Here is a 71,473-nt window from a genome sequence, read left to right on the forward strand (position 1 = left end):
TTACTTTGAAAATAATGTGAATTTTCAGTTTCCGTTCATTATCTCCCCAACGGTACAACACATTCAACTCAACTTGACATATGGATATGTCATGACAAAATACAGGTCAAGTTCGAATTTGGTCATGGTTCGATGATTTTTGGCAGAGTTATGCCCCTTTTACTTTGAAAATAATGTGAATTTTCAGTTTCCGTTCATTATCTCCCCAACAGTACAACACATTCAACTCAAACTTGACATATGGATATGTTTTTTGAATGCCCAGGCCAAGTTGGAATTTGGTCATGGTTCAATGATTTTTGGCAGAGTTATGCCCCTTTTACTTTGAAAATAATGTGAAATTTTCAGTTTCCGTTCATTATCTCCCCAACAGTACAACACATTCAACTCAAACTTGACATATGTATGCGTCAAAAGAATGCGCAGGTCATGTACAAATTTGGTCATGGTTCAATGATTTTTGGCAGAGTTATGCCCCTTTCACTTTGAAAGTAATATGAAATTTTCAGTTTCCTTTTATTATCTCCCCAACAGTACAACACATTCAACTCAAATTTGACATATGGATATGTTTTTTGAATGCCCAGGCCAAGTTGGAATTTGGTCATGGTTCAATGATTTTTGGCAGAGTTATGCCCCTTTCACTTTGAAAATAATATGAAATTTACAGTTTCTGTTCATTATCTACCCAATAGTGTTACATATTCAACTTAAATTTGACATATGGATATGTCAAAGGAATGTGCAGGTCAAGTTGAAATTTTGTCATGGTTTGATGATTTTTTTTGCAGAGTTATGTCCCTTTCACTTTGAAAATAATATAGATACATCTTAGGAATAAGCAGTTTAAGTATGAATTTGGTTGTGGTTCAATGATTTTAGACAAACTTATCTTTCCTGAATGTTGGAAAAATTTTGTACTTTCAGTTTCAGCACTCATACTTTTAGCCATTATTTTGGCTACAAATATGAAATATGTTATTTTTAAAAGGTTAAGACTGAATAATTTCAGTGTCTTGAACATTGTATGAAAATGGTTTGTGTTAACATTTTAAAGTTTTAAGGGCTTTGAACTTAAAATGAAAAAAATAATTAATGCACCATCTGAAATTTTGGCTGCATGCGGGGGCATCCGTGGCATGATGACACATTTCTAGTTTTACTATCAAGCACTAAGAATAGTCGAGCATGCTGTCCTACCGACAGCTCTTGTTAAGTTTCCCAGTTGGTCTGTGTAAGAAATATAAATTGTATGGTTTTTTTTTTGTGTCGCCTCTACGGAGTAGTGGCGACATATAGGGATCACTTCTCCGTCGTCTGTCTGTCCGTCTGTCTGTCTGTCAGCACTCACAGGACAGTAATTATGTGGCTAGAGGGACAATAGGTAACTGTTCTTTCTCTTTGATGTCATTCATTCCGTAGTGCTTTTATGTGGCTATTTTCTTTTGTGTGGCTAAAAAGAACAATACAGAGAACAATAGAGTAGCCACATAATTACTCTCCTGTTAGAACGTCCGTCTGTCCGTCCGTCACAAAACTTGTCCGGACTACTCATTAACTACTGGTGCAATTTCATCCAAACTTTACAGAAATGATCAGTACCAAGTCTAGTTGTGCATATTGTCAGCATTTTCCGGTTCAATGATTTTTATCAGATTTATGGCCCTTTAATAATTTTTAATTTTAAAGTTTGTCAGGACTACTTCTCTTATACCACTAATGCAATTTCAATGAAACTTTACAGGATTGATCTGTAGCTCAAGTCCTTGCGCATATTGCACGGGTTTTCCGGTTGAATAATTTTTGGTTGAGTTATGGCCCTTTGATAATAAGGTGTTTTTTTCTGTGTGTTGCCAGGTACACAAAAGCTTGTCCGGACTACTATTCATAAACTACTGGTGCAATTTCATCCAAACTTTACAGAAATGATCAGTACCAAGTCTAGTTGTGCATATTGTCAGCATTTTCCGGTTCAATGATTTTTGTCAGAGTTATGGCCCTTTAATAATTTTTATTTTTCAAGTTTGTCCGGACTACTTCTCTTATACCACTAATGCAATTTCAATGAAACTTTACAGGATTGATCTGTAGCTCAAGTCCTTGCGCATATTGCATGGATTTTCCGGTTGAATGATTTTTGGTTGAGTTATGGCCCTTTGATAAAGGTGTTTTCTGTGTGTTGCCAGATACGCAAAAGCTTGTCCGGACTACTCCTCATAAACTACTGGTGCAATTTTATCCAAACTTTACAGGAATGATCAGTACTAAGTCTAGTTGTGCACTGTCCGTCTGTCTGTCCATCTGTTACAAACTTTGTCTCAACATGAAATTGGCCATCATGAGGCGACACATGTGATCACTGATTGCTCATGTTTACTTTTGGACCTCAGTTCCTTTAACATAAAATAATGACAAGAGATTGTTATTCCTAACAATTTTGAATATATAACCAACTATTTTTATTAAAAAATATTGAAAAAAAAGGTATAGCTATTTTTATGAACTTCGATCATTATCTAATTGTTTAACATGTGGTTTTTACAGATGAGATACATTCATCCCACACTTGACATGTACATGCAGGATTAGGATATAAGTGCAATTACTTCATAGAAAACAGACAGCTTGCCAAATCAAGTTGGTAATATTTGTACAAGAGAACAAAATGTCTAATCCCTTTGGTTCACCATTTGGCGGGCAGCAGAATACTCCAGTATTTGGTAGTACTTCAGGTAATGTGTTTGGACAGAGCCAGGCCACAACAACCAGCACACAGGTAACATCCCCACCATCTTATGCTAGCACATTTGGTCAGAGCCCAGTATTTGGACAAAGTACAGGATTTGGACAGAGCTCGGGATTTGGACAGAGTTCAACATCTGGGGCAAGTTCGGGGCCTCCACCTTCCTATGCAAGCTCAGTGTTTGGACAAAGTTCTGCTACTGGACAGAGCTCCATGTTTGGACAAAGTATATCACAGGTACAAAGCTCTACACAGAGTGGAGGACAAAGTTCATTATTTAGTAGGCAAGGCACAGCTAGTTCTGGGGCTAATCAGAATGTTAGCTTTGGAAGCACCACATTTGGAGGAACTGGCCAGTTTTCAAGCAGTACACAAAATCCTACTTTATTTGGTTATTCTGGAGTTTCAGATGTTTCACAGTCAACAGCAGCTTCATTTAGACTACCTACACCTGCAGGTGGATTATTTTCTTCAAGTAGTTCATCTTCAGACAGTACTGTAGAAGTAAAGAAAGAACCATCTTCTAACCCTCTGTTTGGTGGACCATCAAATGTGAAAACAGAGCCTTCACAAAGCTTTCAAAACACAGCTGGTATGTTTGGAAAAACATCTGCTGGTAATTTTGCTTCACCAAATTTATTTAGCAGATCAAGTGCTCCATCTAGTGGCAGTTCAACAAGTACTGGGTTGTTTGGAAAGCCAGAAACAGGAAATATTGGATCTGTATTTGCTGAGAGAATAGATGTTAAACCTCCACCATACGGCACAGAGTTTCTACAGAAAAGTTCGTCTGAGATCAGGGATGTTAAACCTGTAGGATTGTTTGGTAAAGTAAAACAAGAAGAGACTGGTACTAAATCTTCAGTATTGTTTGGTGGGAATAAAATCAAAGAAGAGAACCAGTCAAAAGAAGAAAGAGGTCATAGTTCACACCTGTTTGGTAAAGGAAAATCAGAAGGTGGGGAAGAAGAGGAAAACAAAGGTCTTTTTGGAAAAAGAATGACAGAAAATAGTAGTGCTACTGCTAGAGGCACAGGACTGTTTGGAAAGGGGAAAGCACTCAGTCAAACACTATTTAACAATCCATTGAAAAAAGAAGGTAGGGTATAATTTGTATCATTATTTGAAAAAAACAGTAAGCTTCTTTTATCAGTTAATAGTTACAAAGAAAAGTTACTGTAAATAAGTTGGTGTAAGTAATTCATTTGTCAGTTAAATTACATATATGTGTATGAATCATTCTATGTTGTGCTCTGAAAAAGAAATTTTTAAATTTTCATCCCTCTCCACTCTCTCCCATCAACAAGTTTTTAAATAAATTATCTTCTTTTTACATAACTTAAAATCTTATTTATAGAACAAAAAATGAATAGTGAACATGTTGTAAATGTTAAACCGTTAAATCTTGTAAAGATTCAGGTATACTTTTTTAAGGAGGATGTATAAATGTATATGTACATGTTGACATGTTATATGGCCTTTTATTATACTGCACGTTTGTAACGTCGCTTTTCATTGGTTAATTGTGACGTTTATATAGTGTTATATACTCGGCTGCTGTCGATTTATAAAGAAATATCGCTTTATTCCTCTTAAAAAATGGTGCTTGCTGTATTGTATTATAAATTCGTTATAAAGATATCTGACAGGTTATAATTATGGTCATATATAAATGGTCATTTGCAATATAATCCTTGCTGCTATACAAACAACCATTTATACAGGGCCATATAACTTAACAAATAAAATAAAATGCCTTTTTACAGTGATGAATGATGTGACTGTTTATGGTATAGTAATGTCAATATATACTTTACTTTTAACATACAGGAAGACTCTCCAGATCGACTCAAGGTGATGAAGATGAAAACCCAGTAAGTGTTCATATACCCTAAATTTCTTACATCCATGCATTGTTATTTCTTTAGAAACTCCTGGTCATTGTATGGTGTCTTTTGTATAATTTAAATTTATAAGAGTTACCATATAAAGATTTTCTCAATAGTGGTGTATTGTTTTAACAAACCCTCATAGCTATTGTTGCATAGGTCATCCTTTCAAAATGGCATTTGTTATAGACAAGGTTATCAGCTCTGTAAAGGAAGATGGATTGTAATCATAATGAAAACAGTCATAGGTTAAAGTGAGGGTTTGAAGTGATTTAGGGCATTATGTATTACTGTAGTTATAACTGAATTAATTGATTGAAGGGATTTTGAATGGCTGCATTTATGATGAAATCATTGAGGGTATTATGTACATGTATTGCTACATGTATGATTTGGGAATTGAGGGTATTATATATTGCTTCTATTGAAGTGGAAACTGAGGGCATTATGTATTGCTACAATTATAATTCAGGAAGTGAGGGTATTAGGTATTGCTGCAATTATAATTCAGGAACTGAGGGTATTAGGTATTGCTGCAATTATGATTGGGGAACTGAGGGCATTATGTATTGCTACAATTATGATTGGGGAACTGAGGGTATTAGGTATTGCTGCAATTATAATTCAGGAACTGAGGGTATTAGGTATTGCTGCAATTATAATTCAGGAACTGAGGGTATTAGGTATTGCTGCAATTATGATTGGGGAACTGAGGGCATTATGTATTGCTACAATTATGATTGGGGAACTGAGGGCATTATATATTGCTACAATTAAGGTTGGGAACTGAAGGCATTAGGGCATTAGGTATTGCTACAATTATGATTGGGGAACTGAGGGCATTATTGTATTTATGACAATTATAAGTAACTGATACTACAATTATGATTATGTAACCGAGAGCTGAGGGCATCATGCTTTTTGTTAGCTTGAGTTAGAATAGAGTAAAATGACATAATATAAATGAGTATATATTTACTAGTTACAGGAACAGACAGATGATGATTACAATAAGACATCTGCCAGGAGTTTGTTTGGTAAACCTGCCCCTAAAGCTGGTATGTTAAATTATTATACTTTATTAATACTTAAAAATATTAGAATAAATCTAAAATACTATACTAACCCTTGACAGATGTTTGGTATAGAGATTGTTAGCTGACTTGCATGTAACTCAATAGGGTGGGCATCAGATTTGTAATCTACGGGTTGCAGGTGTGATCCTTGGGTGAAGTGTGATTTCTGTGTGACAGTTGATCCCAGACATTAAGTCATTTGTCTCTCACCATTGATTCAGAAATCATGTCATGTTAGTAGTCAGTCACTTGTGGAGTAATTGGTACAGATGACTTGTTAGTTATATCCAGGAAAATCTGTTAGGTGAGTTGGCCACCAAGATAAAACCAAAGTGTGTTACAATTCTACGTAAAACCAGAAGAGAAAAAAAGCTCTAAAGAGGTTAAATTAATTGTGAACTCATTGAGAAGAATTGAATCTGTTGTAGGATGAGACTGAAAAAAAGGGTTGGAGCACTACAATAAATACCATATTTCGGTATATAGTCCTGGCAAATGGCATGAATGTTAAATTCTAAAATTTTGACTTTTCGCCCACAAAAAATGCACTTTAAGATGTCTATTTCAACTCGTCACACAGATATATATATATATACAACCATGAATGGAAAATAAAAGAATCAGCAAAAATGCCTCTTTTTTTCTACTTTGTGAGCCAGATTTCTGAAAGAGGTATGGCTTCAACACTGTGTTGAGTTAAATCCCAGCTGTAAGATTGCCAACTAAAATAAAATGTTTGTACAGCCTGAATAGAGTGAGGTTAGCCTGAATAGCCTCAGCTCCTCAGTTTTATTATTTTCATGCTGAAATCCCTCAAATCTACAACTGACTGGTCCAAATTCAAAAAATGGGAAAATTCATCACAGTAATCCTGAATGCTGTAAAGAATGCTGATTAGCTCTTTCTAATATATCGTTACCACAGCAACCAAAAATAAGTTAAATAATTTCAGGGAGTTCAGGTACAGGATTGTTTGGTAAACCAGCTAGAACCAGAGAACCATCTACCTCAGGTAAATATTACTATACTGTCAATTATAATTCATTTGTTATTGATCTTGTATATTTGCTTAAAGTATAAACCCCTATCTATAATGTGTCATCTTAGTGCAGTAACAGGTTAAGTCCTTCTAAATTTAATAGCAGTTAACCTGTAATTGCACTAAGGTGATGATATCTATTTGCAATATAGTATTCAATGGCATTGCAAAGTAATGTATTAGAATATTGATATTAAAACAATAATTGAGGGATCTCTGTTGCCAAGTTATTACAGTTACCCTCTTGTAACCATTGGTCCCCTCACCCATGTGTGTTTGTATCCCACCAGGGATCTTGATACTTTCATATGAGGCAAGACAATGGAAGGACAGTGATACGACTTAGATTAGATTCATGCTTTTATCTGAAAAAAATTAATGCAGAGGGGCGCTTGAGGACTTCCTTCACCAAGAAAGCTGGATAGTTGTCATATGACCTCAGCAGCGGCCATGTGACTTTTACCCCATTCAAATAAAAACCTAAAAAATAATAAATAATAATGATTATACATAGTAATACTAAAGCAGAGTTAACCTGAATTTGAAAGGCAAAGATGCATAATTGCAGGAAGTACATAAGCTTACTAAAATACATTGAAAAGTAATATCTCTTAAGAATGAGAGTGTTTAATTGCTTCTTTATAAATGTTCACAGACTGATTTTAGTTTACAGCTCATAGACAGGTTATAACATAGTTTATTTCTAACAGCTGTGTTTTAATTTTGCCAAAACTGACAACTTCTGTACTGTTGTGGTGTTTATTATTTTATTGTTGATAACTTTTGTGCAAAAAAATCTTTTTTTACCTAGAAAGAGATGCACAACGTACATAGCATCACATCTTGTTGCCTTAGCAACATACTGCTTTATTTGCATAGAAACAAAAAAAAATGGTCCCTTGTAGAAATTCCTTTTTTCTTGTCACACAACACTTTTATGAATGTTCAAACATCCAGACTGAATACCATAACTTTTTGCTGAACAGATATGATTTTACATAATATCTTCTTTTTTTTCACCTTGAACAGATTCTTTGTTTAATTTTTTTTTGGATTCATATGTCAAATATTGTTTATACCCCGGTCACATATTCACGGAAGAGCCACGGATTAATTCCAGCATCGTCCGTAGCTACCCGTACTGGTCAGTAGCTCTCCGTATTATAACCGTAATCAATCGTAGTAGTCTTTGTATATCCGTAGCGATCCTTGACAATTTTTGAACATGCACAAAAATTTGCTACGGAAAAATCAACCGTAGCGTATCCCTGCTAGTCCGTATTAAACCGTACTGATACGTACTGGTCCGTACGAAAACCGTTCTAGTCTGTACTGATGTACTGATTCGTAGTCCACCAACTTGTCAAGGATTTCCACGGTTTGGTACGGAGAACTACGTATTTGTACGGTTACCCTACGTATAAGCTATGGTTTTAATACGGATTAATACGGCATACTCACGGAAAGCCACGGTCGTAATACGTTGTACTACGGAGAGGCAAGGATTAGCACGGTCTTATACGGTTTATTGCGTTGCAACACGAAACGGTACGGAATGGTACGGTCCACTACTGTTTATTACGGATCATGTACTTTTTCAAGGGTATAAAATACTACCTTCTTGTTAAAAACAGACATATTTGCGCAAACATTTAATAAATGATAATTGCCATTTACTGGCTGCAACTTTATATTGAAATGGCTCAGAATGCGGAGGCAGTGGTCGAGCTGCTTGATGACATGCATAGAGGTAAAAATATATTAATATCGTACTAGCTACAATTCATAAGAAATAGAATAACATTTAATGTTACATATTTTACAAACATTGGATCGTGAAATTGGAGTAAATATGTACATTAATCAAGTGTCTCATAAGCCTGGGACGCTGGCTATAAGATTAATTCACAAGATTTTGACATATTTTTAAAACATAAACATTCATGATAATCAATGTAATTATAAAATGAACAGCAAATTTTAAAATTAAAAAATCTACATTTTTATGCCCCCACAATGTGGGAGCATATAGCGTTGCACTTGTCCGTCCGTCCGTCAGTCAGTCCGAGCCAACATTTGATTATTATGAGCTTCATTCCGTAGTTAAATAAAGAACATTAACTCATAAAATTTAAAATTAAGAGTTTTTTTTGTTTTTATGAGCTTATTTTGCTTATGGACGTTGGTCCAGGTGGTGTTTATGAGCTCATTTGCCTCATAAACATCAAATTTTGGTACGTCCGTCCGTCCGTCCGTCAGTCCGTACGTCCCGAAATCTTGTGAACGCAACTCCTCTTAAACCGGATGGCAGATTTTGCTTAAACTTACAGGGATGAACAACCTTAATGTGTAGATGGTAGTAAAGGAAGGAATTTTTGCTGCGACCAAATTTAACAGAATTATGGCCCTTTGTTGATTTTTTCACTAGATACTATGTAGAAATTTTGTGAACGCAACTCCTCTTAAACCGGATGGCAGATTTTGCTTAAACTTACAGGGATGAACAACCTTAATGTGTAGATGGTAGTGAAGGAAGGAATTTTTGCTGCGACCAAATTTAACAAAATTATGGCCCTTTGTTGATTTTTTCACTATATACTATGTAGAAATTTTGTGAACGCAATTCCTCTTAAACCGGATGGCAGATTTTGCTTAAACTTACAGGGATGAACAACCTTAAGGTGTAGATGGTAGTAAAGGAAGGAATTTTCGCTGCGACCAAATTTTACTGAATTATGGCCCTTTGTTGATTTTTTCACTATATACTATGTAGAGTTTTTTTGAATGCAACTCCTCTTAAACTGGATGGCAGATTTTCCTTAAACTTCCAGGGATGAACAACCTTAATGTGTAGATGGCAGTAAAGGAAGGAATTTTTGCTGCAACCAAATTTAACAGAATTATGGCCCTTTGTTGATTTTTTCATTATATACTATGTAGAAATTTTGTGAACGCAACTCCTCTTAAACCGGATGGCAGATTTTGCTTAAACTTCCAGGGATTAACAACCTTAATGTGTAGATGGTATTAAAGAAGGAATTTTTGCTGCGACCAAATTTAACAGAATTATGGCCCTTTGTTGATTTTTAGTTTTCAACTTGTGGCACATGTAGTCCAAAAAATATTTGACCTAGAGTCATAAGATTGACAGAACAGTGGCGTGTGGGGGCATCCGTGTCCTATGGACACATTTCTAGTTCCTGAATGATTTCTAGTCCATATCTAATCAGGTAAGAGAAAACAGACGAGATGGTGGACTAGAGATCGGGTTTACGAAGACCCCTTCATGTTTAGTATGAGGCTCTCATGGCCAAACTTGTTTAGGATCCAGCGTCCTTCAAGGAATTCACTTAAATCCGACCTGAAATGTCTCGGGGATCGGACGCGATGAGGCCGAATACTCTCCGCCAAAATCTATGAACTCTGCAATTCGTTTTCTAGCTGTTCTTTTCTTGTGTGGTATTTTGAAAATGAGCAAGCGGATAAAATAGGTCCGTATCGATCCGTGGCAATTCGTTCTTCTCCGTATCAATTCGTTTTTCTCCGTATCAGACCGTACTTATTCGTACTAACCCGTGCTTATACCGTAGCAGACGTAGTGTATCCGTAGTGCGTCCGTCCTGATTTGTGTTGCTCCGTATCAAACCGTGTCGGTCCATAACAATCCGTGTCTCTCCGGGGGCTTTTGGTGGTAAATCCGTCAGACTCCGTACTCATACCGTTTTGTGTCCTTACTGGAACCGTAGCTGACTACGGAATTCCACATTTCCATAGTAATCCCTGAAAGATTAGACCGTAGCTCTTCCGTGGCATTATCCGTGAATATGTGACCGGGGCATTATGCAAGTTAAGTCAATTTTGTAATTCATGCGGATGTTTTATGATATAGAAGAGAAGGAGGAGTCGTCTCGACATTCGTTACGTCGTCAGATATCAGACGAGGTGAGCAGTAAGGTGGCGATTGTTTGTCGTAATATACCACATAAATACAACACTATCGCAAACCTGAGGGCACATTTTAAACGATTCGGAGAAGTAACAAAAGTGTTTCCCAACCAGGGAAAGATGCAGGCCACAATACACTTCAGAACTCATGTAAGTTTTCATGAAATTTCTTCATCTTAAACATTTAACATAATGAAATTGTCCATTGGAAAATTTTTAAGAAAAACCTAGAATAAATTAGAGACTAGTTGTACTAGTTCAAGAGCTAAGTGGCATCTACCATGTTCATTTTCCAGTAAAAACTGTAAAGTAGCCAAAAGAACTCATCTTTTTCAGCCAGGTTAAAAATTCTACAAACATTATATGATGGAAAATTACATGTAATGTGTGTTGTAAGTTATCAATGGCTGTATTTGAACTATCTCCTGTGTACACCTATAAAACTATAGAAAATGTTAATATTACATGTATATCGTATGGTTTTTGTTATTTGGAAAAAACAACAGGATGCTGCAGCAGAGGCAAAACGTAGGGGACGTTTATTAGCTCGAGGTGTGTTGCCTATGACGATATTCTGGAGTACATATTCTGGAGGGTCGGCTCCCAGGGCAACAAAAAGTTCAACTGATGCAGATGTTAAACCAAGTAGACCTGTTAAAAGAACCAGTGACAGTATGTTACACTGTTTACTCAGTTATTGTTTAACTTGTGACAAAACTGATTCAACTCTTATACAAACTTAATCTAAGTTTCCGTTTGGGTTTCCTCTTTTACCAAAACATGTGGTTTGTAGTTCCTAAAATCAATAAAACTTCATATAGATTTAGCTAAGTTGAAAGAGTTTAAGTAGATTAACATATTTACTTACACACGCAACTATAATTATATATTAAAGATACTTTCTGTGAATAGTATGTGCCTTGCGTTAGATTAAATCCTTTTATTCATACACTTGACAACATAAGAACAAGTTATAAAATTTGATATGTTTATTAAAATTAAATCAAGTTGTGAGTCAAACTTCTTTAAACAATTCTGTTAAATGTTATGAATTATAAAACAAAAAAGTCTGTAGCATATTTTGTATTCTCTAGATAAAGTTAAATAAAGTAATCCTTTTTCGTGACTGGATGACTTGACTTTACTTGATTGTTTCTTGAATAATTAGTTTACTGTTGCAGCTGACTTATTGCCAAAGTCCAAGAAGCCATCATGGAAGGGAGGTGAAACTGTGAACGAAGAGCTAGAGAGTATGTCAGGAACACAAGATATCAAGGGTAGAGTGAAGGAACTAGCAAGATCCCCGGAGAAACGGTCACGTAGTGTCAGTCCAACACCAACAACATCAACGTCCGCGCATGATATAAAAGCTGACAAAAGTAATTTATTTGTTAATATAATAAAATATGCTAATTTGAATTTGCTGTAACTTTCGACCTCGTCAGAGGCATTTATTATACATACAAATATATTCAGACAAAACAAGGGAAGTGATGTAACGTCATTGAGAGACACCCACCGTGGTGTTGTGGCTGTCTGCCTACTTATTCTTTAGTGTTTACTCCCTAAGGTTGATATGTTCTTAACTTATCTTTCCACAAATTTTCAATTGTCTCCCTGTATTGGTCAGCAGGTATAGTTTTTTTGAGCCCAATTATTGAAAATTACTGACTGTATAAAAAAGTGTTGCTCCCGTATCATTATACTTCTGTATTGTTGATAAGTTGAGAAGATGTGAATATATATATATACATGTTATATATATGACAGAAGGCATTAATGTCATTTATTCTTGTTTAATTGGCATGTTTACTTTTTAAAGACTTTCAGTTCTCTAGCTCTTGAAATAATAAAACAAAATAAGTTGAATTTATTTAAAGCTGGGCAAATTTGTTTAACAAATTCCAAAAGGTTTTAAGGTTAAACATGAGAAATTGTGTACTTAATTTATGATAAATACAGAAAAATGTAGTGAAAAACTGGTAAGATGTTTTCAATGTTTAGATATAAATGTTAACATTATGTATTTTAGTTGTGGTAAGCATGTTTGAGGGTTGTGTTGCAAGAACTACAACAGAACGTGTGAATCTGCTGAGATTAAGAGATAAATATATCAGAGAAAGTAAGTGACATTTTTACTATCTTTAGTTATATTTGTTCATGTACTTGAAGATGAGACGTTTGTTATATGTTTATGTACAAGGGTTGTCCCAAAATAGTATATATCAAATTTGAAATAAGGTATTATTGTTTTAGACATTTGTTTGTTAAGTTTCGGGAGGGTAAACACAAAAGTTCTGTCTTTAATGCGTAATTTTTTAACAGCTATTGGAAGCTTTCTACCCTGTGTCAATTTCTTATACTGTTTCAGTATTTGTTCTATGTACCTTCATATCTTGAATAATAATGACAGTTCATTAGGAAATTATTATCAACATTAAGAACAAGAATTGACACATTAATTGCAATATGTTTGAAATGATGTCAGTATATAAAATTAATATTGTAATTACGGGGCTTGTTTTTCAAGCAGTGATAAAGTATGTGCTTATGTACTTTAATATTACACATTTAACATTGGTGTACTCGTAGGTTACACGTTTTACACATTTGTATATGTACTTCTATCACATGTTAACTGTTTATCTATGTAGAGGGTGTCATTATGTATATTTTATTTAATACTAAACATATGAATTTTAGATCGTGTTAAGGGAAAGAAAGATATAGTAAAAGCGTTTATTGGCACATGTCCAGATATGTGTCCGGAGAAAGAACGTTACGATCGTGAAGATAAACGACAGCTGAGTTATTATGAGATTATACCAGGAACAGAGAATATCGTAAGTTAAATCATCTCATCTATTTACATTATTTACTGCATTTATCCTTTAAGTTGTATAAAATTTTCATTCCAGAGTGAATAAGTGGGATTTATGATTGAATTAAGATTGTGAGAAACTCTATCAAATTCATGGATGCGGTATTTATAAAGTAGCTCAAGTGACTTCGTATAGTGTGCAATGTTTACAAGAACTTCTAAATGACATTTAAGAGCAGAAGATTTGTTATGAATGGTATTGTAAGAAAATAGCATGTTTTAATTTGTTTTCATCTTGTTGTATTATATATTTATCATATATGAAATTTTAACTTCCTACAGTTATATGATTATTTTGTGAACTATGTTTTACAGCCTGGTAAGAATCCACAGATAGATCACAGTAGAGCAGTGAAGGAATATCTTAGATCATCACCAGATCAGGTATGTTTATATTGTTAAACCATGTTTTACCTGGTTATAATTAGATTGGTGAATGTTAACAGGCAGCTAGGCATAACTACATGTAATTTCTTCTGTGCACAATTTCTCCTATATTTCGTAAATGGATCAGAACCAAACTTTAGCAGAATGATTGTCATCAAGTGAAGGAGCAAATATTGTCAGGATTTATTTTATTTGAACTTTTTTTTTTGAAGAAAAAATAGCCCTTTGGTATTTTTCTTTTGAATCAATCTCATGAATGGGAGGTACATGCCTTTGACCTGTTACTCTTTAGCATAATATTATAGTTAAATAGTTATGGCCTTTTGAAATTTTGTAATTTTTCATGCTTTATTTTTGTCTAGAGCCAAACTGAAAAAGCTTTGGAGGTATTGACTTGAAGCTTTATAGAAAGATTCATTTTTTCAAGGAAATGTACAGTATTCTAGAACCATAACTCTGTTTTGAATAATTTAAGGGTTATTCCAATGTGTAATTTTTGACCTAAAGCGTATCTTCTTATAACCATATTGGCAAAGCAACAAATGTATCTTGGCCAGTACAGTAGCAGTTTTAAGTTTTTACAAGTCCCATAAAAAACATATGGGACAATTGTTTCAAAAAATATAGAATTTGTATCATAAATGAAAATTATGTAATATTTGAAGAACTGAAGATAACCAATATATAAAGAACAAGCACTATAAGATAACCAATATAAAAGTATGTAGACCAATCACTATATCAGTAAACTATTATAATTTCAGGATGAACCTCTACCTCATGAGTTACGTCCCATACCTGTATTACAATCTACAATGACCTACTTGTTACGTGAAGTTGTAGACAGAGGGGAAGATGGTCGTTGGGGAGACTGGTTCGATTTTCTCTGGAACAGAACTAGAGGCATCAGAAAGGTAAGTTATAACTGTGTTTTTCATTTTCAATTTTTTTTTTTTTGGAGACATGACCTTGACCCTTAAACTATTTCATCTAACTTTGTAATTTACTGAGGACTGGCGCCTAAATTTTATTAGCATATTTTACCTAAAATTAAGAATATAAAGCTCTACAGCCCCAAGTATAGAATAAAGAGTTCTGTTAAAATTTACAACAACAGAATTAAACAAGACAACACTTGACATGTAGATGAAATTAACAAAATTTGTTGTAAAGACAAATATTTATTAGGCCAAGCTTATTAATATAATTGGAGCTAATATGAAACAGTGATTGACAGTCATGAAACCCAGAGCTTTAGCTTGACCAAATTCTAGGGAGAAGTGAAAAAGAGCCGCAAAGTCCATATCGCTTTAATGTTCAAACTTGGGAAAGTTCAAAGACATTAGGTGACTTAGTTGCTCAAATTGCCCAGCTGCAAGAGCCATGAAACCTGTCAGAAATCTGTAGAAATCTTTAAAACTCTGCATATTGGCTTTTTACATTAAAAAAGAAGTTAACTCATAGACTTGTGGGAGCGATGAATGTTGATTTTATAAACACCATGGTTGTCCAGTGAAAATCTACATTACGAACATGCAGATTGATAACGTAAGAGTGAATCATGTCAGGTTTTTTTTCTCTAATATTTACAGGATATAATCCAGCAACAGTTAAATGATCGTGATGCTGTAGATCTGATAGAGAAATGTGTCAGGTTTCACGTTTATTGTTCGGAGAGGTTGTGTGAGGAAGATATGCATTCCTTCGATGCTAAAATCAACAACGAGAACCTGACCAAGTGTTTACAGACTTTGAAAGAATTTTACCCGGATTTGGAGAAGAAGCAAAAATGTTTTTGTGAGAACGAGGCGGAGTTCCGAGCCTACATGGTCCTCATGAATCTTAATCAAGGAGATACTCTCAGGTAGAGTGTGAATTATTGTGTATGTCAAGGTTAAGCTTTATGGCTGAAGGTCATAATTATATTCCTTATTGTTCATGATAAGGTTATTCATGTATATGTGTGAGTATTGTGTATTTTATGGCTATGAATTTTTAAAGTATTGTGTTGTCAGGGTTATACATAAGATATTGTAAAGGCTTTTATAGTTTATTAACATTGTTCCAATAGAAATCTGCCCACAACTGGTCTGCTATATGTTTCATATTGGAGTGGCTAACATTTTGACCTTAAATATATCAAATAAGAATGTAAGACTTATATTTTCATTTCATATATAGGATGGTGCCCTTGGCTGTGGCAGTACTTAATTTTTCTGTATATTTGTGAGAATGAAATGTATTTACTTTCACTTATTTATTTTACTTGTTGTGGCTGTTGCATTTTAACTTAAAAGTGCACAGTTGACAGTACTTGTAGCCTATTACATAAGGTCGATTTTAAGACTCTTTTTGTCATATCTCAGGGGTTTGGTTCACCTAAGACCTATGACCAGAAGATGTTCAAAAACTGTTGTCATGAAGAAATTTCACCTTGCCCAAGGAACCCTTATCCTAACCAACAACTCATGGATTGTAAATCTGATGATCTCCCTATTAGGCTACACGGACGGACACACTATAGCATGAACGGTGTCTGTATATTGTAAAGTGGTACAATAATCATTAATTTGATTCCATATAAATTAATATCCTACTGTCATTTCTTGTAGAGAAGTTCAGCAACTAAGACCTGAGATTCGGACATCACCTGCCATCAAGTTTGCACTACAGTCTTACTTTGCCCTCAATGGTAACAATTATATCAAGTTCTTCCGGCTAGTAAAGCAAGCATCGTTCAGTAATGCATGTATTATGCATCGATATTTCACACAAGTGAGGAGTCGAGCTCTTACGTTAATGATGAGAGGTTACAGTATGGGCAACAGAGCAGCACAGGTAAATTATATTACATTATATATATTTATACAATATATTAATAGTTATATAGAGTTTGACAGGTTATATGGTAAAAAAATTTATTAGGTTATATAGTTTTTGACAGGTTATATGGTAAAAATATATTATTTGGTCACATAGACTTTGACAGTTTATATGGTCATGTATTAAATAGAGAAAAACCATATCCCTCAAGAAGGCCCAAAATGTCAAAAATTGAATATGGTGCTGGCTAAGTTTGATTAAGCCTGTTTATGGATAGTAGTGGTAATTTCAAGCTACCGTCCACAACCCTTAACACTGGCTTAAGCAGAATTCAAGATGAACATGAACTGGTAAAATTTTGAAACATCAACAGATGTGTTCATATGGCAGTTGTCAAAGCTTTGATAATTAAAAAATTAAGCAGAAAAAAAAAACAAAAACATTTATACATAGAGGATATTGAATGAGTGTAAGTTCAATACTGAATTTATTGAATGAGTTGAATAAAATTATATGATGCGAGCCTCTGTATTTATATTTTATATGTTTTTTCCGTCAAATAGATACCAGTGACAGAACTTGTAAGGTTGTTGGGTTTTGAGAGTGACAATGAAGCTTCAGATTTCTGTCAACATTACGGTCTGAACGTTAGTGACAGTGAGGTGATTCTAGACAGAGCCGAGTATATAGAGCCGGACACGGCATTATTACCTGTCAGAAGTGTGAATCTCATAGAATCCAAGTTAATGGTGACAGTTGGGGAGGTACATTTACAATTAGTTTAAACATATTTATGTAAGCTCGATTGCAAAACAAGTTATTGCAACTGATATTTATCACTTTTGAGACCACTTCCTGGAACTAACCAGTACTGATGTCAAATGAAGAAAGAAGAACGTGACCCCGAGTAGGACTTGAACTCATGATTCATTGGTTGAGAGACAGGCACCTTAACCACTAGGCCACCGCTCCCCTTACATCTTAAAAAATTGCTTATTTATGTCAAAAACAGCATAGAATATGGTGGCTGCAGACAAAAGCTTTGGAGTTTAGATTTCAACATATTAAAAGATGCTATTATGCTTTATTCAAACTCTAACGCAATTGACTATGTTTCATCTTGTACCTTGTACTAACATAGACTTAATGGCTGTTTGCACATCTAGATTTAAAGTTAATTTTTAGTCATTTGATTTTTTTTATTTCATAAAAATAAGCATGCTGTCTTGTAAACGAATACATAAATTATATATTTCCATCTGTTTTTAGTTTATAAATGGTCGTGCATTTCAAGACACACAGCGAATGGAGCCAGTATCAAGTTTTGATGAGAATGGTAGATTCCACAGTCAAATTGAGCTTCCTAAAAAAGGTAATAATAACTCTCCAATTACCCTGATATATCCATAATTATTTCAAAACTAGTAACTACTATATTATTAAGTTCAGAGCATTCTTGTTGTTCTTTAAGTATTAAAGGGACAACACTTAAGTTTTTGGACGTGACTGGATTAGAAATAATTTTTCAAGATTAATGTTCCTTTTGATGTAGGTCTAGACAAATAATTTGTCTGCATTATTTCAGATTATTCGTTCTCTTCCTTTTTCCAGAATAATTATTCTTATTGTGAAAAATGACCAAAAATTGAAAAAGCATTACAAGGTTTTTTTATTCAAATTTGACTAAGAATAGCACAAAAATACGATTTTCAAATATATTTCTTAATTATCTTTTACATTTCTTGTTGTTTAAAGTGGCATAGCTGAACTATTTTAGGAATTCAAATTCATGTAATTAGATATTTGGACCTCAGTGGTGTTCCTTTAACGATATTTTTATTGTCCTTCATCTGCCACTGCTGATTCGGATGTTTCGTGTATAGATGATAACTATTGTTGGGGAAAAAAATAGTAGCCATTGACAAAAATTTAAGAAAAAGTGCCAATTTACTGTTAGTTGTTAGTGTATGACAAATTGTTATACTGATGTTAATAACTTAAACAATTTGTTGTTACATATTCTTGTACGGTTTGCTTTCTTTCCAGGTTTTGAACCAGCGGGTGGTAGCCAGACAAGTAGGGAACCTAAACCATCCAGCAGTTCTGAGTCTGCTAGCACCAAACAGCATGCGGAGGTAAAAGTTGAACCAGGACAGCAACAACAAGTGCCAGATAGTGGTCCTCCTGTAGAACCTGATAAACCTTTGTTGAAGAAAGTATCCGTTGAGGTAATCCAAATATTTTGGTTAATTTGTTCAACTTTAGGTTGATTAATAAACTTGAGGTTAAAAATAAGCCAGAAATATGAACTTTTTGTGTCACCTCTACGAAGTAGTGGCGAAATATAGGGATCACTTCTCCGTTGTCTGTCCGTTCGCTGTCCGTCCATCACAAAACTTGTCCGGACTACTCCTCATAAACTACTGGTGCAATTTCATCCAAACTTTACAGGAATGATCAATACCAAGTCTAGTTGTGCATATTGTCAGCATTTTCCGGTTCAATGATTTTTGTCAGAGTTATGGCCCTTTAATAATTTTTATTTTTAAAGTTTGTCCGGACTACTTCTCTTATACCACTAATGCAATTTCAATGAAACTTTACAGGATTGATCTGTAGCTCAAGTCCTTGCGCATATTGCAGGGGTTTTCCGGTTGAATGATTTTTGGCTGAGTTATGGCCCTTAAAAAGGTGTTTTTAGCTCAGCTGTCACAAAATGACAGGGTGAGCTTTTGTGATCGCTTTTTTTCTGTCGTCCGTCCGTCCGTAAACTTTTGCTTCAAATGACATCTCCTCATAAACCACTAAGCCAATTTCATCCAAACTTCACAGGAATGTTCCTTTGGTGGTCACCTTTAAAAATTGTTCAAAGAATTTAATTCCATGCAGAACTCTGGTTGCCATGGCAACCGAAAGAAAAAAACTTTAAATATCTTCTTTTAAAGAACCAACCCAAAGAGCTAGAGCTAAGATATTTAGCATGAAACATCTTCTAGTGAGTGTCTACCAAGCTTGTTCAAATAATAGCCCTGGGGTCAGAATTGGCCCCGCACCAGGGGGTCATTGATTTTCCCTATATGCATATAGATAAAACTTTAAAAATCTTCTTTTAAAGAACCAAAAGAGCTAGAGCTTAGATATTTGGCATGAAACATCTTCTAATTAGTGTCTACAAAGTTTGTTCAAATTAAAGTCCTGGGGTCAAAATTTGCCCCGCCCTGGGGGTCATTGATTTCCTTATATGTGTATAGCAAAAACTTAAAAATCTTCTTTGAAAAAACCCAAATAGCTAGAGTTTAGATATTTGGCATGAAACATCTTCTAATTAGTGTCTACAAAGTTTGTTCAAATTAAAGTCCTGGGGTCAAAATTTGCCCCGCCCTGGGGGTCATTGATTTCCTTATATGTGTATAGCAAAAACTTAAAAATCTTCTTTGAAAAAACCCAAATAGCTAGAGTTAAGATATTAAGCATGAAACATCTTCTAATAAGTGTCTACAAAGTTTGTTCAAATAAAAATCCTGGGGTGAAAACTGGCCCCGCACCAGGGATGTCATTGTTTTTAACTATATGTGTATAGTAAAAACTTAGAAAACCTTCTTTTAAAAAACCCAAGAGTTAGAGCTTAGATGTTTAGCATGAAACATCTTCTTACGGGTGTCTACCTAGTTTGTTCAAATAAAAGCCCTTGGGTTAAAATTAACTCTGCCGGGGGGGGGGGGGGGGAGGTCATTGTTTTTCCTTATAAGTGTATAGCAAAAACTTCTTCTAATGGGTGTCTTAATTCCAAGTTTGTTCAAATAAAAGCCCTGGGGTTTAAACTGGCCAGCTTCGGGGGCCTATATACAGGTGAGCGACCTCAGGGCCATCATGGCCCTCTTGTTTCTGTGTGTTGCCAGATACACAAAAGCTTGTCAGGACTACTTTTCATAAACTACTGGTGCAATTTCATCCAAACTTTACAGGAATGATCAATACCAAGTCTAGTTGTGCATATTGTCAGCATTTTCCGGTTCAATGATTTTTGTCAGAGTTATGGCCCTTGAAATATTTTTATTTTTAAAGTTTGTCCGGACTACTTCTCTTATACCACTAATGCAATTTCAATGAAACTTTAAGAGATTGATCTGTAGCTCAAGTCATTGCGCATATTGCATGGGTTTTCTGGTTGAACGATTTTTGGCCAAGTTATGGCCCTTTGATAAAAAGGTGTTTTTTTCTGTGTGTTGCCAGATACGCAAAAGCTTGTCCGAACTACTCCTCATGAACTACTGGTGCAATTTTATCCAAACTTTACAGGAATGATCAGTACCAAGTCTAGTTGTGCACTGTCTGTCCATCTGTCACAAAATTTGTCCCAACATGAAATTGGCCATCATGAGGCGACACTTGATTACTGCTCGCTCTTGTGTTAAGTTTAGGTGAAATGATGAATCTTGGAATGTTGTACAACAATTTGTGAATTGGCATTTAACATATGATTAACCTCCTTTGTAATTAAAAAAAGTTGTTGATCTGTAAAGGCCCTGTCACACTAGACTGCGCTCTCACTGCGTTTGCACGGCGTTGTTAGATATAGCAAAGCGCTGTGAGATTGCAATAAAAAATGTGATATTTGTTATGACGTGGAGACTACATGGAGTCCTCATGGCGATGTTACTGAGTTTCCACGGCGTTTAGTTGGTGATTGTCTGTGTTCCAGACTGTATTCTGTGCGCTTTCATGGTGCTATTGCATGCTGAAATTGTAAAGCTCTGTAAAACGCCGTGCACACGCAGTATAAGCGCAGTAGAGAAGCCGCACAATCTCCATACAAGCGCCGTGGAATACCACCGCAATCATTCGGCACTCCTGTTGCGTTGTAGGAGTTGCTATGGCGTTCTTACTGCGATCCCACTGCGCACTTATCAGAACGCCAAGTGACAGTGTTTGTTTTGAGCATGCTCAAAATGCGCCATAGGTCGGCTTTCTATGTGATGCTACTTTGATTCTGTGGCGATGTTTGGCATTTTTCTGCGCTCGCCTTGGCATCCTGAATTTTCTTTGGACGCAGTAAGAATGCCACCCTAGTGTGACAGGGGTTTAAATACCCTTTTTGTCTGTCTTTCATTAGATCAAATCTTTAGAAAGATTTGTTTCCAAATGATTGAAAGCATATTAATACATGTCATCTAGTTTCCTGTAAAATTTTACTTCTGTGGTGTAATTTTATCTTTTGATAAATTTACATGTTTATGTTAGTGTTCATCAGTGCTCTTCTATAGAAATTAGAAAGTTCGACTGGAGTGATAGAGACAGGAGAATGTTCTAATTTCTGAAGAACAGCAACGGATGAATACTTACATACTTAGTGTCAAGCTTTATTTGGCCATGTTATTATTCACTTAATTACGCCACTACGCGGTTCCATGAAGTACTATGAAAAATAGAAGGTGACTATGAACGGAATTCGATATTGTATTGACTTTTGTTCTTCTATGAAAATTAACACACATAATTTTGAAGAAATACAGTGTTTTCATTGGATGACAAATAAAGCCGAACACTAATGCAAAAAAAAGGGTGAAATCTGTGTATATGATGTAGAAGCTTTAATGTTTTATATAATTTTAATTGTATAATCAGTTGATCAAGGACTCGGCTAAAGTGTTATATATCTGTATATCATTTAATCAAGGACTCGGCTAAAGTGTTATATATCTGTATATCAGTTAATCAAGGACTCGGCTAAAGTGTTATTTTATATGTCTGTATATCAGTTAATCAAGGACTCGGCTAAAGCGTTATTTTATATATCTGTATATCAGTTAATCAAGGACTCGGCTAAAGTGTTATTTATATATGTGTATATCAGTTAATCAAGGACTCAGCTAAAGTGTTATTTAATATGTCTGTATATCAGTTAATCAAGGACTCGACTAAAGTGTTATATATCTGTATATCAGTTGATCAAGGACTCGGCTAAAGTGTTATTATATATATCTGTATATCAGTTGATCAAGGACTCGGCTAAAGTGTTATTTTATAAGTCTGTATAATCAGTTAATCAAGGACTCGGCTAAAGTGATATTTTATATGTCTGTATATCAGTTAATCAAGGACTCGGCTAAAGTGTTATATATCTGTATAATCAGTTAATCAAGGACTTGGCTAAAGTGTTATTTTATATGTCTGTATATCAGTTAATCAAGGACTCCGCTAAAGTGTTAACTTATATATCTGTATATCAGTTAATCAAGGACTCGGCTAAAGTGTTATATATCTGTATATCAGTTAATCAAGGACTCGGCTAAAGTGTTATATATCTGTATATCAGTTAATCAAGGACTCGGCTAAAGTGTTATATATCTGTAAATCAGTTAATCAAGGACTCGGCTAAAGTGTTATATGTCTGTATAATCAGTTAATCAAGGACTCAGCTAAAGTGTTATTTTATATATCTGTATATCAGTTAATCAAGGACTCGGCTAAAGTGTTATATATCTATATATCAGTTAATCAAGGACTCAGCTAAAGTGTTGTTCTGGGAAGTGATAGATGAACTATGTACTGGTATCGGACAGGAAGTGAAGCTAGAGGTAGACACCAAACTTCAGTTCTCCGTAGATTGTCTAGAATCAATTGTTGGAACAACACTAAAGGAAGATATGAGGTAAGTTATAGAACTTTGTTGTCAAGTTAAATTAACATTTACCTTGGTAACCGTTACCTGGACTATTTGTATTGTTTTATATTTGGTTTTAACCCTTTAAGTAAGTTGGTCTATAATGGAAAGTTTGTTATACAAAAAATAACTTTATTGATAGTAGTAAGTGTTAGACCTTATAAAAAAAACAACACAAATTATATATATGAATATTGTTGGTAAGTGTAAGACACATGATCTGATATAACATATCAATACATTGTATTTAGCTGATAATAAAATGTTGCATAAAAAGATATTGTATTCACCATATAAATGTTCATACACAATCTCTATGTGTTCCAAATTTAAAGGTGGGCAAACCTTTATACAAATTCAGAAGGTTATAGGTTAAGATACTGGCAAGGTGTTGGGAATGAGAACAGACTTAACATTATATATAGTAGCTACATTTTTCATTTACATGTATTTCTAGGACAATATGTGAGGAAACATTTGACGAGGCTCAGGAAGCTAAACGTAAAGCGTTACAGTTAGAGAAGGAGTTAAGACAAAATAGAGTAGCGGAACAGATCACTGATGACATGGTTAGTGATCTCGTCCATCAGGAGGCATTAAACCTGGCTACCATTGAAATGAGGTAAAATCTATTAATGTTTGATGTAATTTTTAAGCTTGACTATTGAAAGAAAACAGAGCTGTTCTAGTATTGGTAATTTATCGTTTAGATTGGCTGAGCAGTTTAACACCTTATAAACCTTTAAGGGCATTAATATTTAAAAATTTCACATGTCTTCAGTATCATTATTGTTGGTCAATGTCTAAGTGTTGAAACTCTTGAATAGGCTTTCTCTTAAATAATCCCATTGGTTAAGTTGGGAGAACTGCATAGCCCTTGTTTTTTTCTCACATTAGTGGTAGTTTATAAATGATTTCCTCAGAAATAAGAAAAGACTTGCATTAAAGAGAAAAGATTTCTCTGTGAAAGCTTGTTACTTTTTACAGTCACTTAAATTGTACATATATTACCAACAATTGTCAGGAATTTAGTAGTAAAGATGGCCCGATATCATAGATGTTTCAATGAATTGTGATTATTGCCTTCATAATACACTATCATTTTTACAATACTGAAGGTTTGGAAACATGGTGCAGCATTCTTATATTGTCTGGTTTAACAGCACTGAAGTTTCAGAAACTTTCAGTTGGTTGTTGTTTATTACTTTATGACATATATAAAGCCAGTGGATTGTTATATAAATACTAATTTAGAGCTAGATCTAGTCACTACAATGGTGTAACAAACCTAGTCTGTCCAACCCTTTGTCATCATGCTGCCTAGCTGTCAAACTGTCTGTCTGTGGAATGACAAATCAGTGGAACGTGGGTGCACCCATTTCCCATGGACATATTTTTAGTTGCATGAGTGCAATTTTTTCAGGAATTTGCCTAAAAATCAGTGTTTTTTTTGTCTACTCTTAAAAGCTCTCTTTTTCTGTATTAAACCAAATGAAATAATAATTAATTCAAAGTTTTTCAGGTTTTTTGATATTTTAAACTTGCACCCATGTGGTTATTTCTATTAGCACAGCTATATATTTGTTTCAGAGAGGTGAAAGCTGAGTTAAAGAGACAGTGTATAGAGAGAGTTACTGTAGATGTCAATAAAGATATTGTTGAAGAAGTAATGAAGGAAATGGTTATTGATGTATCAGAGGAAGTGTATGATATAGATGTTATACAAAGGCTCAAACAACTTGATGACTTTGAGAAGTTAGTCAAACTGAGCAGGGCTGGCAGATTTTGGCATAAATGGAAGAAAGAATATAAGGCAGTGACTAAGTTAAAGCGTGCGATGGAGGAATTCCCGTGTGCACCAAACATGCAGAGTAATCAGGAACAGCTGAAACAACTGCTCTGTGTTGAAGATGAGAGAATTATTGATAAGAAATTCTATGTGAATAAGAGAGCTAAGTTAACAATAGAGACACCGTTAGAGATAGAGAAACGCAGGAAGGAAACAGAAACACGTGCTCTGGTGCATCAGTTATACAGAAATCTATTACATCAGACTGCATGGTCGCCACTTGATCTCAGCAGAGTTATTGGCCAAGAATTGAGAAGAAAGTACAAACCTGGTCAACAGTCAAGTTAGTTTTATCATGATAAATATTTTCTTTTATAATATTGCAAACAAAGTTCTCGAATTTTGATTGGCTGTAAACACTTTGTGAACCATGCTCTATATACCACAAAAACTGAAGCACGCAGCAATAACAATGTTCTCTATATCATAGACAGTTTACTACATGTGTGTATGAACTTTATTATTGCATATTGTTCATTAAGGTATATTTCTCAATTCAAATATTACCTAAAAAAAAATAATCAAAGGGTACCCAACAATGATAAATTCATACTTGAATTACTTTTTAGGTACAAAATTGCATAATATTATTACTTGAAGATATTAATCATATATATATATATATATATATATATATGTACTATTTTAACTCTATTTACAAAGATTTTATTTTACAGACACGTTGAAAACAAGCAAATTATTTTGGAAGTTGTTGTTGTGTTTACCCGATGTTGATGACAGTAGAGCCAGCAGCCAATCAGAGGCTGCTACATATAATCTGTGTAAATGGCTGAAAGTGAGGCTCTCTAAAGGTCCTGTACCAACTTCTCAACGTGATGTTAAGGTAAGTATTGTCTAGGGCTTCACTCTGGTTAGATATCGAGGAAAACATGTTAGGTGGATTGTCTGCCAAGATATGACTTAATAAATATCTAGGGCTGCATATTACCATATTCTTGCCCTTCATCCACTGTGTAGAACCCTGAACTTTGCAATAAGTAAACAACTGTCTACACAAGGTTAATTTAGTGAGACTGATTGTTTGTGTAGGGTTAGGCATGTCATGTTATCATTGTTTTCTCATGTCAAAATTCTGGTTGCTATAGCAATGGAAAAAGTCAATATGGAACCTTTATTATAATTTTCAACTTTGAATTTGTTTTGTAGTTTAGGCAAATGTATCTAAAACAAGCAATGTTTGTTTATATTCAGGGTGAGCTTTTGAGTTTAAACAAATGTCATATGTATTTTCAGGGGGAGGTTTTGAGTTTAAACAAATGTCATATGTATTTTCAGGGGGAGGTTTTGAGTTTAAACAAATGTCATATGTATTTTCAGGGGGAGGTTTTGAGTTTAAACAAATGTCATATGTATTTTCAGGGGAGGTTTTGAGTTTTAAACAAATGTCATATGTATTTTCAGGGGGAGGTTTTGAGTTTAAACAAATGTCATATGTATTTTCAGGGGGAGGTTTTGAGTTTAAACAAATGTCATATGTATTTTCAGGGGGAGGTTTTGAGTTTAAACAAATGTCATATGTATTTTCAGGGGGAGGTTTTGAGTTTAAACAAATGTCATATGTATTTTCAGGGGGAGGTTTTGAGTTTATACAAGTGTCACATGTCACAAATCTCCAGCTATAAACCAATGAGTGTGAATGTATGTGTGAGGACAGTAGAAGGTCAGTTAGAGGATGATGATATAGCTATCATAGAGGAGAATACACTCTTCCTGGGAACCAGTGCACTATTGTTTCTACTACCTGCTGGTGCCCCTTTCAACAAGTCAGATTCTGTAAGTAAAGTGATGCTGTTAGGTTATAAAGATACTTTTCCAGGGAAGCAATACTCCATCATGTTTTGTGATACTTTTGTGTGATTATCAAATTAGATTTTACAGCCAGTAGAAGATTTGACATATTTTATAAGATTTGTTAGTTTGATAGGTTATTCCTGACTGTAACATATATATATATTAGCTAACTGACGTTTTGAGTAATAGTAGTTTAGAAAGCTCCCTTCTGTTAAAAATTTCTAAAATAGAAATAGACTTCCTTAAGAATGTCAAAAACAACTATATTGAAAATGCTGTAGGCTCAATTTGATTGAGCCTGTTTGTAAATAGTACTGTAATGTTCAAGTTATTGTCCACTCCCCTTAGCACGAGCTTTAGCAGAATTCAGCATTTCATAATTCATGAATATAACCATACTCATCCTGACAATGATGTAACACGTGTTTCTTGTTTTGTTAGAAACCTTCTATCTCACAAGTTATTCCCCTTTGTTAATTAAGTGTATTTTTGGTTAAGATATGGTGTGAAAGATAAATCTTCACAAGAAGTGAAGGTATATTAATAGATATATACATCTGTCTGGTATAACTTTAGAATTGATTTAAACATTTGCTAAATGAAATAATAAACCTAATATCATATATTTATGTTCTAGGTAAGGTATGATACGTATTGGACAGCGCAAAACTTCAGATTGAAGGCAATCCTTGATGTGAAACCTAGATATCAGGCTTTCCCATTGGTTGTTGTGCTTCCAGTGTCAGCCAATCAGATCGTGTCTCTTATACAGATAGTTGAATATTTATCATTAGAGGTGTTTCTGGATGAGGAGTTATTGAGTGATGTAGAACTGGTAACATATGAGCTCAACGAGAATAGACCAGATGCCATAGATCTCACTGATCCTAAAATAAGTGAAGAGGTAAAAAATACAATTCTAACATGCTTCACATTGTTCCCTCATTCAGATAGATAGGACTGTCAAGTGCATTATAACATGATATATGCATTAGAAAAAAAGAATATATATCAAAATCTGAATTAATTTTTAATGGACTTTAATATAACGTAACGTCACAATGTATATTTCCCGCCATCTTTGATGTTGATGTCGTGTGACGTCACTTCCTGTTTATTCACTGACGAAGAACATACTAGTTCTTAATCGATATGAATAATAAATAATTGAATGTACGCGTGTGGTTGGTCTTATTGGAATCATTATGATATATGCATGGCATAAAAAGGGAATGCTTACACATTGTATGACGTCAATAAACCAAATGATGTCAGGAAAATTACTTCTAAGCTTAATGTAGTTCAACATATTTTTATTATTTCTCTGTTATAACATAAGCATGTTGGAATGGAAATAGAAATTCATTTTTCTTGTGTTGTAGTATAATTATGCACAGTTTATATTTTAAATGCTTTGTAATTAATCATTCAAGCCTATTGGCCTTAATGATGATATTCCTGTGCATTTGAACTCAAACTATTTTACACCAATGCAATCAAAATTGATATCTATTTCCTAACTGGAGTCCAAACTAGCCAAACAGTTCTGGAACAAGTTCCAAAATGAAACAATTTATTTATATCAGATCAGTTTCAAATTTGACTTTCTTATCACACAAGATTTAGCTATAGAGAATCAGTCTTTTCAGTTCTATTTTGATTCATTTAAGGCTCTTTCTTAATTTTCTGATTTATTTCAAAAGAGTAAATATGGCAAGTACATGTTTTATGTACTTTCTCGCATATGATAACTCCTTATTTTTAATTGGAATCTAAAACTGTATAAATATTTGTATTGTATTGAATATAGTTATGTGAAGGTATTCAGTGGTTGGCAAGGAAAACTAGGCCGGCTCCCAGTCTTACCGTACAATATTTCAAGGATGTTGTTGACTTGTCCCTACATAAACATTACTATACACCAGTACAACATAACTTGAAGAAGAGGAAAGATTTAAACAGACTTGATAAGGTGATTTCATTTATTATGTAGATTATACAAGGTGGTTCAATGGAATCTCTAATTCTGTCAGTTTTCATTTTAGACAATTAATTTTTTTTTTTATTTTATGAAATATTGATATAATGGTCATTATAGCGACTATAACAGCATCATGTGTTTACATTGTAGGTTTAAGGTAACAAAACATAAGATTAACTTAAAGGAGCTCCACAGAGGTTAAAGTGCCTTAAAACATAAAATTTGAAATTCTTTCATAGATCAAGTAATGCACTAAAAAAGGTAAAATCTGCAAAAGATAATACAGGAATATGTTCAGAATTAAAATAAAAATTGATTTTGCATGAATTTAAGCGCTGCCCAACTTGAGTGAAAAGCACTGCAAAGCTTTCTAATTTATTTTTTGATAATTTTGTACTAAAAATAATGATTCTGGGAAAACTTGGGGAATCATCATAAATTTTATAATCAAGTTATTAGTTCAGACCTACATAAAATGGTATACAAGTCTGGAAAAAATATTTCCAGTCCCTTCATGTAAAAAAAAAAAGAAACAGTCCCTGTAAATGCTGCCATTGAGATTCATTTAAAATTAAACATTGATATTAGTTATATATAGTTATTTGTTGTCCACTATATAAAGATTTAAGAATCAAATACAAATTGCCATATTCTTTTTCCAAATCTAAAAAGATTCTATCAAGTAAATGACAAATATGAAAAGAAAAACTTGTATCATTTCAACAAATTTTTGAGGGATGCATTTGATAGAAGAAAGGAACAGTTATAAAAAACACTTAATATTTTGCTTTGATTTAGTATAAAATTTTGGATATACATGTAAGTGTAACTATAAGGTATTCTTTGTTATGTATGATATTTATTAGTCCCCTACCGGTTTACCGGAGGGGACTTTAGGTTTACCCTCCGTCCGTCTGTCTGTCCGTCCGTCTGTCCGCCCGTCAGTCCGTCCGTCCACAAAACTGGATCCCGCGATAACGCAAAAAGTATTGAAAATATTTTAATGAAACTTGATATATGGATAGATGGCAGTATGGAGATTATGCACGTCTTTTTCTTTTCTTCCTATGTTGAAAATTCTGGTTGCTATGGCAACAAATAGACTGAAAATATGGCAAATTTTACACATAACCTGGATCCCGCGATAACGCAAAAAGTACTGAAAATATTTTTATGAAACTTGATATATGGATAGATGGCAGTATGGAGATTATGCACGTCATTTTCTTTTCTTCCTATGTTGAAAATTCTGGTTGCTATGGCAACAAATAGACTGAAAATATGGCAAATTTTACACATAACCTGGATCCAGTGATAACACATAAAGTACTGAAAATATGTTTATGAAACTTGACATATGGGTAGATGGCAGTATGGAAATTATGCACATTCTTTTCTTATCTTCCTATGTTGAAAATTCTGGTTGCTATGGCAACAAATAGACTGAATTTCAAGATTTCTGATTCTAGTTTTTAAGTTTTTTCACTATAAGTTCTTTATTTCTTAAGGTATTTTTTTCAAACTTTAAACATAAGTTGCTTGTCATCAACCACATCATATGTGACAAGGTTTACAACTCTAGCACAAAATTTATCAGAATTACCTCCCTTGAACTTAAAATTTTCATGAAAAAAACATTGTTTTTTTAATAACTTCTTTTTCTGAATGTATCTATACTTTAAACTTCATATAAATGTTTCTTATTGTCACTCAACATATGTGAGTGTTCAATACTCTAGCAAGACTATTTCCAGAATTATGCCCCTTTTGAACTTAGACTTTTTTTTTAGAAATTGGTAATTTTTACTCCAACTTCTTCAATCATGATAGGATTTTAAAAATGTTATATTTTGATAACAGGGATGTTTAAAAAATAACTTTAGAGTGTCCTTCAGTCTGTCTGTCTGTACATAAAAACTATTTCCTGTGATCACTTTTAAAGAACTTTTTGAACAAATTTACTTAAAATAGGAACCTAAGTGAATGGCCAATGGCCCTTCAGAATGTTGCTTGGGCTCTTACCGGTAGGGGACTTATGGATTGCTTGCAATACTATGATAATTGCTTGTTCAATGCAGCGTTTTCTTTTGTGATATTATTGCCATAATGTATACTTATGTTTGTATTACAAAAGACAGATATCTGCTCATGCCGAATTGCAAATAAAATTTTGACTTTTGATATTATTACAGGATGCAAACAGTTTACTGTTGTTATATAACACAGTTATCTCCCATCTCGTCGAAGTTCTAACATCTGACACATTATACAAGGTGTCCTGGCCAGTGGCTGAGTTTACCAGTAATCTTACGACAGGTATATAATATTATTAGTTCAGTGATTTTTCTCTCTTAATTAAGCAGAGGCCTGAGCCTCTTGATTTTGGGAAACATTATCGCTAAAATTGCTGATTTGGGAAGAGAAAAAACAAATTTGATTCAGATTTTTTGGAAAACTGCATGATTTTGAAGAAAATTTCAATTGGGAAGAGAGCTTTTATCGGAGATTTTTTACCGGTTAAATGGCCCTATATAAATGGTTGTTTGGAAATATAACCCGAGCCTCTATTATGAAATAAATTAATGATAAGAACACTGTGAATGGAAACTTTCTACTAAATTATGTTGTTTACCACTAAATGTGGCAAATGATTTGTGAACAAAAATTTGTATATGTGTACTATGATTGTAAGAGTCTTCTATTGATGTTTAGACAAGAGGGGACTGTTCTTCCATCTGTCTAGCTGTCTGTTTAAATCTTGTGATAATTAGAAAATTGCATACATTATGTTAATGAAAAATTAGCAAGAGATTTTACATTTTGTTTAATCCTTCCCTCAAATTTCTTGTTACTATGGTTATAGCAATACTCAAAGGACATTGGTCATCTATGGGTTGTGGGTTCAATCATTGGGTATGGAGAAATTTGTCTATGATAATTGATCTCAAAGATTTTGTCAAATAATCATTTGTCTCTCACTACTGATTCAGGAATCATGAGGGGTTAGTAGAATGTCACTCCACCAGAAATTGGTTATTACTGGCTAGATATTTATCTCACAATTTATTCACTAATAATTATGCTGTTTTAATATATTCAACAAAATACATAATGTGCTACCTATAAATCAGATTATTTACTCTTTTCATGTGAGGAAGCTATCCAGCTAGCTTATGGAACGTCGATGGTTCTACTCAGGTGCCCGTTCGTGCCTGAAATAATGCACGGAAGGGCACCTGAGGTCTTCCTCCACTAGTAAAGCTGGAACGTAGCCATATGACCTATACTGTGTCAGTGCGACTTAAAACCCAAAACAAACTTTACTGTTTTCTATTCACAGATTTGCCTCCAAATCACTGGAACAAGGGAGATCATCTGGAATATTTGTTCAACATAGTTGACTCCCTTAGATTACCGAAATTTGAATATGAAAACCCAGATAATTATGAATGGTTTGAAATAAAGAGAGATCTGTGGAAATTTGTGTCATCATTTGCTGGTAGAGATTATAGTGGAGCCAGAATTAAATTGTTCTCCAGGTAATTGTTTTATTACATAATTTACAGCAAATTACTGAAAAATTGCTGTGAACCTTTTTCATGAATTTGAAACAAAATTACAAGAAAAGTGCTTATTATTTATGAATAGAAATTTCATCATAAAGTACTTATACTTTATAATTATCCGCACAAAAATATTTTTTGCTCTTTATGTTATAATGTTATTAAACTCTACAAATCGTATAGGATTTTTTTCCAGCTTAGATATTTTGATATGCTAATATGATAATAAAGTCATGAATGAGAGCTTGGAACAAGGCATATATCAGTGATATTTTGATAGTTTAGACATATAACCTTATACACAATCTTCAACCATTCCTGGAACCAACCAGTACTGAGCATTGAATGCAAAGTTTCATGCTCAAAGAGCCAAGAACTTGCAGAGATGGGGTTTGAACCCATAAGGCCAGCAATCCTTAGATTGCTAGTTTGACGTGTTAACCACTCAGCCAGGCCGCTACTTTTGAAAGCTTTCTTAAACAAAATGAAATACATTTCCTATTTAAATACAGGAATATAATTCTCACAGATTCAGAATTGCTTAGGGTTAGACATACTTTTAGTTATTTTATAGTTTATCTGTTTGGATTATACAGAATAATGTAACTAAAGAATGTTTAAAGGAATATCTAATGACTTATATTCATGCATAGAACACAGCTTTGTGTAACTATGGACTTATATTCATGCATAGAACACAGCTTTGTGTAACTATGACAACACACAAAGATTTTATGAAATACTAGAGAAAAAACGTTTTACTTTACAGATTGAAGAATTTGATACATAAATTAGAAGTTGACTTTGCGGAGGCGTGTTATTTCCAGTTTGGAGAGTCTGATTGTCAGCCGACATTCTACAATGTTCCATGGAGTACAGTTATCTCCCTTTGTATAGATTATAAACTAGACAGTGTAGATCTGATCGATCCGGATTCACAAAATCCACAGGTACCTGGCATGCGTGCTATGATATTTGAACTAGTAATGTAAATGGCCTCGTTTTAAAGATAATTATTAACTCCAAATGAAGAAAAGTTCAATTATAATTTCCCCAAATTTGGTATAACATATCATGCATGTTTTATCTAACTTCATTATAACAATACAAATTATTTTGCATAGAATAATATAAACACGATATAATCATAAGATCCTTTTATTAAATGACTACCAATTTCTCCGTGTTGCGATTGATGGTCAATAGTAAGTAATATGTACTTGGGGGCTATTTATCAAAACAAACTAAGTCATAAACAATGGCACCAAAGTTAACCATCTATTATTAGAAACCAATCGTTAACTGATTTTACTGTATGTGGTACTATCTGACCAACTAAAAACAATGTTACTTATTCAAACATTTTTAGCTCGACTATTCGATAAGAATAAGTAGAGCTATTGTAGTCACCCGAGCGTCGGCGTAACCACTTATGTTAAAGTTTTTGTAATAGTTCAAATATTTTCAAAGTCCATTGACATAAGGCTTTGAAACTTTGCACACTTGTTCACCATCATGACCCCAACCTGTAGACAGGAGGAGGTAACTCTGTCAAGCATTTTGACAGAATTATGCCCCTTTTTCGACTTAGAATTTACGTTAAAGTTTTTGTAATAGTTCAAATATTTTCAAAGTCCATTGACATATGGCTTTGAAACTTTGCATACTTGTTCACCATCATTACCCCAACCTGCAAACAGGATGAGGTAACTGTATTAAGCATTTTTTTTTACTATCAAGCACTAAGAATAGTCGAGCGTTGCTGTCCTACCGACAGCTCTTGTATACTGTACAAAATTCATAAAACTAAGAAGATAAAAAAATAGCCCACACTCTTTCTTCTTTTATAATACGTTAATAACTACTATATTTTTACACACCAATAGCTTACATGATTCTTTCTTAAAATAAAGAAGCTAAGTTCTACACTAAACCAAATTTCAATAACCATTATTGTTGTTGTTTTTATTTACACAGGAGAAAAATGAATTGAAAGTTGCGTACATCAAAAAAGAAATGGAAGGATTTATTCCACCAGCATCATGGACACATATAGAAGCTGACAGCAGTGTACTAGGTATGTTTATTATTACTTTGAAGTGCACTAATGGTGCACATGTAGTGCGCACCAAGTGCACTTTATGTAACCTTCTGTGTGGACTTGACTGTCAATAAATTTATATATAGAAATACTAAATTTTTTTAAGTAATTAATGTTGTTATTGTTGTGGGTTTTTTTGCCTACAAAGACATTCTTTTAATGTGATATTTATTCTCATATTCTTACTGTGTAATTATGAATATCTTATTGTTATTTGAGAGATTGTTCAAAGGAAAATGTTGTTTGTATGATATACTTTATGATAAACTAACTAATTAAATTCATAATTAGGAAAGTTACTTTTTTACTTATTTCACTTTTCATCAATTCAGAATCACCCAGTCTTGAAGATACTATTCAGAATGCAGTATTTAAGGTTCAAGAAGAAAGGAAACAATTGGAGACTAAGGCGGAGGTATCTATAACAGAAGATCTCGCCAATGTTTCCGTAGTTACCATGGGCACCAAGAAAACATCAGGCACATTGACCAAGTCTCTGAAGTCTGAGAGAAGACACTCGGATCATTTCCAGAAATATTTGGAAAATGCACTGAAAGACATAGATCCCGAGTTAGATTCTTCCCTTACAGGAAGTACTTCCGTAACTGGAAGCGCGTCCTTTTCTGTTTTTGAAAGTCGGAATGAATCTTTCGGTTCAGGAAACTTCTTTTCATCGTCAAATGAGAGACGATTTAGTTTTGATCCTTCAGCCAATCAAAAAAGACTTAGTTTTGATGCAACTTCTTATTTCAACCAATCACAAAATGACATTTCATCTATATTTGCTTCCCAATCAGAAGGGAGACTACCCTTACCTCCTAACCGTAGAAAGTCCGATATTGGTTTACAAGAGTTGTCTGTCCTACCAGGAAAGAAGAGACGACAAAGATTATCAGAGATCTACGACAACGACCGAGTTATGATGTATATAAAAGAACCCACTTTGAGTGAAGACGCTAAAAACTTGAAGGAAAATTTGAGGTCCAGCAGAAGGGAAAGTGATTTGTTCGAGAAGAAACTAAGACTCTTGATGCAGAGTAATCCAGAAACTTTCTGAACTTTATTTGCAAAAAATAACAATAGCAGTGTTAATAGAGAAGTACAAAAAATGATGGTTGAATAATAATTGACATATCTAAAAGTTGTGTACATTGCATTATGTTAAAGTACCAATTGGAAAATAATAGTTACTGTTTATTCACCAATTATTAAGAAAAATCATGGTATTTAAAGGGGGAAAAATCAAAATTCCTTATTTCTAATGTAATATTCTAAAAGAGTTGTACACATTGTATTGTAACATATATCTATGTTTTGAAAATATATGAAATGTTTAATAATGTTATATTTAGGCACAGCATATATGCAATAACAATAAAAATGAACATCGTAACTTTAGTAAAAAAAATTCTTGTAATAAAGTTATCCACAATGGCATGATTATTATGTATTGCTTATTTTTTATGCCCCCCCCATATAGTAATTGAACCGTCTGTCCGTACGAGGTTAACCTAAAGCAAGTTGGATTTTTCACACACTTCACACACTTATCAACACAATGTACATCATCTTGGCAAGTTACATAACTATTGCTTCTATTTTTACCAAGTTATTGCCCTTTTCAGCACTTGGAAAATGAATAATTGGTTAACCAAAAACGGCAAGTTGGATTTATCTTAAGTTCTATCTATACTAATAGCTTCATAATTACCACACTTACTTATCAATACAAAGTATATGATATTGCCAAGTTATATAACTGTGCCATCCATTTTCCCAGTTTTTTCCCCTTTTATCACTTTGAAAATAGGGCAAGTTAAGGTTAACCTATTCTGGCAAGTTGAATTTATCTTAATTTCTCCTAATTACTTCATTTATTTAATGATATCTTTCAGACTTGGTAGGTGGATACCTTGATTTAATGATATCTTTCATATTTGGTATGTGGATACCTTGCATGGTCCTCTAAATTTTTATGAAGATAGGGGTCCCTAGGATCAAGGTCACTTGTGTAGAAAAAAAAATTAAACAGTTTTGCTTATACAGCCTTTATTAGTTCAGGATGAGCTATTAGTATCAAAGGAGGATGCTCCGTCGTCCTGCGTCAACAAGTGTCTTCTCTGAAACTGTTGGGCAGATTTACTTCAAATTTGGTCCCTAGCATCCTTGTGACAGTCACACTTGAATTTGCTCATGTCATTTCAATTGGCCCCTTTGTTACCAGATTACTAAATCAATGCGAGAAAAAACGAAGAGTGGCCGGCTATCGGGCTTTTTTTTTTCTTCAGAAATTGAGATAAGAATGTGATCGCTTTATTTCTCGCTTCATTTCCACAAATGAGGCCTGCAAACATTTAACGTTTCAGACACCTAGAGCACTATAAAGAAGACTTTCAGAAAGAATGACGCTTGTTATATCATGTATTTATCACATAAACCGCGGCGCAGGAGTGTAATAAAGTCATTTATCACAAACCCGTGCCGATTTTGCGACTCCGTAAAAACGGTATTGCATGGTCGTGCATATATTTTGATGTGACGTCATTTGGGTAATATAAACATAACGTAGACGTGCTAAATGTAAGCGTTATACTATGGGCGTGTCAATGAAAAATGTTTCTTTATCACTTCAAATGGTCTTTATTTTATGTATGTGATAAATAGAATATAAAATTTGTGTAAGTTCATTACTAAATTTATTGAACTCGTTGAATAAAATTATATTATGCAAGCCTCTGGCGAGCATAATATTATTTTATTCAACGAGTTCAATAAATTCAGTATTAAACTTACACTCATTCAATATCCTCTATGTAATAAAAACGATATTACACTAGTATAATAACACTTTGACCTGACGTCATTTGCGCTATATATAAACATAGCGTTAAAGCGCGCTAATGTTAGCGTTACACTATAGACGCGTCAATGAAAAATGACTCATTTTAGCTGTTAACTGTCTCTTTTTAAATATGTGATAAATAGAATATTATATTCGTATAGATTTAATACTAAATTTATTGAACTCGTTGAATAAAACAATATTATGCTCTCCAGAGGCTTGCATAATATGTTTTTTTATTCCACTCGTCCAATAAATTCAGTATTAAACCTACACTCATTCAAGATATCCTCTATTTATTTTACGACGTCATGAGCGTCACTTATTGTATTACCTGCGCCAGGTCGCGTAACCCTTGAAATTTTTGCAGAATCGTTAATTGTAAACATGTTGTATTGACTTTTTCACTGAATATAGAGAACATGTTCCGATATTTGTCTCTGTAAAAGTGTGTACGAAATGAAAAAATGTGAACAGTTAAACTTTGTAAAATTGTGTATGGAAATAAAAAAAATGTGAACAGTAAAACTTTTTAACAACCCTCGTATATATGTAGGTCTTTACATACCTATAGGTGGTAATTGTTCAAAAATATGTTTTTGTCCAGATTTGTTTTAATTGAATTTACAGAAAATAGTCCTTACGTTGGTTTTATGTCCGGAGACTTAGAATACGCTTAGAACGTTCTATTAAACGTAGCTCTGGACTTTAATTTATATGAATATATTTGAAAGTTGAATGTATTTTAGAAAATCTCTGCCTTATGTATTCACCTTCAAATGTTCTTTGACTAAAAAGCTTGTATGAGAAATGTTTGCAAATGCACTTTTGATTCTTTTAGTTTACTTTTCATTAACTTTGAATATAGTATACTTTTTAAAAGATGTGTAAAAAATGAAATTGAAACACTAAAAAAATATTTATTCTATATTCAATTTGGTAAAATAAGCTTTAAAGATTGTGAATGAAATGAGACTGATTTATCTGAAGCAGTATTAAGCAGACATATTCTTTTCTGCCTAATGATATGTTGTGGCAAAATTTTCCCTGTGTACAGAATAATTGTTCTGGTTACAAATTTCTAGTAGGAAACGCAATTTTTAGTTTTGTTTTGAAATATTCTGTTATTCAAGGCCCTGGGCCCTGGGTCGCTCACCTGAGGCATGGGTGAATGGCTGTATTTTAGAGTTTGTGAAGGCTTTCAATTAAACTGGGTAAAAGGTGATCTCAGTTTTACAAAGGTTTCCCAAAGCTCTGATCGGGTGACTTAGTTTCTGAACCTATTTAACTTAGTTTGAAATCTGCACTAGTTTTTGTTGACATAATATGTTGACAAATGGTTAAATGCGTCAATAACATCATAATAATCTATGTCACAATATTTTGTGACCAATGTCACTGTGTACAAGTGTAAGACAATGACAAAGACTACAAGTAAATCAACATTTTTTTTTATTATTTATACGAAGACTTGAAATTACAGTGTTAGGTTGAATACAGTCTGAGTGACAAAGATATCTGAAAGAGAAATCTGTAAAATGGTGAAATTTTTAAGAAGAGCTGGTAAGTAAAGCAATGGCTGTTTTTTGGGTTAGCACCATATTTTATTGTGTAGAGATTCTTTCTGTACAACAGTAGATAATTTTGTGATCTGACCAGTAAGTTTCTACTGTACCCACAGTGGCATCAATATTTGTTATTATCAAGTCTAATGCTGATAGATTATCAGTTGTAGGTTCATTAAGATGTAATTTACAGTTAAGCTTATCATACAAATACTGCAAAACACCCCTATGACAATTTAAAACATCAATATTAAAATCACCCAGAATAACTAAAGGCTTATGAGGTACCAAATGTGGAAAGAGTTTCTCTGTCAGCATAGTGCGAAAAGCAGAATCTGACATTTTTGGTGATTTATACAATACTACAACTTGCATTTCACTTAATTCTCTTGCAACATTCAGAAGAACAAATTCAAAATTTTGGGAGCTAAAGCGGTCTGCAGATTTTACTAATACATCAGCTTTGACATAAATAAGTAACCCATGTGGAGGTCTTTCAGATGTTGATGCAGTACACTGGTCATTGCGTATTAAATGGTATCCCTGTATCTGATAAGAAGTATCATTATCATTTTCATGTAATCTAGTTTCTGCCAATCCAATAATATCACAAGACAACAATCCTTGATCATGTTTCACATCAATGAAATGCTTGTTTAATGACCTACAATTGTTGAATGCGATTTTAAAATCCATTTTTGAAAATAAATGTATAGATTCCAAGGGAACATAACACAATTCTAGAGAAGCATCTTTAAGCAATCTCTCCATTTCTGTTTTAACTTTTTCATCAACTTGTAAAGCCTGCTCATTAAAATTGAGAATTTGAAGCTTTTCTAAAGACCGTACTCTACTTAATGCAACATAATGAAGGTGAGGAACTTTTCGTGTTTTTCTTTGGGATAAGTCAATCACGACACTATCAAGTGTTGTTCCTTGTGCTCTATGAACTGATCTCCCAGCAGAAGGTTGTAATGGAAACTGGATCCTTTCAAAAGTTTTTTTGTTATATGTAAAGGTCCTTGTGATATCAAATGTTGGTGTCCAATTTTCATTTATTTGTTCATGATAAAAGCCTCGACTTTTATATTTTAATCTAGTTCCACAACCAGCTTTCAAATCCACAAATTGAACCCATATGATACTAGGACGTTGTGTTTCCTTCAGTTTATACTCTATGAACTTTACAACACATGACGCACCATTTGCAAGGCCATCTTCAGTATTTGTATTGACAGTTAAATCATACAACATCCCTATAACAATATCCAATGAACAATGAAGATTAGCAGTTCTGTTTGGATCAGTGGGCAATCTTTTGATAGCCTCTTCTTGTTTATCCTTTGATAATTTTGGTGAAACAACAGAATCATGACAAAGAATGGACACTTTTTGATTGTTTGAACTGTTTAGCAGTGTATCATTGAAAATATGCATGTAATAGTTTTCAGCAAATAGATGTGGGGAGTTTAATTGATAATTCTTAGCACTGGATTCAACTTCACAACCTTTAATAACCATTTTATCTTCTGTTGTCAGTGAGTTAATTCTCAGCCTGTTTAATAAGTCTGCAAATGGTAAATCATCCTTTTGTCTCATTACTTCTGATAACTCGTATATAAGAAACAGTTCTTTCCATAAGTTCATGGACAAAGATGCAGCATCATGACTTAAATCATTAAATATCCAATCACCATTTACAGGTTTTAACTGGAATAAATCTCCCACTGCGATAATGCTTACACCTCCAAATGGTTTGCGAGTGCCTTTTAATTCTTGCAGTCTCTGATTTATGAAGCTCATCATAGTATTACTAACCATTGAAATTTCATCAATTATGACAACAGATAAATCTCGATATTTGGATCTGAATGTGTTCAAGCTGTCACATGTTAATGTTTGATCAGACTGTTTGTACTTCTGCTTAAATGCGGACGAAATAGTAGAGCCATTTATATTGAAAGCCGCTTTTCCAGTATATGCACACAAGAGCACCCTTACATCATCAGAGTTTCCTCCTTCTTTCAAATTAAGCATTCTATATAGTGTTTGATACAATGCTCTTATAACAACACTTTTACCAACACCAGCACCACCAGAAAGAAATGTATATAAAGGTGCATCTTTAGTTTTTATCCAGTGAACAACATGATTGTAAAACTCTTTCTGTTTTGAGTTCAACGAACGCAGAAGAGCTCTGTACTCTTCATCTGATAAAATATTTTCATTAGAACTTATTTGTGCAGATGAAATGGAACAACCAATTTCTATGCCAATGTCATATTCTCTTTGTTCACTTACTCTATCTGGATTGAAATAGATAAATGTTTCTGACTCTACTGGTTCTTCTTCAGCAGTTTCTGCTTCTTCTTGCTGAGTTCCAGGAGCAATTTCATCATATGCATTGTATTCTTCTTCAGCCATATTTCTTGCTAATTCTAACTCATCAACATGATGTTCATAACATGCACATTTTTCATTTACAGCATTTTGGACTGATTCATACTTTTCTTTGTGTGTTGCAAAGTGTCCAAGTAAATCTCTCTCTTCATTTCTCCAGGGATAAAAGAGAAGTAGTTTTTCTCTATAATAGTTTTCTTCATCTGTTTTACGATTAAATCTTACATACCTTATGATTTTTGAATTACGGCGTCTTCTGATTTTTATACCACTTTTCAGTACGCAAATGTTTTGGCAATCATCAAAATATTCATCTCCTGATATTTCATCATGTTTCTCATCATCATTTTGTTCTGAATTACTTCTATCTTCCTTATCATCTGGGTAAATCACTTCTAACTGTGACACATAATCAGCTAAGCAATAGTTATCTAAAGCCTTTGGACGTTTTGAATATCTTTTTATGATGTTATCTGACATGATATCAGTTGAGTCTGCAGGCAACTCATCAAGAGCAGACTTTGACTTTAACAATTGTACTCTTTGGTTTGGTACAGAAGTATTTATAAATACAACGTCTCTTGTACTTTTGGTCAAGGGCATTTGCAAAACTAGATAGACTGCTTCCTGTGCACTCACTTCAACACTGTTTGAAAACATATTTCCAATGTGTCTTACTTGCCTTTTTATATCTAGGTTGACATTTCTTGCTTCCTTTGCAGCAGCATACATAAGATTACTCATACCACGTTGGGATTTACTTATATATGAAACAATATACATGGCACAAGCATATGGATCCAAGACAAATTGTATGTCAGTATTTGCTTTCCATGCTTTCAATACTACATCATTGTATAAATTTACACCTATCTCATTTGGATTTCTTTTCAAAAACACCTTGGGAGAGTTTAATGAGCTTCTAATGCATTTGATATAATCATCCTCATTCATCTGTGCAATATCTGACAAAAATTTCTCAAAAGACATATTGTATCCATCTTTCTGATCATTCATTTTTTTCTGGATTTTTTCATACTGTTTGAGATATTTATCCATGTCATTTTCAAGAGGAAATAACACCATTGTTTTTGGCAGAGGTGGTAATGGATAACCAAATCGGCATATTCGATCTTGTTTTTTTCTACACGTTCTTGAATGTTTGTGGATTTGGATGTCTACCAATGCCCCCACAAATTCATTGTTAATTGAACATTTTAAGTACTGGTCCACATATGCTGCTATCTCTTCATTTGAGGTTACATTTAATTTTGGAGCACTTTTTACCCACACAATCATATGAATATGCGGAGATCCACGTTGTTGGAATTCAACTCTATAAAAATAATCTGTCACTTTACCTAATGGATTATGATCACTTTTAAGAACAGTATTTATAAACTCTTGAACTCTATGGTCAAAAAACCTTGAACAAGTAACTGGATCTGACTGAATCATTTTTATCTTTTGCTCCCAAGTTAGGTTTTCTATTTGTTCATCGCTGTACTTATCTTTTTGATTTAGATTTGCAAGGATTTTAAGAAGATCTGTCCATCTGGTATCAGCAGAAGACAAGGACATAAACCAAGTTGGTATACCTAACTGTCTTAGCATTGCATAAACATCTTTCTTTCTGGATTCTAAGTAAGCTGGACTGTTTCTCAGCTGTTTGAACAAATAGTAACCTTGATCATTCTTTACAATTGTATCCATGCATTCCCCATTTCTTGCCTGGGCAGCAGTTAATTTGTTTGTACCAGTCTGAATTCTTCTAACAGCTAAATTTGACTTGTCATTTAATTGCTTCATCTGTATTTTTTTTAACTTAAAAAATATGTTAGGCACACTGTTTGCTGCACGTCTATCTTGACTTCGAAGTTCCCACTTAGCAATGTCACTATAATTAACTGGTACTTTTCTGTGTTCATTATCAATTCGCCTTTGACCGCAAAATATGCTAGGGAAACACAGATACTCTGAATCTTTATCTTGAAAAATACTAAGTGGTCGCTGACCCTCACCAGGTGCAAATGTAAAAGTAGCATGTCTGTTTTCAATATCTGCATCATCTAAAAGAGTGTCAATATTTCCAACATTTTCATTAGTAACTTCTTCAGCATCAGAGTCATACAAATCTTCTAGTGCTGAATGAGAACTTTTATTTTCAGCATTCTTTACTTTTGCACAGTCAATAACTTCACCAACACAGTCTTCAAAGTCAACAGTGCCCAGTGTTTTACATAGCTTAATATTTTCCTCAAAATATTTGTGCAATACATGTGAGGCATTATCACTCGAACAACGAGAATTATTCAATGCATCTACATTGTTATCAGTGTCACACTCTGGCACGATTTCAGATGTTACTTTTGACTCGAAAAATTCATTTATGACTTCATTACTGTTTTCTGTAACATCCTTTATCCACTGCTCATCAATGTCAATATTTGCATTTTTATAAAGATTGCTTTTGTTCATCAACCAATGTAAAGCAATAAGTACTCGAAGTGGCCGAACATTTTCAGAAAATGCACATGACTGAAAAGACATCTTTTTTTTTAATTTCACAGCTACAGTAATGTTTTCATTCATGGGTCTTGGTAGAGTGTTAACAACTGGTTGGATATCAACTGGAACATTCACAACATTCCCTTTTATAGATAACTGACGCCCCCTTGGTAGTTCTCTAATTTGCATAAATGGAATACGTAATGCTATTAAGCGTTCTTCAAGAGGAAACAGTTCCAATTCTTTTGGTTTTGTTGGCCATTCCATTCCATTCAAAACTGACAATTTAGGTAATGTCCCCTTTTTAATATTATGCTTACATGTAACACATATCCATTCTTTTTCAGCTACTGACTTAAGACCAGTTATGTACTTATTTTTGTCTTTACAAGTAAAAGTAAGGACCTCTGATACAGATTCCTTAAACCACGTCTGGTGGCATGAACTACAAACATAGATGGGACCTTCTTGTATGTTTTGATGGAATTTCGCAATACACTCTTCTATATCATTACCACTTTTTTTTCGTTTTGCAGTTACCTTTTCTGCTTCTGAAAATAATGGATTTTTACGTTTTTCAGATTTTCTTTTACAATCTAGTATTTTTTCTTTGCTTTTGTTTCTTTCATCTAATCTCCGCTGTTGCTTAGCAACTCTTTCTTTTTCTAATGTATATGGATTTAATCTTGCCTTTCGTTTTGATTTATTCTGTACATCAGTTTCTTTTTGTTTAAATGCTTCATCTGTCCGTGCCTTTCGTTTGGACTTATTTTGAACCTGTATTTCTTTTTGTTTAAATGCTTCATCTGACCGTGCCTTTTTTTTGGACTTATTTTGAACCTGTATTTCTTTTTGTTTAAATGCTTCATCTGTCCGTGCCTTTTTTTTGGACTTATTTTGAACCTGTATTTCTTTTTGTTTAAATGCTTCATCTGTCCGTGCCTTTTGTTTGGATTTATTTTGTATTTGCATTTCTTTATGCTTGTATTCTGGACATTTTCGAGATTCCTGTTTAGCTATTTTCTCTTGCTCTAAAATAAGTGGATCTGACCGTGCCTTTTTTTTGGACTTATTTTGAACCTGTATTTCTTTTTGTTTAAATGCTTTATCTGTCCGTGCCTTTTGTTTGGATTTATTTTGTATTTGCATTTCTTTATGCTTGTATTCTGGACATTTTCGAGATTCCTGTTTAGCTTTTTTCTCTTGCTCTAAAATAAGTGGATCTGACCTTGCCTTTTGTTTGGATTTATTTTGTATTTGCAATTCTTTATGCTTGTATTTGGGACATTTTCGAGATTCTTGTTTAGCTATTTTCTCTTGCTCTAGAATAAGTGGATCTGACCTTGCCTTTTTTTTAGATTTATTTTGTATCTGAATTTCTTTTTGTTTGAATGCTTCGTCTGACCTTGCTTTTCGCTTTGACTTTAAAGTGAATTCTTTATCTTTTACTTTGAATTGATCACTTTGCCTTCGCTTTTGCATGTACAGTCTCATGTAGGCTTTTCTATCACTTTCTCCTTCTTTATTCTTCTGTTGCTGTTTTTGGTATTGGTGTTTAAAGTACTTCCCAATCAATATTGTATCATTTTTTACTTTTGTCTTAAGCCCAACTGCAGGATAGCTATATGTCCTTTCTTTTACTTTATGGTCAATAGACTGTTGCTTAATGTTTTTTTTAACTACTTCACATAATTGTTCATCTCTTGGCATGACAGAAAAGTTAGTGGATTTCTTTTGCTTTTTGTAAGAAACTGTTTGCCAAACATCATCAGCATCAGTTTTGCTGATATCAGTTATTTTCTGCTGATTGTTAATGTACATATTATGGTATTGTGAAGTGCATTGAACTACATTAAAGTTTAAAGGCAATATTTCATATTGGCTCATTATATCAATATTTGCACTTTCATACATAGCATACATAAATGTGACAAGGTTTTCAAGTTTATGAAATGACATCAATACAGACTTTCCATCAACATCTGACAGTCCATATTCTCCATGTGAATGTGAATCAAACAGCCAAAACTCTTCATCTTTAAGAAACACCGCAGAACAAATTGATCCAATCATGACCAATGCATGGTTTGCTCTTTGAAATGTTGCATACAAGGCTTGATGTAAAGTTGGCAAGTCTGTATCTCCGAAATGCTGAATAGTCAATCCTGATACAATGTTTCCTTTTCTTATTTGTACAACTTTGGACAAAACATTCACTTGATCAGGCATTTCATCAAGACTTAACAATCGATGCTTAAATCTACCAAGTTGTTTTAAATTATTAACAACATTCCTGTACAGCTCGTCTCCAATGTTTAAGACCTCATCAATATTTTCTGTTGTTATCAAATCAGAATATTTTGAATATATCAAAGCACATAATGAGTTAATAGTACATTGACTACCTCTAGTTTGAATAGAAAATCTATTATTTGCTTGACTGAAAGAACCAAATACTAACGACAAGCAGCTGAAGGGCATACCAGTGCAATATGACTCATAAGACTTATTCACAAGTTTGCTTTGTTCTTTTTCGATTGCAGAAGAAGTATTGCATATTCTTTGATTCAAATTTGAGTTTTGAGATAATATTTGTTCCATTTCGGAATATATAGCATTTGTTTTGTTTGAGTTTTGTTTTGTGTTTGCCGTACTGATGGACGGACTTGCAAGCGCCCTGAAAGCTCGTGCACTGACCAGACTTATATCAGGTGCTTTTTGGGCTCTGAATGCCGTCAAATTGACTGGACCTACATCAGTTGCCCCAGCGACCATGTCTGCCGGCACGATGACCGGACCTATGACAGGTGCTGATGGGGCCCTGTCTGCCGGAATAATGACGGGACTTATGACAGGGACTACATCAGGATCTTCTGCCAACGTCTGCTCCCTCGTTACCAATATTGCCCTCCTGGCCTTTGCCTTCTTCCATGCTTTACTGAGTGGCATGTCTAACTGAAATGATAAATAAGCAAGAGATGAGATACAGCTCTTTGTTACAGATTTTACAACATAAAAACATGTTTAGGTCATGAAATTTTTTGTTTTGCAATCAGAAAAGTTCAGGCACAAAAACCATATTTTCATGTTAACAGAATGAGTTTACAAAGATATTGTCAAAATTTGGCATTTGCTTAAAAATCCCGATTTAAGCTGCTTTAATTCACATTTGCTTACACTGATAAAGCTGATATTAATAAAATTGGAATTAATTAACAGGATCAATAAAATAGTCTAAAGCTAATTTTATCTTGACTTTTTTTCTTTTTAAGAACAAGCAAACTCAGCCTTGAAACTCATTACTACTGTTTTACCCATTAATTTTAGCAAAGACATACCTTTCCTATGCTGGAAAGCTACCACTGGAGCAGTTCTAACAGTTTCCAATGAAACAACGATGTGGCAGAAGCACTTTGTAATTTCAGAAACACTAGAGTGTCACAACCTTATGTCACAAGGTATTAAATGTCACTATGTCACAAGGTATTAAATGTCACTAGCACTATAAGTGTCACAATGTATCACATATCACAAGCACAATGCACAATCACAAATATGTTGTCTCTGTTATATATCACAATGTTATTTCACAAAAAGTCTTGTCAATAAATATTGTTTATCTACGGTTATCTTTCAAATAGTCTCTTCTATAAATGTTTGTGTCCAATGGGACGATACTATGAAAAATATAATATATTACACCTACCTGGTACAGAAGACACACAAGATACTTATTTTAGATATACAATTTATGTTCTGTTAAACTTTATTTAAATAATATCTATCACAATTGTTCTTTCAATCACCTTCCTACATGTTTGTAAAACTCTTTTAATACTAAAATATGTGCAAAAATAATGAATATTTCTTTTATTTTACATTTTCAATTGAATCAAAAAGTAAATGGTGTAAGAAAGACAATATAAGCACAAGCATCACTGATCAGCCAGGTGGTTACATTTCCATTGTAAGAGACCCTCTTAACTCACTGATGAATATTTTAGGATCAAATCTGATCAACTAAGCATGAAATGAGTAAATATCATCTTATCATGTAAGAATGATTTTATGATTATTTAAATGAAATTTATAATTATGAAAACTGGTTTTCATCAATGGCACATTTTTGGTGAGGTTGGTCACTTCTTTTCAACTCGTTAATTGGATTATGCACTAATATGTAAGCCATTCAGTATCTCTGTACTGTCCCATCAATATGCAAATATGGAAACAAAAGAGAGCAAATAACATATATATCATTTAGTGAATATCTATCTAGAAATTTACAAGAATAATTTTCATTTACTATTTTTAGCTATGGCAGCCCCTAAAGGGATCCAAACAAAATTATGAAATTAAACGAATTGCAAGAACAAAATGCAAGAATACTTCAAACCAAAGTTGATGAATATCCATCTAGCGGATTTAGTGATTAATCTAGAAATTCCATATCATGCGTTCAAGGACTCCTATATGCCCCCCCCCCCAACTTTGTTTGTGAGGGTATAATTAGAGGTCAGTAGAGGACTAATAGATAATGATTTATACCAAGTATCTAAGCACTACGCCTAAGCTACATTATCAGACAAGAAGATTTTTAAAGATTTACTATATAACATTATGTAATAAAACTAGTGACCCCCAGGGTGGTGACATTTTTGACCCAAGGGAAAAATTTCAACAACTTTTGTACAGACTACAGGATGATACACACCTAATATTTAAATAGGCATAGTGGATTTGGAGAAGTTTTTTCTTACATGAGTCTATGTAGAACAGTGATCCTGTGTCGGGGTCATAATTTTTTACCCAAGTGGGATACTTTGAACAATTTTGGTAGAGAACCACTAGACAATAATACACACCAAATATTAAGGCTCTAGCCAAAGAAAATTTTTAAAGTTAGTTCTTTCCATTGCCATGGCAACTAGACTTCTGCACGGAATTCAATTTATTGAACAATTTTCAAAGGTGACAGTTTGGTTGAAATTGGGTTAACTGTTTATGAGGAGATGTAGTTTAAGACTGATGCCAGACGAATTTAGATCACAAAAGCTCAACTCATCACTTTGTGACAGGTGACTTAAAAGTCTTTAATTTTGACCCAAGGGCTTTTATTTAAACAAACTTGATCCCCCCCAACCACCCCCCCCCCCCCAACGTTGCAGGGCCAATTTAACCCAAGGGCTTTTATTTGCACAAACTTGGTAGACACCCATAAGAAGATGTTTCATGCTAAACATCTAAGCTCTAGCTCATTGGGCTTTTTAAAAGAAGATTTTTTTTAAGTTTTTACTATACACATATAGTTAAAAACAATGACACCCCTGGGGCCGGGCCAGTTTTGACCCCAGGGCTTTTATTTGAACAAACTTTGTAGACACTTACTAGAAGATGTTTCATGCTTAATATCTTAACTCTAGCTATTTGGGTTTTTTCAAAGAAGATTTTAAGTTTTTGCTATACACATACAAAGAAAATCAATGACCCCCGGGGCGGTGCCAATTTTGACCCCAGGGCTTTTATTTGAACAAACTTGGTAGACACCTATAAGAACATGTTTGATGCTAAATATCTTAGCTCTAGCTCTTTGAGTTCTTTAAAAGAAGATTTTTTAAGTTTTTACTATATGCATATAGGGAAAATCAATGACCCCCCGGGGCGGGGCCAATTTTGACCCCAGGGCTTTTATTTGAACAAACTTGGTAGACACTTATTAGAACATGTTTCATGCTAAATATCTTAGCTCTAACTCTTTTGGTTCTTTAAAAGAAGATTTTTTAAGTTTTTACTATATGCATATAGGGAAAATCAATGACCCCCTGGGGCGGGGCCAATTTTGACCCCAGGGCTTTTATTTGAACAAACTTGGTAGACACCTATTAGAACATGTTTCATGCTAAATATCTTAGCTCTAGCTCTTTGGGTTCTTTAAAAGAAGATTTTTTAAGTTTTTACTATATGCATATAGGGAAAATCAATGACCCCCCGGGGCGGAGCCAATTTTGACCCCAGGGCTTTTATTTGAAGAAACTTGGTAGACACCCATTAAAACATGTTTCATGCTAAATATCTTAGCTCTAGCTCTTTGGGTTCTTTAAAAGAAGATTTTTTAAGTTTTTACTATATGCATATAGGGAAAATCAATGACCCCCCGGGGCGGGGCCAATTTTGACCCCAGCGCTTTTATTTCAACAAACTTGGTAGACACTCACTAGAAGATGTTTCATGCCAAATATCTAAGCTCTAGCTCTTATGGTTTCTTAAAAGAAGATATTTAAAGTTTTTTCTTTCGGTTGCCATGGCAACCAGAGTTCTGCATGGAATTAAATTCTTTGAACAATTTTTGAAGGTGACCACCAAAGGAACATTCCTGTGAAGTTTGGATGAAATTGGCTTAGTGGTTTATGAGGAGATGTCATTTAAAGTAAAAGTTTAGGGACGGACGACGGACGACGGACGGACGGACGGACGGACGCCGGACGAAAAGCGATCACAAAAGCTCACCCTGTCACTTTGTGACAGGTGAGCTAAAAAGCTCATGCACGTTGTAGGATAAATACTGATATTTGTGTTTTTGTGGTATTTGTTGTCTAAATGACGTTTTAAGTATGGCATGGAATTTTATTCGAAACACCACCGAACATTTAAATAGGGAAAAGCAAACATGAATGTTTGGGAAAAACAAACGATTTTTTTCTCTCATTTGTTTGTCTCAAAATTTCAAAATATGAGGATCATAGTTCTTTCAATCAAATAACTCACTTGGTTTCCAAACCTTTATATTTGATGAATAGGTTTGTCATTAACAGTATATGACTTCTATTTGTTGATGTTCAAGGTAAGATTGACCACAAAACGTTTGCGGGATAATTTTGCATATAGACCCTATAATAAGGTGATGAAAATCGTGTCATATGTGTTACATTTACATCTTTTTACATCTTATAAGACTGTGTGCAGAACCAACATTTCAGACACGCTTAAGTTTCACAATTTGTATTTGGTTATATGTATATTTTAGACAAACTTCTTGTACGGGCATTCATTTTCTTAAAAGGTTTTAAATTGTATTTTGCAGGTTTGTTCATAACAAAGCAGTCCTGTTGGATATAACAATGCCATGTCGAACATAAAAAGTGATCAAATAATCATTATTCTCTATCACATTTACACTTTTCCTAGATGTTCCATTTGAATGATGTTTCACCTAATACAATAATATACATGAATACCAGCAAATAGAAACTCTACTGATTATTTATCTCAAAAGTAACCAGGATGTCTTCGATGATTTAACTGCTGGGCTTTTTATCAATTCAAAGATAATTTGTGGTTAATTAAAATATTTATTGGCAAAATGATATGATACAATATATTACACAAATGTCACTGTCAGCATACTTTCAGAGAGATAGTTCTCCCTTTACAGTAAATGAAATGGATACACTAGCGTTTCTTATAATTTATTGTCTTCTATAAATACACTTAACAAATCTTATAACTGTGCACGTATAAAAATCAAATTTTCTCAGATACTAATAATCATAGGTCTCTAAAATTCTAACCAAGTATAGTACAGATATGTGCAATGATGGGTACCGATTATTATGTCAGGGCGATTCGTATTTACTGAGAAATAGCGATGTGTGCAAGATTGCGCGAAACCCGAATTTCACATTTCTATAAATTGCGTATTTATAATGGGTGCAAGAAGGTCTAGATCTCTTGATTTCACTAAAATACAAACATAAAACATAGGATCACTGATAGGGTATAATACTACAATGAATTCCAGGGCATTATGTCACTGTGATTTTAATATTTGCTTTATTGAATTTCAGTAAAGACTGGTTTATGTCGATCTCCGTAACGCGTTGTACCCAGTTACTAAAAGCAATGCAAACACGATATTTTCATTAATATGAAAGTACCAAGAAAGTTTGTTTTTAGTTTTAAAGTAAAATCTTAGTCAATATGTTTATTTGAGAAAATATTATGCAAATTTATTTTCAAAATGGGCGCCCGAAATGCAAATTTCCTTGCGTAAAACTTCTAGACGGCCATTTTTCTTTCAATTGCAAAAAATCTGCAATTTAGTTTTGATTTTCGGATGTCTTTATTTTAATAGAATCCTTGATGGTCAATAATAACCTCATTTAGCACCAACCTGTCATCCTCACGTTCACTTTGTTGTTTGTGTCATGTCACGGATGAACGCACACAACAAAAATAACTGTTATTTTTGAATATAGCATTGTAAAAATAAACAATTCAAACGATGAATTACAAAATTTGGGTAAAAAATGTCAAGTATTGAAAAAATTATTCACATTTAAAAACTGCACAGTTATAAGTTTTGTTAAGTGTACTAGATTACACCACAAGTGGTAACATATCTCTAAGTCCATTTTACACTAAATATCTTGATTATATCACGAGAATATATATTTTTTTCAGATGAACAACTAATGTACAGTTTATGAGTTCTATCATTGTAATATACAGCCACTGGATTATTAAAATGTCTGTTTTCTCAATGCCTACAATTTCACATTTCTTGAAGCTGCTCAACAATCTTACAATATTGCTACTGCTTCTGCAGCATACTAACAACGTACCATCATCCAACTCTTGTATTCCTTCAGGATATTTATATTCTTGATCCTCGAATCTTTGTACACATTTACCTTGCCAGTCTACTTTTACAACTCTACTATGCTGATAGTAAAAATCAGATACATAGATGAACTTCTCATCACTGCTGATAACAATCTTTTCGGGCCCCTTAAACAAGCCAGGAGTATCAAACACCTGTATCATATTTCCGTCTAAATCCAGAATAACCAGCTTTCCTGGATTACAATTACAGCCCACTACTAGCTTGTCCTGACAATATGCTACACAATAACACGATTCTCCGACATCTATACGACGATCTAAAGACAAACTTGTATCAGTGTAAGACACTATCTGGATATACTTTTCAGCAAGTAATGCAACAGCAAATTTATTTTGTGGAAGTTTAATAACATCTTGTGGTGATGTAGACAGGATCATCTCTGATACCAGCGTTCCTTCGTCTATATTTATTATTTTAATTTTGTTATTGTCGTTGTCAGCGACGATCATATTTGTTGTGGAAATTAGTACCATTCCGGAGATATTGCTTCTTGACTCATCAGAGGGGGATTGCACTTGAATTTCTCTTTCATACTGGACATATACTGCACTTTCTGCACAAGGTCTCCTGTATGTAGAAATCGTTCCAAGAATGTTGCTACTTTTCAGTTTATTAAGTGTCTTCTCATTTTGTAGGAATATGATTTCAGCATCTGTTTTCATATCTTCAGCTAATTGTTTCTCTTTATCCGATAGTTTTGCAACTTGAGGCTCAACGTGTTTCATCTCAATAAACAGCTTATTCTGCTTGTTTTCGTCGCTAAGAGACTTGAGCACTGACATTGTACTTGACATTTCCTCTGCGATATGTAAGCTTCCTGTCAATACATTTTCTTGTTTACTCTTTGCTGTCAGTGCGATAGATTTAGCGTCCCTCATAATTTCGGCTTCCATCTTATCCAGACATTCGTTTATTTCATTTCTGAAAACTTGTATATCTTCAACAACGGCCGTATACATGTGTTCTATATTTGATGTAGCAGTCTCGGCAATTCTAACATTAGATTTACACTTTTGCATAAGTGTCTCCATTCTGTCAATCATTTTTTCAAGCTCACCAGACAAATTTCCTGAAACATCGGGAATATAGTCTACTTTGCAGTGCTTGTGCTCTAGAGTCACACAAACATAACACGCGTTAGAATCATGTGTGTTACAATAGAATTCCAGTGGTTTATCGCTATGTTTTGTACAACAATCAGTTATTTGATCATTTTTTACATTCCCAGTCTTCAATTGCTGTGGCATTCTGTCTTTATCAAGCAGAACGTGGTTCATAGTAGGTTTTGGTTTCCTGTGGTGTTTATAACAACTCTCACAAAGATGTTCATCGCAGTCCTGGCAATAACCAAAAGCTGGTTCTTTTAAACCATCTCTGTCGCAAGGAAAGCAGTAAAGATTGGAATCTTGTTCTGAAGAAACAGCAAATTTCCCCGACACTTCCATGTTTTTATCTGTAATAAAGATCGGAAAGGAACGTGTATTTTACGGAAGATTAATAATCATCAAAGGTAAGTAATAGAAAAAGCATCGAAACACGAGGCTATCTGATTTGTACGATGGGATTGCCGAGTGTTTCGATGTTCTTTCTATTTTGTATCATAGTCAAACATAACTAGAACTATCACTAAATGTGGTTAATAACCCCGCAAGACTGCTTCGGAAATGAGAAAGTTACTAGTAACAGAATACCTTGCAAAATAATTGAAATAAAGTTATGGTTGTGGGCAATAGGGCAATTAAAGATAGTTGTGGTTCTTTTACGTTGCATCTCCTTTCAATGTGGTTGACCATTGATGAAGTTTTAAATTACTCTGTAATAAGTCCAGAAAGAGTTACACTTCTTGAGCACTGCACTTCCTCTCATTGCGCTTGACCATTGTATGAAGTTGCATTGAATTCAAAACATTAATTTTTAAGTTATTCATCGTACAATGAAGAGGAACAAAGAGCAATAACTCTACAAATACTGCAGATTGAGTTATGGTTATTGTACACTGCACTTCTTCTCATTGTGCTTGACCATTGTATGAAATTGTATTGAATTCCAATTACTAGTTTTCAAGTTATGCACTGGACAAAAAAGTAACAAAGGGCACTAACTGTAATTAGTTCAAATAAAGTTATGGTTCTTGTGCACTGCACTTCATCTCACTGCCCTTGCCCATTCTATGAAGTTTCTTTCCAACCATTATTTTTCAAGTTATGCACTTGACAATAAAAAGTAACAAAGGGCAAACTCTTAAATCAGTCAATAAAGAGTTATGGTTTCTGTGCACTGCACTTTCTCTCAATATACTTGACGATTGTATGAAATTGTATTGAATTCCAACCAGTACTTTTAAAGTTATGCTCCGGACAAGGAAAAGTATCGAAGGGCAATAACTCTGTAATTTGTCAAAATAGTGCGATGGTTCTTTTGCACTGCGCTTTCTTTCATTATGCTTGACGATTGTATGAAGTTGTATTGAATTCCAACTAATAGTTTTCAAGTTATGCTCTGGACAAGAAAAAAGCAATGGAAAAGTAACTGTCAGAATAATCATACAGTTTTACTGTACATAGTTTTTTTTACAACGAGTCAGCGATACACTGAAGTGTATCATATTTCAATGTACAGTTTCATTTATAAACCTGTTGCTGGGAGTGTAAAATTTATCTACATGTTTAAATGTCAGATCGTTTATGCTAGCAAATATGCGCGTTTAGAGAGAGATTTTACATCAGTTAGGAGACACACGCTTATAGTGTGAGGGGTTATTTTTTTATTGGGAAAAGAATTTTGTTGTTTTGAAGAGAATTTTGTTGTTTTGAAGTCAGTTTTGTTGGTTTGTTGAAGTGGTTGAATATAATTGTGGTGATCTTAATTGATCAGGGTTTATTGGTTGTAATTTGTTGTTTTGGTTGTTGAGTTATATCTGTTTGTGAAGATATAATTGGTTGATATTGGTTGAATGTTTGGTATTATATCAAGATTATATTAGTTGCTGCTTTGTTTTGAGGATATATGTAAATATTGGGTGCTTTAGTTTAATTTGTTTTCTGATGCTGATTAGATTGTGTGAAGTTAATATTGTTGAATGAATGTTTGTGGTTTATACCGTATCTTAGAGTTGTAAAAATATTCATTTTCTGTGTTCTTCATTTTTGTGGTGATTTTATTGTTGTTTGATCATAAGTTGTTTAGAGCTTGGGCTCGCCAGGTGTCTTGTTTTGTGTAAAAGACGTATACGTGAAAAGATATTTTATATAAGTGGCTGATAAATGATGTGTGTTTGTTTTGGGTGTAAATAATGATCAGAGTTCTTTGTTTTGGGTGTAAATAATAATCAGAGTTTATTGTTTACATGTATATATTGATTTGAGATAGAAAAAGATAAAAATACCTAAAAAAAATAGTGTTAACTAAACAATTACATGCTAGTTTTCCAACTGAGAATATTTCACTTTTATGTCAGGCGGTGCTGCCCAGCCTCCATATCTTGGAAATTGGTTCTAGTATTTATTTCTAAATCTTTTCTTCGATTAAATAACATCAAGGCAGACATTTTCTCCTGACAGTAACAAAGGGCAATTACTCTATAATTACTCTGGACAGAGTTACGGTTCTTGTGCACTGCAATTGCTTTTTGTGCTTGACCATTGTATGAAGTTGTTTTGAATTCCAACCAGTACTTTTCAAGTAATGCTCTGGACAAGGAAAAGTATCTAAGGGCAAAAACTCTGTAATTTGTCAAAATGGTGTGACGGTTCTTGTGCACTACACTTCCCCTTTTTGTGCTTGACCATTGGATAAAGTTGTTTTGAATTCCAACCAGTAATTTTCAAGTCAAAATGCTCCGGACAAGGAAAAGTAACAAAGGGCAATAACTCTGTAATTAGTGAAGATGGAGTTATGGTTCTTGTGCACTGCACTTCCTCTCAATGTGTTTGACCATTGTATGAAGTTGTATTGAATTCCAACCATTAGTCTTTAAGTTATGCCCCGAACAAGGAAAATGCAACGGACCGCTGGACCGACCGACCGACCAACCAACCGACCACCGAGTGACTGCTTTATATCCCCCCAAACTTCGTTTCAGTGGTATAAAAACACGTTCCCTGTTGTCACAATATAAAACCCCAGAAAAAAGTAACCAATGAACCAGCATCTGAATATGATACTTTTATCGCTTTCCCTTTCTTTGCCGCCACAATAAGTAAACCCCAGCAAAAATAAGCCAATCAATGGGCATGCTCTGGAGTGCGGGTAACTAATACCTGCACTCCAGTTAACGCACTTTGCATGTATATGTATACGATTTAACTCTGACACATTTTCAAAAGAAAGGTCCCCAAACACAATGAGTAAAAAATTAACTATAAGTAATAAAAAGAGCATCGAAACACGAGGCTATCTGATTTGTACGAGGGGAAGGGGGGGGCGTAGCTCCCGAGTATTAATCAGATTACCAAGTGTTTTGATGTTCTTTCTATTTTGTGTCATAGTCAAACAGAAAAACACGTTCCCTGTTGTCACAATATGAAACCCCATGAAAAAGTAACCAATGAATGAGCATCTGAATATGATATTTCTGTCTGTTTCTTTGCCGTCACAATTAGTAAACCCCAGCAAAAATGAGCCAATCAATGGGCGTGGTCCGGAGTGCGGGTATCTAATACCTGCACTTCAGTTAAGCACTGTGCATGTATATGTATACGATTTAACTCTGACACATTTTCAACAGAAAGGTCCCCAAACTATGATACAATTTTTGCTTGAACTTCACATTAACACGTTTGATTATCTTAGACAGATTAAGTAATCCATTTATTAAATAAGGAATGCATGTATGTCAACAATCTGGCTGTTAATTAAAGTTGTTTGAAAATCCTTTTCAATAGTTTTACCTTTTTAATAAAACTTTCAATAGAATGTAAATTAAATTATGCACGTAAATTAATACATTCACAGTTTTCATTTTTATCGATATACATGTATGTTGCTTTTAATATAAATGCAATTTGAACAAAACGGACCGTTTTCTCACTTTAATAATTCTTAATTCTTGAACGAGACATTTATACTAAAGTGCCTGTCATATACATTAAGTAGGCCCACAGTTTTATTACTTTAGAAAGATTATCACGTATCTCTTCAAAACCAGTAAAGCCCAATTCTAATTTTCAGAAAATGAATTGTTACTAGTGGTTGGCCTACATTTTGGTTATCAATTTATCGATATATCATAGACTTACGGCGTTTGCAGTGGAATACGTTTATTTGTACACATGCGAATATTCATTTTCCTACATGGATACTTACTTTTAAAATATTTTACAACAAAACATAATGTATATTCTTACCTTTCTTTCTTCCTTATCCAGTGCAAACATGAACTTGGTAGGGTAAAATAGAAAGTTCCAGTACACGGAATCCGGAACACAGGATATTCTCCGCCTTACGGAGACGGCCCACTGAATTTTCGACCCATATATCCTATAGTAAATCCATCACATTTAAGGCTAAATTCTGGACAAAGCAAATCCGGTACCGAAACTTCATGACCATTTCTTTAAACACCAATGCAGTCCAAGTAAATTTAGCACAAAAAATAATACATTAGCCCTTGGAGTTTTTCTGCAGCTTTTAATATCTATAATCACTATATATTATTCCAAATCGTAACTGGTGTGTATTCTTGTGCATAGTGCCTCCTGAAACTGTCCATACCAGAATGAATCTTGGCAAAATACATCAAAAACACTTTAAAAGTAACTCAGACATGAAAAATTTATGTACACAATTTACTAAGATATACTAAAATATAAACTGTATCAATTAAGATGACTTGAAATAGGCATTTTCTCAAATTTAACAGAATACTTTCTGACTAACGGGCTGGGTCTATTCCTACGGATGTTGGACCTAATGATCCAATTTAGTTAAGACCATAATCTCATTTCTGTAATTAGTGTTTAACAGTACAAATCATTGAGGTTTGACATGTCTCTAACCAATTCATTCAATGGCCAGTACAATGCATCTTTAAATATGAACCTTCGTGCGACAAAAGTCAGGCTCAGGCCATAGAATTTTACGCTAAAAATAATATATTACCACAATTCTGTCATAATCTTTTGATTCTTTCATGGATTTTCTTCGAAATAAAGTTAAATTTTACCGCGCTTGTACATAATTTATTTTTATGAAGACGATAAGACCTTATTGCTTAAAAATATGTTAAGTAGAAACTCCATTTCTTTTAAACTTGAGAGCTTGAAATTTTGGGTTAAAAATACAAAGTCAATGTTCACAATTAACATGTGCTTTTTTTATAAGCTTTTTCCTTCCAATATTGTAATTAAACTTATGATTATGACTTTTTACCATATCATAGGTTAATTAATAGTCAGAACCACCATACAACCTACATTGTTTGTTAAGAATATCAATAAGACAACAGCCCGCGCTAATCTTAGGTTAGCAAAGGAGTTACCATATTCACCTGCTATGTCTTCCTCTGACAAAGTAGCATTAAGCAACTTTCACCAAATAAGCTAAAAAAGATGACAACATACCGGTACCCTTTAATCATTGAACAAAGTTTAATTTCATCGAATTAAGAGAATTTTTCGTCTTGATATAATCAAATACTACCGAAATTTGCCGAGGCCTTGGAGCCGCTCCGTCAATAGCTGAAATTTACAAACTTAGACATATGTTATTACCGTTCTCAATGGTGTCCTGACACGAAGCTGATGCCACACTGGTGAGGACAGTCCCTTCAATGGAATTTTTTTTTTTTTCTTTTAAACCCAGATCTTTAGGTTAGGTCCTGTACTCAACCAGGGCTTGGTCTGCCGTCTGAAATAATATGCAAACACTAGTATACATGCCTAGGAAATTATAAGAGGCATTTTGCCTGCTAATCTCTATTGAAAAAGAAATTTAAAACTACATGTACTAAATTAATCAAAATGGTAGATTTCGCTATTCACACTTGGAAGCAATATATAAATATGTGTGCTGGATAAAAATGCATGCTGCCATGAAGCAGTTTAGACATTGTTAAACCTAACTAATTTAATGTGCATGTAGCAGCGTACGAACAACACAAACAATCATATCAACTGTGTTAATTCTAAATGGCAGTTATCATTTAAGTACACGGTTTATGAACTAGAAAATGTGTATATTTATAGCAATTACATTCTTAACAGCAACACCAAGGTTCATACATGTCACTGAAATGCTATATTCAAATATAAATACATTTTGTCCTGTTTAATTGTAGTTTTTGCTTCATGAATACAAGACAAATAAGTGAATTTTACATATTGCATACTTACAGATCATCCTTTGCGGGGGCTTTGAAAAAAACACTATCAAAAAAATCAAACATATAATGCTGTGGTCCATATGAGACAATATGATACTGAGTGCTTAGTTCGAAATCCTGGCCGGTAGTTTTGGCCCCACACGATCTCCTGAATGAGCTTGCCAATCACTTTTTTTGACCAATGTAATCCATCTGAAATCACCCACTCCCATTCTTTGCAGCATTAGTTTATCATAAATTTTAAGATGCATTCTCTAATAATTATCAATTTTCTATATGATCTTATACAATAAGCCTCAGATATAAATTGCTATATTGCTAAAACACAGGAATGCAATATAATTTATCATTTCTAATAACTGCTTTTTTAAAATTTTCCATTTCAATTTTTTTAATTTTAAATCATTACAGTTTAATTCAATAAATGGGTAACTCTTCATGACAAAAGCTCTGTTACTTCTCCCTGCTTAACGTAGCAGAACTACATTTGAGGGGAAAGATAACATTTAACAACTATGACCATTTTCAACAATGTCAAAATTCAATAATTTGAAAGATAAAATTTAAATTTTCAAACTGTCAGTTATCTTATTTTCCGCTGATTCCTATTATTAAAACACAACACTGATGCAAGTTTCATCCATATCACTAACCCAGTTCCCATTTCTTCATTTCTCTAATAATTTAGGAAGACGCCCAATGGAATTTTCCGAGCCTACGTATCCTATACGTAAATCCATCAAGTGTTAAGGCTAAATTCCTAGGCACCAAAAGCACAAATCCGGTACCGAAACACTTATCAGTGAACCATTCTATTAACACAATGCAGTCCAAGTAAATTTAGCACAAAAAATAATACATTAGCCATTGGATTTTTTCTGCAGCTTTTAATACTCGTATAATCACTTATATTATTCCAAGTAATGGTGTTATTCTTCGTGCATAGTCTCCTGAACCTTCCAGCCCGAGAAATGAAAAATCCTTGCAAAACATACATCTAAAACAACCTTTAAAAGTGACTCAGAATGAAAACTTTAATGTGACACAATTACTAAAGACTAGTACTAATAAAATATACCCAGTATCAATTAAGATGAATTTGAAAACTAGGCATTTTCAAAATCTTAAAAGCACTACTTTCCTAGGACGTACACGGCGGTTAATTTCGTACCGGAGTTGACCTAAATGAATCCAAATTTCTAAGTTAGAGCCAAACTGCTTACTCATTTCCATGTATTTAGTGTTATACAGTAGTACAATCATAATAGATTGAAATGGTCTCTAACCAATCACATTATTGTAGTACAATGTCTGTATATGACCTTTCGTGGAAAAGTCGCGGTCGTCCAAATTAGAATTATACGCAAATTTATTATTACAATATCTGTTCATATTGTTTGATTTTTGGTCAATGGATTTCTTCGAATAAAGTTAAATGCTAGGCTATGTCATCATTTATTTTATGAACAGAATAGACCTTCTATTGCTTAAAATTGTAATAAGACAACTCCATTCTATAGTAAATGGAGGCATGAATTTTGGGCAGTTAAAATACATGTAATCACCATTAATGGCTGCTTTTTTCATAACTCTTTTCTTCAATATTGTAATAAACTTACTGAATTATGATTTTCTACGCCTATATACCATGGTAATAAGTAAAGACACACCATACACACCTAATTGTTTGATTAGATTCAATAAATCAAACAGACGTATCTTAAGGTTAGCAAAGAGGTTCCTATCCATGGGCTATGTCTTCTGACAAGTGAATTAGCCAACTCTCCCAAAATAGGCTTAAAAAGGATACACCATCGTTCTCTCCACACATTTATAAATCATTGAAAGTCTTTAATACTAGTCGATTAGATAATTTCTTCTTGATATACATCAAAATAACTACAAATATTGCCCCGAGCATTGGGAGTCGCTCCGTCAAACTAGCCTGAAATTTCAAACACTAGACATACAGATTTACCTCCAATGTGTCTTGAAAAGTTGCTGCCAAACTGAGCTGGAAGGCCAGTCCTTCCAAGATCTTACGGATAGGTAGGGTCTTCACCTCAAAACCCAGGCCTTGGTAACTGCACGTCTGAAAAACTATTGAACACTAGTACATGCCTAAGAAAAACTAATAAAGAGGCTTTATGCTTAATTCTGTTATCTGAAAGAAGAAAAATTACTATTATAATGGCTAGATTGCTATTCAACATGGAGAGCATTATATATTGATGTGGCTGATGGCATGCCTGCTGAAAAAAGCAGTTTAGAATTGTAAACTAACCTATTGTAACTGACTGTAAGCAGCTAACAAACCAACAACAATCATATCACACCTGCTAGTTATTTAAATGCACCAATGTACCATTAAGATACACTGTTCAATTGACTTTAGAAAATACTGATTGTAGCTATATTATAGCAAATACATTCTGCAACACAGCAAACACACAGTATTCACTACATGTACACTGAAATGCCTTATATTTCAAAATATAAATCAATTGATCTGTTTAATTGTCAGTTCTGCTCATTGAAATCTACAGACAATAGTGATATTTACATATCTGAGTACTACGCATCAATCTTTGCTGTGCAAAATCAAATATAATGTGTGGTCCATATGAGCATATGCTCTATGTCTTTTTCGAATCCCATGGCGGTGTTCTTGGGCCCCTAAGATCTCTGGATGGCTTGCATCACTTTTTTACCAAGAGACAATTCTTATATCACCAACACTCCCATTCCTATGCAGCAAGTTTATCTGATTTAAGATTGCATTTCTCTAAAATTTCATTTCTCTATATTGAAGTTTGATAAATAAGGCTTAGATTTACTTGCTATAATTGCTAAAAAAGGTGCAAAATATACATTTATCAATTCTATAAACTGCTTTTTTTAAAACAATTTACATTCATTTTTAATTTTAAAATTCATTTTTACGTTTATTAATTCATAAAATGTCGGTAAATCTTTCTGCAAAAGCTCTGTACCTATCTCAATGCTTACTAACACCAGTAGCGACATATGCATTTTGAAGGGACGTTTAACAATAAACAAATCATGACCCAATTTAAAATTCAAAATTCAAAATTTGAAATAAATTTTAAATTTTCAACTGTCAGTTTTCATCTTTATTTCCTGACTTTTTTTTTATAACACAAACATATGCAAAGTTTTCATCCATATCCATCCAACCACGTTCCATTTTCATTTCTTTATATTTGAGGAGACGGCCCCCGCCTGAATTTTCGACCATTTCTATAAGTAAAAGTTCCATCACAGTATAAGGCTAAATTCGGCCAAGACAAATCCGGCTACCGAGAACTATCATGACCATTTTTAACACCCAATGACAGTCCAGATAAATCTTAGCACACAAAAACATAACCTACATTAGACCTTGGACTTCGTTATTCTGCAAGCTCATTATTCCTATAATATATATATCTTTCCACAAATAGTAACTGGTGGCTTCTTCGTGCATAAAGTGCCATCCTGAAACCTTCCACAGAAAATGAAAATCTTGCAAAATACATCAAAACAACTTTACAAGTATCAAAATGACATAATTGTACACAATTACTAAAGATATACTTGAAATTAACAGTATCAATTATATATGTCTTGAATAGGCATTTTTTCAAAATTTAAAGAACTACTTTCCTAAGAGTACAGCGGGCTGCGTTAATTCCTACCGGGTTGAGACCTAATGAATCCAAAATTTAAGTTTAAGCCAAACTTTATCAACTCTATTCCTAGTACTTTAGTGTTATACATACATCATATAGGCTAGACATGTCTCTAACAATTACATTAATGGTAGCTACCAATGTTCTTAAATATGACCTTCGTGCGCGAAAGTCAGGCCTCGCAATAGATTTTACCGCAAATTTATATTTACAAATTCTATCATATCTTTTGATTCTGTCAATGGCATTTTCTTCGAAATAAGTATAACATGTTACCGGTTAATGTCCTAAACAGTTATTTTATATGACAAGAATAAGACCTTATGCTTAGAAAAATGTTTAAATCGAAATCCATTTCTTTAACGAGAGATGAATTTGGTTAAGTAAGTCACATAATGTGATGTTTTAACTTTTTCCTTCAATATTGTAATAACCTTAATGATTAGTGATCTTTTACCTACATACCATGGTAAATAAATAAGAAACAAATACACACCTACATTGTTTTCTTAAGATATATCAATTAAGACAACATAGGTAATTTAGGTTAGCAAAGATGGTTCCATATCACCATGGGCATGTCTTCTGACAAGTTAAGATTAGCCAACTCTCACACAAATTAAAGCTTAAAAAAGGATCTAAACATACCGTCTCCACTACTTAAATTCATATGAAAGTCTCGTTAATATAGTCAGAATTAGCAGGAATATATCCTCTTGATATACAATCAAACTACAACACTATTGCCGAAGCATTCGGAGTCGCTATCCGTCAAATAGCTGAAATTTCAACATAAGACAGAAGTTATCTACCTTCTCCAATGTCTGTCCTGACAAAGTAGTGCCAAATCTGACGCCTGAAGGAGTCCTCCATAGATCTTTCACCAGATAAGGTAAAGCGTCCTGTACTTTCACCCGCTCGGTACCTGCACAGTCTGAAAAGATATGCGAAACACTAGTACATGCCTAAGAATTTTAAGAGGCATTTTGCGTGGTAATTCCTGCATATTGAAAAGAAAAAGAACCATAGATTCTTAATTAATCAATGGTAGATTTGCTAATCACACTGGAGAGCTATTAAAAATATTGTTGCTGAAAATTGCATGCGCTCATTGAAATAGCAGTTTACATTGTAAACCCTACTTAATTTTAACTGCTTAGCAAGCCTACGAGCAAACAACATCATATCAACTTGTGTTATCTCTAAATACAGCTCTCACCTCCATTAGTACACTGGGTTTAACTGACTTAGGAACTGTGTAATATATTAATAGCACAAATTACATTCTGCCAACACAACCATAAACACAAGTATTACAACTACATGTACATCTGAAACATGCCTATTTCCAAAGATATTAAATAATCTTGTCTGTTTAATTGTCAGTTCTGCGTTCAATTGAAATACAAACCATATGTGATATATTACTATGATTACTCGCATCCAATCTTTGTGAACTCAAAACATATAATGTGTGGTCCATATGAGCTATAGCTATATTGTGCTTGTTTTCGAATCCCATGGCCGGTTGCTTTCTTGGGCCTAAGATCTCCTGGAATAGGCTCAATCATTTTTTTATACAATGCACCAATCTGATCACACACTCCCGCAATTTCCTTTTGCAATGCATAGTTCTATCATATTAAGCATGCATTCAATCTAATTATTATTCCACTGTTTCTATATGAATTCTGCTAAAAAATAGCTATAGAATTATTGTATATTGCTAAACACACGGTATGCAAATATACACAATTTTCCACAATTATAAATGCCTTTTTTAAACAAATTTAAATTTTCATATTTTTATTTTAAATTCATTTTACAGTTTTAACTCAATAAATGTCCGTAATCTTTCATGCCAATAGCTCTGATAACCCTATCTCCTGCATTACTGACCAGCTAGCACAATCTACATTTAAGGAGAGACTAGACAATTTACACACATACTGACCCATTATAAAATGTCAAAAATTAATATTTGAAATAAATTAAAATTTCACCTGTCAGTCTTCCTGGTTCCTACTTTTATTCATAAACCACACTGATGCAAAGTTTCATCCATATCCAATCAACCATTCCCATTTTTCATTTGTCTTATATTTAGGAGACGCCACTTGAAATTCTCGAGCACCATATATCCTAACTCAGTAATCCATACACATTAAGGCTAAAAATTCTGGACAAAGCAAATCCAGTACCGAAACTTCTCTGACCTTTCTTTAAACACCCAAATTGCCAGTCAAGCTACAATTAGCACAAAAACAATCACCTAGCCCTTGGAGTTTTTCTGCAGACTCTTTAATATCATAATCCACCTATATATATTCCAAAATAGTAACTACCGGTGTTTTCTTGTGCATGTGCCTCCCTGAACCTTCCACCCAGAACACAATGAACTCCTGCAACAATACATCAAAAACAACCTTAAAGTACTCAAATATACTTTTATGTACACATTACTCAGACATATACTTAAAATTACAGAAATTAAGATACTTGAAAAATGGCCATTCAAAATTTAAAAAGAACTAACTTTAGATACACGGGCTGGTCTAATTCCGTACGGCTTTGGACCTAAATGAATCCAAAATTATAGTAAGCCAAATTTAATACTCATTTCCTATAATTTAGCATGTTATACAAGTACAACATATAGTTTGACATGTCTCTAACAATTAAATTAATGGAGCTCACATTTCTTAATATGAAACTTTCGTGCGAAATCAGGCCTCGGCCAATAGAAATTTTACGCAAAAATTTATATTACAATTCTGTCATATCTTTGCTTTAGTCAATGGCATTTTCGGGTCACAACGTCTGGCGTCTAATTCCACTACCGGGCTTTGCGACCCTTACGCTGAGACTAGCTTTCGCACTTTGTAACTTAAATGCCCTTAATTTAATCTACTATAGTACATTCATAGGTCTGAATTATTCAATAATAAATTCAGTTCTATTGTAAATACATGTATGAAAGCTCGCAGAAATTATTTAATTCGGGTTGTCGAAATTCGGAAAAATCACGACCCGGCTCTGTTGTACAGCCCTCAGCACCGTGATATATTAGGGCATGTGACACCAGCATCGGGACTGACACGTACACAGATACAGGCTTACTACCTGTACAATAATCTCTATCTTGGCTTGAAGGGCTCCAGCAATGAGCTCTCTTGCTAAATTTCATAACGGTTCCTGTTCATCATAGTACTAAAAGTCATATCGCTCATCGACTTTTGACATGAACATAGACTATAACGTTGACGCAGATTAAATTGATATATACATATGGAATAAACTACAACACGATCCACCAAAACGATAGGCCCAGTCCAAATTACGGCACAAGCGCACTAAGCGAACAGTTATGAAGGCATGCCATGCTTAGATCCACCTCACAAAATGATGGTTTCGAAAGTTATAACAGTCAAAAACTTACTACACATTGAAATGGGTCAACATTCGTATATATGATTGAGTATATTTCTGTCTCACATAATCAACGTGACATTTTTATTGTCTTCTTCACTGATTGGGACCAGAGAACTATATATCTATTTGCGAAATTCAACTGGATCCCGTAAGATCAAGTAGATCTGTAGGACTGTTCTGCTAGGCGCTGTGCCGTAATTGGACTGACATATCGATTTGGTGGTATGTGTATAAAGTATCTCATTTCTATAAAAATTTATCTGCACACTTGTATCAACTTCATCAAAAGTCATAGCAATGACTTGCCAACTTATAGTTTTCACAATTACAAAACGCTATATGACTCTGTCAAGTTTTTTTTCCGAATGGTTAAATATTTTTAAAGAACCTGAGCCGGGGGCATTTGTGTTTAACAAACACGTTCTTGTTTATATTTAGTATTTGTCGAGCATTTACATAGAAATTTGTTTATATATATATTTCTATTAATTAATGTATTCCTTAACTGTAGTAGAAGAGATGACTGGTGTTAAACATTTAATTATGACCCAACTATTTATAATGCAGTAGTAAACTTTTTAAACATGCATTTCTATCAAGATTCTGAGACAGAAGATAACAGGTTATCTTCTGTCCCAGCAAGAATCGATGATTATTGGAATTTTTTTAATAAAAAATGGGGAAACATTCTAAGCACACTATATATATTATATAAAATATATTAATTTTAAAAATTATTATATATTTATTTTTAATTATATATATAATTATTATTAAAATTATTATTATTATATTAAAAATATATATATATATATATATATATTTGTTCTGTATTTTTTTTGAATTTTTTTTTTCAGCTTCAGGTCCAAAAATGTGGAACCCCATTTTTAAAAATTTAAAGACATACATAAAAAATATAAAATAAAGCATAAAATCAAATAAATTAAAGAAGATCGTAAAAAAAACTTAAATTGGTATAATACAGTTTAAAAATTTTTACATTACATTTATGTAAAAATTTAAAAATGCATTTTTAAAAATATTCGTTAGGGAGAACATTGTATACGGCGGTTTATTAATTATATTATATGATATTTATAAATATATGGTTTTGTGAGTAGTTTTTACATTTATTTATATATGGTGTATCAAATTACTTGTATCTTATTGGTTTAAATAATTTTTCCCCTGCTATTATTATTCATATTATATGTGATAAAAAGGGTTTTTTTCGTTTGGTTCATTTTTTTTTGGTTTTGTAATAATTGTCCTTTGGTAATCGTCACATCTTATTAGAAATATCTAATTTTTTCTTAGACAACACATGTGTTATACAGTAATACTTTATCATTTGATTTACTAGCCTGTATTTTAAAGAACTTTGTTTGTTACAGCAAATGGTATACATATTTATCAAATCAATCTTGGAAGAGCAGTACGTAAATGATAGTTAAGCAAATCCGTTTTTCTCAAATCAACTTAAAATTTGCAAACAGTTTGATCCATGGGCACTGTAAACCACTACACTTCAACGTGTAGGATTTAATCTTGTCAGGGACTTTGGTTTCTTCATATCTGGCTACCTACGAGGGTTAATGGCTTACTGCCTTGCTCGCTTGTGCACAAAATTTATTGATGAACATAGAGATTTACCCTTTACGCCAAAAAACTGATTACATTATCATAAAATCTTTATATTTTGAATGGTTTTACAGGGAGAGATATTTGTACTTTAATTTCTGTTAATTATCAAATATACTATTTATGCACTAAAATAGTGGCGTTACTTTGTTTATTCGCGATATTTTAAATTTGATATATCCTAAGAACACCATGCATGTTTCCTTGTTTGATTTTACAGCAATATTTTAATGTACAAAATAGAGCTGAAACCTTCTTATATATTTGAAATTGAGATTGGTTCGAGTGATTGCTGCCATATGAGTTAATTACAAGTTACAGCAGTTATGTTTTATGTTTTGCTGAATAAGTGTTTAATCATATATAGCGACGTTTAAAATGGGTAATACGGATGTAAAACTTGGGTTTTTATAAAAGTTTTAGAGAAAGGGATTTAAAAAAAGCTCATGACGTGTAAAGGATAAATACTGATATTTTGTTTTTGTGGGTATTTGATGTCTAATGAACGTTTTAAGTTATGGCCTGGAAATTTTATTGAACACACGAAATTTAAATAGGGAAAAGCAAAACATGAATGTTAATGGGAAAAAAAAACGATTTTTTTTTAATTCATTTGTTTGTCAACCAAAATTTTCAAAGTTACGATATAAGTTCTTTCATAAATAATCATTGGTTTCCAATCTTTTATTTGATGAATATGTGTGTCATTTAACAAGTATATGACTTTATTGTGTTGATTTCAAAAGGTAAGATGATCACAAAAATGTTTGCAGAACTTATTGCATAAGACCCTTAATAACAGGTGTGAAAAAAGGGTGTCATATATGTTACATTTACATCTTTTTTACGATCTTTCTAAGACTGTTGTGAAAGACACACATTTTAGACATGCTTAAGTTTCACATTTGTAATTTGGTTATATTTTATAGTTAGACAAATTCTTGTACGGGCATTCTTTTCTTAAAAAGGTTTTTTTAAAATTGCATTTTTGCAGGTTTTGGTTTCTCACAAAGCAGTCCTAGAAGGAATATAATCCACTTGTATAAAGCACTAACATAAACTATAAAGAATATAGCTTGCTTGATAAGGGAAATACAAAATGCCATATGAACTAAAAAGTGATCCAAAATAAATCATCATTCATCTATTACATTTGCACTTTTTATCTTTATTTGCTGTTCCCTAATGTTTCTATTTGAATGAAGTTTCACCTTTAATACAATAATATATTCTAGTAACATGAAATACCAAGCAAATAGAAACTCTGCCTGATTTTCTTATCTTCAAAAATGATATGAGACAAATAATATTTAACAAAATGTTAAAGTCAGCATACTTTCGGAATGAAAGGGTTTTGTTTACGGGAAAAGAAAAAGGCTACACTAAACCGGTTTTTTATCATTAAATTTCCCTTTTATAAATACTAGATTACATATAGTAATGAAAAATTTAAACCCCGGTCACATATCTCTAAGGGCCCCCCTTTCACTTTATTTTTGATTATATCACGAGGAGAAAACATTCCAAATTTTAGAACAACTAATGTACAGTTATAGATTTCTTTATTTGTAAAAATTTCAGCCATGGGTTTAAAAGTTTGTTTTTTCAAAAGCCACCCCTTTCCCCAAATTTTTTGAAGCTGCTCACAATTTTTACAATATTCCCTTTCTTATTTGTGCCAATTACTATCAAAATAAACCCTCCCTCCAACTCTTGTATTCCTTGGGAAAATTTTTTAATCCTTGATTCTCGAAACTTTGTCCAAATTTAAACCCTTTCCAGTCATTTTTTTCAAAATCTACTATGCTGTTGTAACGCCCGATAATAGAAAGAAAAATTTTAAAACCCGCCCCGATATCAAATCTTGGGCCCCTTAACCCCAACCAGGAAATAAACAAAACCTTATTATTTCCCTCTAAAACCAAAAAAACCAGCTTTTTCCCTGGATTAATTAAAAACCCAAATCTAGTTGTTTCCCGACAATTTAAACTAAACCCAAAAACACGATTTCCGACAAACTATCCCACGATTAAAGACAAAATTTGTACCTTTTAATTTTTAAAAAAAAAAATTTTTCCCTTTTAAATTAAAAACTTTTCAAACAAGGGAAAGCCCAATTTGCAAAATTTAATTTTGGGGGGAATTTTTATTTAAAATCCCCCATGGGGTAAAGATACCATTTTTCCCTTTTCTTTAAAATTTAAAATTTTTTTTAATTTTTTTATTGGGGTTCGGGTTTACGACGAAACATATTTTTTTGTTTGGAAAACCCGTACCTTCCAGAGATATTGCTTTTTTTGACTTTAAACGAAGGGGGGTTTACTTTTAATTTCCCCTTTTTATATTGGAACATATCAAATTTTCCCGCAAAAAGGTTTTCCCCTTGTAGTATTTGTTCCCAAAAATGTTGCAAGTTTTTCCCTTTAAATTTAAATGTCTTTTTTCAAATTTTGTAAAAGAATATGATTTCAGATCCCGTTTTTGATATCTCAGCTAAATTTTTTCTTTATCCCAAAGTTTTGTAAAATTGAGGGGTTTAAAAGTTTTTTATTTTCAAATAAACCCGTTATTCCCCTTTTTTGTCGCTCAGGGGATTGAGCAAATTTACATTGTTTCTTTACATTCCTTTTGCTTTT

The 71,473-nt window shown here is 33.5% G+C and overlaps 3 protein-coding genes across 5 annotated transcripts; 1 reads left to right on the forward strand and 2 right to left on the reverse strand.

Moving 5' to 3' along the window:
- Positions 1–2,515: 2,515 nt before the first annotated feature.
- LOC132731830 (germinal-center associated nuclear protein-like) lies at positions 2,516–36,196 on the forward strand. The gene is made up of 28 exons (XM_060718104.1): positions 2,516–3,842; positions 4,574–4,617; positions 5,615–5,690; positions 6,661–6,720; positions 10,637–10,842; positions 11,199–11,364; positions 11,874–12,071; positions 12,725–12,814; positions 13,396–13,535; positions 13,889–13,957; positions 14,725–14,874; positions 15,553–15,824; positions 16,573–16,798; positions 17,347–17,547; positions 18,053–18,155; positions 18,830–19,011; positions 23,278–23,435; positions 23,905–24,069; positions 25,038–25,579; positions 25,974–26,140; positions 26,887–27,090; positions 27,746–28,012; positions 28,919–29,080; positions 31,282–31,405; positions 32,430–32,628; positions 33,422–33,602; positions 34,630–34,729; positions 35,086–36,196. The coding sequence occupies exons 1-28, from the start codon at positions 2,666–2,668 to the stop codon at positions 35,808–35,810; spliced, it is 6,354 nt and encodes a 2,117-aa protein (XP_060574087.1). The 5' UTR covers positions 2,516–2,665; the 3' UTR covers positions 35,811–36,196.
- Positions 36,197–38,735: 2,539 nt separating this feature from the next.
- On the reverse strand, positions 38,736–50,602 carry LOC132731840 (uncharacterized). Its single transcript, XM_060718116.1, has 2 exons — positions 47,407–50,602; positions 38,736–47,023 (listed from the first exon to the last, which is right to left on the reverse strand). The coding sequence occupies exon 2, from the start codon at positions 47,015–47,017 to the stop codon at positions 39,200–39,202; it is 7,818 nt and encodes a 2,605-aa protein (XP_060574099.1). The 5' UTR covers positions 47,018–47,023; positions 47,407–50,602; the 3' UTR covers positions 38,736–39,199.
- Positions 50,603–50,901: 299 nt separating this feature from the next.
- Positions 50,902–58,196, reverse strand: LOC132731841 (E3 ubiquitin-protein ligase TRIM71-like). Of its 3 annotated transcripts, none has more exons than XM_060718117.1 (2): positions 58,097–58,196; positions 50,902–54,204 (listed from the first exon to the last, which is right to left on the reverse strand). In XM_060718117.1, the coding sequence occupies exon 2, from the start codon at positions 54,194–54,196 to the stop codon at positions 52,499–52,501; it is 1,698 nt and encodes a 565-aa protein (XP_060574100.1). In that variant the 5' UTR covers positions 54,197–54,204; positions 58,097–58,196; the 3' UTR covers positions 50,902–52,498. The 3 variants fall into 3 exon arrangements, with proteins under 3 accessions (XP_060574100.1, XP_060574102.1, XP_060574101.1); XM_060718119.1 differs by lacking the exon at positions 58,097–58,196 and adding an exon at positions 58,056–58,080; XM_060718118.1 differs by lacking the exon at positions 58,097–58,196 and adding an exon at positions 57,989–58,013.
- Between the last annotated feature and the right edge of the window lie 13,277 nt (positions 58,197–71,473).

Source organism: Ruditapes philippinarum, unplaced genomic scaffold, assembly GCF_026571515.1.
Source record: "Ruditapes philippinarum isolate M1 unplaced genomic scaffold, ASM2657151v2 ctg6341_1_1_1_1, whole genome shotgun sequence".
Lineage (NCBI taxonomy): Eukaryota > Metazoa > Mollusca > Bivalvia > Venerida > Veneridae > Ruditapes > Ruditapes philippinarum.

What these genes read in the sequence shown, in the direction of transcription:
- LOC132731841 (XM_060718117.1), bottom strand. Translation starts at nt 54,196, where the DNA reads ATGGAAGTGTCGGGGAAATTTGCTGTTTCTTCAGAACAAGATTCCAAT.
- LOC132731840 (XM_060718116.1), bottom strand. Translation starts at nt 47,017, where the DNA reads ATGCCACTCAGTAAAGCATGGAAGAAGGCAAAGGCCAGGAGGGCAATA.
- LOC132731830 (XM_060718104.1), top strand. Translation starts at nt 2,666, where the DNA reads ATGTCTAATCCCTTTGGTTCACCATTTGGCGGGCAGCAGAATACTCCA. An exon ending in TGAAGAAAGTATCCGTTGAG is followed by an intron (nt 19,012 to 23,277) that starts GTAATCCAAATA and finishes TCTATATATCAG; the next exon opens with TTAATCAAGGACTCAGCTAA. An exon ending in CTGGCTACCATTGAAATGAG is followed by an intron (nt 24,070 to 25,037) that starts GTAAAATCTATT and finishes TATTTGTTTCAG; the next exon opens with AGAGGTGAAAGCTGAGTTAA.